Source organism: Rosa rugosa, chromosome 4 (genome assembly GCF_958449725.1).
Source record: "Rosa rugosa chromosome 4, drRosRugo1.1, whole genome shotgun sequence".
Classification (NCBI taxonomy): domain Eukaryota; kingdom Viridiplantae; phylum Streptophyta; class Magnoliopsida; order Rosales; family Rosaceae; genus Rosa; species Rosa rugosa.
In genome coordinates this window covers 22,451,389-22,505,700 of record NC_084823.1, presented here as the reverse complement: position 1 = coordinate 22,505,700, position 54,312 = coordinate 22,451,389, and the positions used below count along the sequence as shown (strand labels likewise).

Here is a 54,312-nt window from a genome sequence, read left to right as displayed (position 1 = left end):
ACTGCTTCACAAAATAGTAAGAGCAAGACAATTTCTTGAACCAAAAACACAGCCCCAATCTAAAGCAAACATCGAATAACTTTAGAAAAGTATTCATTTACATATAGAATGTAGTATATAAAAAGAATTAGAATATATGAAACCCAAACCTAAACTCATTCAGCCAGGAGTTCTATTTTTTTTTTCGGCATTACAACAACAGAATAGAAACAAAAGGGCAAAGACCCCAACAAGGAACATAAAGCAAAACGAAAAAAAAAAGGAAAAAAAAAACCACCAACAGATCGACCCAAACAAAACACATTAAGGCGTTGGGTGGGGGGAGCTGCAGCATCAGATAAACAGTATATGCGTTAGCCAGGAGTTCTATGAGTAGTTTCCTGAAAGACTTCTATATATAAACAAGTTCATACCAAAACGAAATCAATCCAAGGCTCATACCAAAACGAAAACAATCCAAACAAGTTCATAAAGTAATACCACGTGAGAAGTTAAAAGGAATCATTCAAACCAAGAATCTATATTTAGCATATGAATACAACAAATTAAGGTATGAAGCCGCGGAAAAAATAAAAAGGATCACTCCTCAATCTTCAAACTATGACAAATTCTTACATAAGAAGAATTAGGCTACAAGAAAACAACAAAGTCGATTAACCAAAAGGAGAACTTCAAAAACAAATACATTGACATTGAACTTAATTAATCCAATTCTAAATAATATCAAGATTGGATTCAACAAAACAAACCATGATTAATCAAACAAAACAAAACAACAATAAGATTTTAGATACATACCCACGAGGAGAGTTTCAGAGAGAGCTGATAAGGAGAAACTAACAAGTAGGGTTTTGTCGTCTTAGTTCTCTTTTATATGTTTTTTATTTTTATTTTTTATATTACGATCTTAATTACTACTATTTTTTTCTACCAAAAGAAAAAATCTACCCGCTCTTTTTCTTTTTTAATACCGCCAATTTTTTTCCCTTATTTTTTTTCCCACCAAAACCTACAGCGATGAAACAATTAGATCCTCGCTAAATGCATCAAGGGCGAAGAGATCAATCATCACTGAAATAAAACTTTTAGAGAGGAATTCTTACATTCGTCCCTATTAAATTTGGCGGGTCTCTTATATAATTTTACGCCAAACTAATAATGAGGAAAGTATTATTTTCCTCGATAATGGCTTCTTTTGACGACAAAACAATTCCTCGTAGAACATGGACCATAGTTTTGTCACCATTGAATTTGGTGGGTCTTACACAATTCCCCCCCCCCCCCCCCCAAACTAATAGTGAGGAAAGTGTTATTTCCTCGCTAATGAATCTTTTGATGAGAAAATGATTCCCTCGTAGAACACCGATTTTTAGCGAAGAAATCTTAATTTTGTCGCCGTTGAATTTGGATTCCATAGTTAGAACACAAACTTTTAACTAGGAATCCATAGTTTTGTCGCCGTTGAATTTGGCTAGCCTGACACAATTTTTTCCCAAACTAATAACGGGGAAAGTATATTTTCCTCGCTAAATGCTTCTTTTGACAAGAAAATAGTTCATCACAAAACATGGACTTTTAGAGAGGAAACCATAGTTTTTTCGCCATTGAATTTGGCGTGTTTTAAATAATTTTCCGCAAAACAAGTAACGACGAAATCGTTATTTCCTCGCTAATTGCTTCTTTTCACGAGGAAATAGTTCATCGTAAGACACGGAGTTTTAGCGAGGAAACCATAATTTTTTTGCCATTGAATTTGGCGGGTTTTAAATAATTTTCCGCCAAATAAGTAACCACGAAATCGTTATTTCCTCGCTAATTGCTTCTTTTCACGAGGAAATAGTTCATTGTAAAACATGGGCTTTTAGCGAGGAAACCATAATTTTGTCGCCATTGAAATTGGCGGGTTTTATATAATTTTCCGCCAAACTAATAACGACGAAATCGTTATTTCCTCGCTAATTGCTTCTTTTCACGAGGAAATAGTTCATCATAAAATACGGGCTTTTAGCGAGGAATCCATAATTTTGTCGCCATTGAATTTGGCGGGTTTTACATAATTTTGGTGACAAAACAATTCCTCGTAGAACATGGATTTTCCGCCAAACTAATAACGACGAAAACGTTATTTCCTCGTTGAATGTCGTTTTCGCGATGAAAAAATTCCTCACCCTAGTCTCATATTTCCTCGCTAATAACTTGATGATTTTAGGAGACCAAACTATGGTCACCTTTAGTGATGAACAAAAATATTCGTCGTAGAAAGTGGTGTATAGTGAGGAAAATATGTTTCTCGCAGAAAACTTAATGACATTTAGTGAGGAATCGAAATCTTCCTCGTAAAAAGTGACATTTACTGAGGAAACTAAATTCCTCGCAAAAAACTTGGTCCCTAAAAAGACTTTTTGTCGTAGTGCTTGTAGGTATGTTTGCAACATATTTGTGTGATCTCGTCACTTTAGTAGGGATCGAGATGAGACATAGTGGGGACAGACCGCGACAAGTCCTGTCCTTCCTGCTGAACAACTATGTTCTTATCTCCCCCTAACGATGGGAAGACTGTCTCATCAAAGTGACATCAGCAAATCTAGCGGTAAGGAGATCGCCTAGCAAGGGCATGAAGTGGCGGACGATTGTTGGAGTCTCAAATCCAACGTAGTTGCCCATTCGTCTGTAAGGACCCATCATAGAGTGCTGTGGCGGCGCAATTGGCACATAAATGGCACACTCAAATATGCGTAAGTACAATATTTGTACCCAGTCACTAGCTGTAACGCAGAGGTAGATTGAGTGGCAGTGGGTCGTAGACGAATTAGCATGGCTGCATGCGATATTGCATCACCCCAAGAGGATATAAGGAGGTTGGTGCGCATTACCAATGTCCGGACTACCATCGTAGTCGTTTCTGCGATATTGCATCACCCCAAGAGGATATAAGGAGGTGTGCTCATGGGAATATGATGTCCAACATCAGTCCCAATGCAATAACCATTGAAAGTCTTCGATGTAAACTCACTAGCATAGTCAAATCCAATTGACTGAATAGGATGATCCGGGGAGTGAGACCGTTGTCATATGATATGTGCTAAGAGTGTAGCATAGGCAGCATTTACAGGTGGACAATGGCACAACTGATGTGCTCATATTTTCCTATATTTCTATGCCTCTTAATCTTGATATTTATGTTTAGTTCTCTTGATTTATGATTCATTTTACATCTTTTAGTGTTTTTGTAGGTTTGTTCCATAGAAAGAAGAAAAGAAGATAAAATGAGCTAACTAGGATTGAAAAGACAATGTGCAATCTGAGACTGGGAATCTGCCTGTGCAGAACATCCAACTTCACCGAATTACTGGGAGTTATCCAGATCGAATCAGATAATGAGCCTTATATCATTGGAAAGCTACGGATGTCTACTTTCTGTAGAATTTTACAGATCTTGATTTCGATACTTCTGGAGAAAGTTATGATTATTTGAGTGAAGATAGGTCGGACAGTAAATCTGCTCGGGATTTCACTAACATTCATGGAGAACTCAAGTTTTGCGATGCAAGATTGTCAATCCTAATGTTTCAAGGAAGTTAATTCAGTTGAGGATTCAATGAGGAACTTATTCCTACTTTTACAAGAGATATTTCAAGCTTTTCCCATTCCAAATGAAGAAAGGAATCTAAATCCAAGTTTTACAAGGAAACATGAGGTCAAAGATGAGCAGAAATCTTCCCTATATAAGGGAGCACGAATTTACATGAGAAGAGAGTCTCGGGAGCACAATGTAGACGCCTGAGGAGCAGAGACGACTCATCCATCTTCCCCTTCTTTTCCCCTTCCATTCTTTTTATGTTTTTCCTATGTTTTACTTAGTTATATTTTGTTAAACCTTTTCTAGGGTTAGGATAATGCTCTATCATGATTGTTTATGTACTTTGATGTTTTATTGATGGATTTATAGTTTCTTTATGATGAATGCTTAATCACTATTTGAATTGATGCTTTATGTTTAAGTTCTTTGATTGATCACCTTAGGGCTTTACATATAGTAATTGGAAGACAAATTTGAAGCAGAGATGCAATATAATTTGATTAGCTTCTTGTGATTAAGTGTGGTAAATTACATTATTACTTGAGAAAGACTAATGGTTTGCTTGATTCCCTCGTTTTCTAAAGCGTAATGAGTCTTGCATGTTAAATTTATACCTGAGAAGGATAAACTGCATAGTTAGGATATAAGATCTTTACCCGAGAGGGAGAGCATCATACACTTAAGGAAAACTATGGTCTAGAGTACCTGAGAAGGACTTAGATACGGGAATTATCATCTAGAGAAACAAAAGAATCTATTAATTGCATTGAAACATAAATAGGATTGTTAATGGTTGATTCTGAAACCCTAAGTTTTATCATTATTTGTCTGTTTGTTTCTTTCTTTAATTTTCACATTATTTGTTTAGTCGAAAACCTTAAAACCATATCTTCTTTAGTTTGATTGTTTATGTGTTTTTGTGTTTGGATTAATTAGGTTAGGATTTAAATTGATTATCAATCCTCAGTTGGAACGACCTCGTACTTGCACACTATACTAACGACGATTCGTGTGCTTGCGAGTTTTAATTAAAATTTTACAACAACAACACGTGACCAGCGTGTTTGCGTGTCAACCAACATTATGAGATATTTAAACGTCCGCAAGTTGGTTGAATCAGTCTACAGAATCCCTACGGATTCTATGTAAGAACAGAATGAGTATTGTCATATCCTTTGCATAAGACGGTCTCAGTCCTAATTTCTCTAAGGAACAGGCTTTGTAAACGAGCGAGAGGCTTTAGAAGCAACCAATGAGGATTTTTGTTGCGCCTGAGCGTCTGAAACGCTATTTGAAGCAAGTTGGTGATTGCAGCATCACCTGGGGCGCCATCACCATGATGGACGCCATCCATGGCGTCATGGATAGGGACTGTACCAGCCCTAGGCTGGTGGTGGACGGAGGCGGTGGTGCCCTAGGCAGCAGTGTCGGTCACACTTAGTCCAGGAATCAACTTTTGATTCATGCTTCGTTTCGCTCGAGAGAAAGGATGTCAATGTGAAGTCTTTAGTAGACGGATCATCATATCATGACCAGGATGACCTATCCTGTCGTGACAAAGCCAATATGTGTCTAAATCCAAGAGATCTCCTCTCATGACTTTATTGGATTTAATAGCTCGAATAGTGACATAGAGTCCACTAGAGAGACACATAAACTTCTCTAAGATGCGCTTTTGTTCGCAACCATTAGAGATATTGCAAAGGAACTCATTTATGTTCTCTACATGCATTTCGCATGGAATCCGTTGGCTATTCATAGGTGCGATTTTCCCTATGAGCGTAGAGAGCTTTTGTGACAGTAATCAAGGTGCCATTTAGCAAGGGAAACTTGGGCTATTCCATGTCCTTGAATTAATACTGATGGCCCAGCCATCGTAGTCACAAAGTAATATGCTCAGAATCAAAATTGAGTCATAATGAAAAGAACTCGAAATTTTATTCATAAGCCAACAGAGTACATCATTGTCTCTTAACCATTAGGAGAATCTAATCCAAAATGCTAGCTAATGCAAAACAATGGTAGTCGTCTAACTTCTTTCGGTAATTCCAAAATAAATGTGACCAGGTGAGTAGAGAGATGTCAGTGGAGCAAGGCTCGCTTAAGTACCACTAATCTCAAAACCTTCCTAGACATCACACTTACTTTGGGTGAGCTTTCTTTGAAGAAAGACTAAACCATTGGCATTTACTACAAAAATATATGGCAATTGCCTATTACATCTCATGGAAAAATAAAGACTTAAACAGAATTGGTGATCTATTGATCCCAGCCAGATTTGTAGTCTTCAACCCTTCACTCAAGATCATCTTCTTGATCTTCTTGTTCCACATAGTGAGCTTCTCTTGCTTCACAATATGCTTTGTAGGCGGTGACATTTTCTTCACGAGCTCTACAAATGTGTGCCCAATGATTGGATACTCCACATCGAGAACATACATCTCTTTGCTCAGACTCCATTGATTGAGGCGCTTTGAAAGCGTCATTTAGATGGATCTTAGTGTTGGTGGCGCCACCAACATGGCCAGAGGCGTTGCCTCCCTCTCTCTTTCCACGTTGACCTCTTCGGTTCCGTGTTCGCCTATTTTAGTGGTTACCTTCCCAAGTAGAGCGATTATATGGACCAGAACGTCCAGAAGTATCCCTAAGATTAGGGTTTCGCTCTTGGTGCCCTCTCTTAGGGGCACGGCTATAATTGGATTCCGGAATATACTCTGTTTCCACGGATCTTGAATTATAGTTTTTCACAAGGATGTTGTCATGCTTTTCAGCGACATTCATAGCTCCAATGAGCTCATGAAACCTTGTGATTCGTTCTGCAGTAACATCGATTCGATAGTTCTTAGCAACCATCAATGCAGAGACGGGGAAGGTAGAGAGAGTCTTCTCAATCAACATCGCATCTGTGATCTCTTTACCACAGAATTCCATTAAAGATTTAATGCGAAGTGCTTCCGAGTTGTAGTCAAGAACTGACTTGAAATCACAGAAGCAGAGGCTATGCCATCTCACTTCTAGGTCAGGAAGCCGGGAGTCAAGGACGTTGCCAAATCTTTCTTTGAGTGAGACCCATAGCATTCTGGGGTCTTCTTCAATCATACACTCGTACTGGAGCGAATCATCCATATGACGAGTCATTAGGATGATGGCTTTCGCCTTATTTGCCTCTAAGGCTGCTCTATTTTCTTCCAAAGCTTGAGCTTGCTTAATAGTTAGCACGTCTTGACTAGGCTCGAGAATCGTATCTAGGATTCCATCGGCCTTGAGATGCTGGCGGACATCACGAACCCACCTGTGATATTCAGAGCCAGTTGTTCCCAATGGAGCAAAGTCCAATTTGTTCAGGTTACTCATCCTGAAAGAGAACAAGAAAAAGGGTTAGTTTCGGAGCTGAAAAAGCTACCACGAAAACATATAAAATTTCTGAGCGTAATCGCTTCCAAGAAATTAGGAATTTCTGAGCGTAATCGCTTCCATGAAATTCAATTCCAAGAGGTATTGGATTCGATCGAAACAATGATGTTTGTGGTCGATCATTTTATCTCAACAAACTCTAAGTTTGGAGGACTCTACAAGCTCCAAGCTTGGAGTGAGCACGAACCCCCACAGTTCGGCTTAATTTGGTCTCCCATATGATAAAGAAAGGGGGGTAGAAGAAGGGAGTTTGCAAGTCCCCGAAAAAGAAGAGAAATTGAATTAAAAAAACGGGAACATTTAGCAAAAAATACATCAAAATAGGTCGCCGGGAAATTTGACCGGAAAAAGTCGCCTGAAAAATGGATGGAAAAGTGTCCGGAAAAGTTGCCGGAAAGTTGACCTGAAACAGTCAAGTGCTGACGTGGCAGAGGGGCTGGACGATGACGTGGCAGTGGGCCCCGGATGATGACGTGGCAGTGGGGCCCCGGATGCTGACGTGCTGTTGATGATGTGGCTGTGGGGCCGGCTGCTGACGTGGCTTGAGGACCGCGGCTTGGGCCTTTGGGCTGCAGCTTCTCCTTCCTCCTTTTTTTTTTTTTTTCTTTTTCTTTTCCTTCTGCCGGACTTTCAGTTTGCCGGTTCAGCAAGTTTTTGGCAGGTTTTCACTGTTTTTGTTCCGGTTCCGGAAATCTGGGATTAAGGCTCTGCTGCTGGCAAATTTTTGTAGCAAACGGAGGTCTGGAAGGTGGTGAACCGGTGGAGTATTTGCTACGGTGGTTTGGAGCTTCCGGTGGCCGGTTCTGGACTCCTGCTGTGTTGGGCTTCAAGGTGTGAGGTGGAGGCAGAAAAGGATTCAAGGTTTTGTATTCGAATTTAGGGTTTTTGCTTCTTGAATCAGGATTTGACTATTTGTTTCAGGGTTAGGGCTTCGTGCTGATAACGTGTTTTAGGGAATCAGAAATTGGGAGAGAATTGAATCGTATTTTCATTGATAATAGGGGCCTCTTTATATAGAGGATTACAAGCATAGAGATAGAGTTATACATGGAAACATAATCGTACATTGATTGGATATCTCCTAAGATTCTCCGAGAATATCTCTAATATAAACCCTATTTCAACTAGAGCAAGTAACCTCGAATTTGGGCCAGACACATATTCTGGATTTACTTGAACAAAAATGATATTTTCATTCACTAATATGCCAAAAGCAATGTGGGTAATAGCAGCGCACAAGTACAACTGCCCCCAATTTATTACATAATATATTCCTCAACAAGGTCTTGTAGCCAAGGAGGGCCAATTTCGCGGCAAAACATACTCCCTGAGTCCCTGCCATAGTTAAAGCTGAGCGATAACGCATGAGCTATCTGATTATACTTCTTTCTACCATGTTTCCACTTAACCATTTCCAATTCTGCAATCATATGTTTGACATCCTCAATATATAACAACCCCAATCTCACTCAAATCAAAGCCATCAATATCTAGAGCCTTTAAAACGTTTAAAGCATCATCCTCGATCTCAATTTTAGTAAAGCCCAACTGTGCACGTGCAGGAAGAACACTCATCACCCTCACCCAACTCGGCTTAACCTCCGAATCTTTCTTCAACATCTCATGCATCAAACACACTCAATATCCTGCTCAGCCAGGCCATCTTTAGTATACTCTGATATCGTAGCAGTCCAAGACACAATATTCTTGCACCTCATTTGTCCAAACAATTCCTCATCAAAACAAATCTCACCCTCTCTCATGTACCCCGCAATCAACGACATTTCTTTGAACAGCTCACGTGCATTGATCAATTCAAAACATTTCACATACATGTCAATCGATCAAAGAAGTCCCAACATACATATCAGACTCCAACCCAGTTCTCAAACTCGATCAGCCCATGAAACCATTTCCCCATATAAATATTTGACAACTCTGCACAACACATTTCCACAAAAGGGATAGGGAAAATGATCACCCTTAAGGCCATAAAAATGCATCTGACCATAAACTTTGCATAGTTTTGGTAAACCAAGCATAAAGCCCGAATAATGGAATTATACAAAAGTGCAGATGGGTAATTTCCGTAATTTAGTGTATGAAAGAGATTTACAGGTGAGTAAAGATGAGCAGAGCTGGCGTACATTGCAACCATGTTGGCGCCAAGATAGGCATTGGGTTCGAGGCCAGGCAGGACCATATGGGTATTGAGCTAGCTTCAACAAGTTTGGCTAGTCAAAGACTGGAAACTTGGTGCATAGTTTAAGATGCAACATGACATAGAGCAGTCACTCCCGCCAAAGGGAGCTAGCGATGAAACAAAAGAAAGAGAGATATTTGGCACGTGAGGGGCACCTGTTAATTGATATGGCAAGGCAGTGAGTGACGCTGTTTTGACTTTTGACAACAAACCCCCAAGTATGGCAATGGCTTGCCTTCAACCTTCTTCATGGCTCTCTTCCCGACCCACTCTCTTTCCCTCCTCCTCCTCCTCCTCAAAGCCCCACCCTTCGAAGCTCTTCTTTTCTCTCAACCCACCCAATCCCAATCCCAATCCCAATCCCAATCTCAATGCCGAATCCGAAACCACGACGTCCCCAGTCGACCCGCCAAGTCCTGGGAATGCCGAATTGCCTGCTGCTGTTAAGACTGCAATGGAGAGAGCTAGAGAGTATAAGCAGAAGAAGAAAGGGACTAACAAAACTTCAGGTAATGCTCGGTGAAACTTCCATGTGCTATTGCAGGGTGTTTCTGAAGAATGAAATATGTAAATGTGAAAATGTAAGGGCTAAAATTAGGACTTGAATTGTTTCATAGGTGTTGAAGAAGCAAATGAGAAAAACAAGGGAAAATTGTCAGTGTCGAGCATGGATTTTGTGGGACTTGGGTTTGCCGATAAGAAGGAGGGTAGAGCACTGCCAGCTGGGTTGGTTCCAATCGCAGACGATTTTGCTCAGGGCAACTTGCCTGAGGTTGAGATTATTGTTGGGGACTCCAGTAATTTCGGTGCGCCCACACCCAAGCCTCAAGGACATGACCCCCCGGATGATCTTTACAAGCCAAAGGTTTCTTCATGGGGAGTCTTTCCCAGACCCAATGACATTTCAAAAACGGTAATGATATATATGGTTCAATGTTTACATTACATATTAGTGACGTGTATTTATGGAGTGAAGATGTTGAAACTGTGATACAGCTGATTTTGATGCTGTGTTTAGGGAAATGGCTTTAAAATCTACTTGATTTTACAGAGGTTTCTTTCTTTGATCAGTTTGGTGGTGGGCGAGTTATACGCCCCGGGGAAGTGCTTGAAACACAGGAAGAAATAGCTGCTAAAGAGGAACGAACAAGACAATTAGTTGCTGCTTACAAGAGTAAAATGGGCTTGAACATTGATCCCAAGCTCAGATTGGACTGTGAGAAGGTTTGCTTCGCTTAATTTTTCTTTCTTTTTTCTATTTGAATTTAAAAGCTTTTCTTCCCTGGCCTCCCTTGATTTTTATTGTCTTCTTATTGATTTGGAATCTTCATCTGTTTCGTTGAAGCTCAGACTTAAAATAATGTTATTGCATTATATGTTTCCAGGTCTATTCTAGAGGGTTCTGAGTTATCTTCCATATTTCTCAGGAATGATCAGATGCATTTTATGGTTGCTATGTACAAGTTTGTTGTGGTTGACAACTTGACATACAATCTGTTATTTAGTCATACTTGAATGTTTGGTTGAAATATTTTAGGTTCTTACAAGAGTTACCACATGTCTTCACTTATCTCGAGTGTTTAAAATTGTTGATCACAAAATACGTAAAGATTTATACCTGAGTCTTTGAAAAATGCTCCCTAAAGATATTAGACAATTTCGGAACCCAAATTTCTTGTATACTTTTAAGTTTTATAAACAATATCTTGATGTTGTGTTTGTGTTGACATTTTTGCTCATTATCATCTCCTTCTAAAGAATTCAATAGAACAATATCGTTTCCTAAAATTGATTACTTCTATGCAGACATTAAAGGATGGTGACTCATTGATGAATGTCGGAAAGCTGAAGGAAGCATTACCCTACTATGAGAAAGTTATGGATAAGTTACCATTCAAGGTAATGCTTCTTGCACATGTTTAAAAGAATATTACAAATGATATTTTGACAATGGTATAAGACTATCATACTCTCCAGTTATGCAAATAGAATAATGTACATGCCAAATAGATTTCTTTGCATAACTATTAGGAAAGCCTGTGGCACATAAAATATCAGTACATGAATGGTAGACCAGCTCCATGCAACAGGCCAACCTAGTCTACCACTGCATGAAGTCAGTACATTAACATATCGGTACCACTGTTATGGAGTCAGTCTAGCACAGTATCGAGCTGGTGTACTTCATTTACCGATGCATTGTACTGTAGGCAAACCCAACTGTTGGTGTAAACATGTGAAGACTTGATAAGATTTTAAGTGGCATGATATCTTTTATGTTATCAGTGTATACAATGGCAGAAATAACTTATAGGAGTTGTTATGTATGGGTGCTTACTAAATCTGAATTAAATGGTCTACCACGTCTTTATATTATAGAGCAGGCACAATTTTGGGTTGAAAAATTCTGAATCCAAATTCTGCCACTCACTGATAAGCAATTACTGTACAGCATACACATTTGGAATTTTTTTCCGAAAGATTCTTCAACAGGATCATATTGAGCTTTTTCCGACGCAAGTGATGAACGTTAGAAATTTTCTGCAAATTGAGCCTTTTGCAGATCAGTCACTTTCATTTGCAATTCATCACTGGCCTACTAAGTAGCTACTTTGGTTCTAATTTTCCATGGTATTCATGGTACAGATATCTATCTTGAACATCAATTTTAATGTCATAAATGCTATAGTTTGGTTCAAAACAATTCAGCTGTGTTTTGAGTCCTGATAAGTAAGTCTACTATATTTCATCATTACTGATAAGCTTGGTCCTGTGATAATTGAGCATCATGCTAGTTTCAACGTAGTTTGGGAAACTTGAAATGGTGAAATTGCAAATATTTAATATTCATGTTTATGAACAATGACTGTTTTACTTTGCATAATCCTAGTACTGGGCTGATAAATGAGTTTGTCAAAGATTACAATAATGTTTTTATTTTTATTTTTATTTTTTTTTATGATTTTGAAGGTAAAGAATATAACTGATTAAAAAGAAAATCTACAAAGTGGAAAAGACATCCATGGAGAAGAACTCCTAGATAGACCAGCAACAACACCAAAGAAAGAAGAAAGAAATACTTAGCAGTAGCAGCACAACAATATTGCAATCTAAGTAAATAGGGACAAATGAGCTATTTTAGTATTCCTAAACACTGAAGACGTTGAAACCCATACAAATGTTGACAAGGGGACTCCGTCCTTAGTCCTATAATTACCAGTCTCTAAATTTAGCTAGTACCGTGGTTAATAATCAAGATATGTATTAAGATGAGCCATGGCTTTGCATTACATCTCAGTCTTTCTCTTCAGGCATGCCATTATTCGAACCTCCAGCCGTCCTTTATGTCTTTTGTTGATTATTCTTATATTTCTACATGCAAAATTGTTTTCACAGAGTGAGCTTCATGGGGTGGCTGCTTTACAGTGGTCTATTTGTCAAGATTCCCTGAGTAGGTACATATGTTATCTTTGAGTATTTAATCGCCTGTTGTATAATGACTCTAATCATCACAAAAATTTGTTGCTTGTATTTTACACAATGTTTGACCTATTGATATTTTGATTCCTGAAAGCACAGTTAGATGTGTTTCTTTCGATTTATACAGTTTATATATAATTAAGGCACTTGTTACCAAAATGCCAAGTCTGCATCCAAATATGGAATGATGTTTGTGTCTTTGTCTCTTGCTACTATTTTGCATGCTTAAATTAATGCTCTATGAATAGGATCATGTATTAGGTCCACAGAGGTTGATACCTTAATGTTAATTGTTTTCCTATATGGGTTATGTTTATTGAACATCTCGTTTAGGTTGCATCAATATGTACCAACCAAAATTGTCATGTCAGTATTAAATCTTGAAACCTCGGTAAACATTTCTGATGCACTAAGTTGTGTTTAAGCAGGAAATTTCATTTGCCCCGATTAGGAATTATAACATCTTTGATCTAGTAAGCAAGAATGTAACTGCAGCCAAGGTTGTCAAACTGATTGCATGCATCCAAATTCCATTGCTTAATCAATCACGTGGTTTTACTAGATGTAACATAGACCATGTTTTATGATTATACCTTTGCAGGTTTTAACGTGGATCTTGAATAGGGATGAGAATTTCTTACAGTCTTGCTTTCTGTTCTGCTTTACCTAAGGATTTAAGGATTCTAAATAGTAGTGATGGTTGACAGGACAAAAGAAGCTCGAAATATGTATGAGAGGCTTCAATCCCACCCAACTGCTAGAGTAAGCAAGAAAGCGAGGCAATTTATGTTCAGCTTTCAGGTAACTAAGTGACGAAGTGCAGTACATTCTTCAATTCCTATTTAGCTTGGAAACCATTAAGAAAATGAACCATGACTTCAATTATCACTGGATGCATATCACGCACATGCATTTGGCTTGTTGGACAAGTTAGTATTTCTGATCCTAAGATCCAAATACAAATTGGAATAGTAGCATGTTTCTTATGAGGCTTCTTGCAAATGGTGTTTCACATTTCAAAATGTAATATTTTCAGCATGCATGTTTTCATACTGTTGCTTTCATTTTCATCTTAAAGTATATTGAACTTTTGCATCTGGCAGGCCATGGAAATGATGAAGTTTACAAGGAGCTCACCTTGGAGGAACACTGACTACCAGAATTTTTTTGAAGCTTTCATTGACAACAAATCTGACTACGTGCTGGAAGATGGTGAAGTCGAAGTAGGTACACTGAGTCAGATTCTCCCTTATATTTTTTTCCTTGTTTCTCCGATTTTTATAGTGTTACTCATTGCCATACAAAAGAGAATATAAAGGTGTACATAGAAATTAACCAGTAATGGGACCAAGATACCAATTATACCATTCTAATTGTATATATCCGAGACATTACTTCAATATTAGACTAATGGAGCAATGTGTATATTCAATACAGTGCAACTTCTTCTATTGTATTTAACGTAGATGTGTATAATTACATGATGAATTGCCCTTTGTTTTCATTGTCGAACAGGAGTTTTTTTTTTTTTTTTTTTTGTTGAATGGGAGTTTAGTTGAACACTAGTCACTTTTTGAAAATATTTTTGTTATTTTTGTACTTGAAAGAATCTTGAGCATCCGCTTCCCTCCTTTTCCATCTTAACCTACATCTCAATCATGATATGATCTTCTAGTAAGTTCCTTATATTTTGGACCAACAACATAATAATTTGCTTATTTCTCACTTTTTCAAATTATTGGTGTAGGCCATTATATCAAGAGAAATTCTAATTAAGGACTTTTAAATTCAACCATTAGATAATTATTTTGAGTGTTAGTCGATAATTCTAAAACTTATATATTAACGGTTGAATAGTGATGAGTTCTCATTATTTGATATTAAATTGTTGCTTCTAGGGTCGTCACCACTTCAATTCATCAATTGTATGTTCATTATGTATATTACACAAGAAAAATAACTCAGTCAAATTTTCATATTTCAAAATAAAACAATATAGAGTCAAATGATCACTAGTAAGTTATGTGTAAAATTCCATAGTATGTGTAATATTCAAATCACTAGTAAGAGTAACAGTTTGGTTTGAGTCCCAATGTGTAATTAGGATTTGCACCAAAATTCACTAGTAATAAGTTCCTTATATTTTGGACCAAAAACATAATAATTTGCTTATTTCTCACTTTTCCAAATTATTGGTGTACGTAGGCCATCATATCAAAAGAAATTCTTGTTAAGGACTTTTAAATTCAACCATTAGATAAACATTTTGACTATTTAGTTGATAACTTTAGGACTAAATTGACTACTCCAATTTTAGGTTGAAAATTATGTTGGTCCCTGATGATTTATTTATTTAATCAGTCGTAAAGGAATTAGCTGTTGATTCCACAATATATAAGATATTTAGGATATATCTTGATAATATGAAGAAATATCTATAAAATCTGATAGAAAAAACAGAAAATAGAAAAAAAAAAAAATTTGTTATTCACAAAAAAACATACATTATGGAATATGGAGGTTATGTGAGGTTGTAAAATTTTGACAACGGTTTCTAGCCAGGATATGGCCTAATAAAGAGGCACATTAACCTATTTGGCAAAAATATCTCGAAGTGAAACCTCTGAAGGCAAATTTGGGTGAAGTGAAATCATTTTAAGGCGAATCTAGGTGAGGAGAAATTCTCTCAAGACAAATCTGGTGAGAAGTAATTTTCTAAATGCAAATCTGTGTGATGAGAGATCTCCTCAAGGAAAATATGGGTGAGAAAAAATCTCCTCAAAGCGAATCTGGGTGAGGAGTATTCCCTTCGAGGGAAATCTGAGTGAGGAGTGGAATCTAGGTGAGGAGAAATCCCCTAAAAACGAGTCTGAGTGATGAGAATTCATGATGGAGAAACTTAATGGAGTAATATTTTAAAAAGTAACTCACTTTATCTTTCTCAATTATATGAGATTGGCCTCAATGATATGAAGGTTTAAGAGAAGGAGAACATACTATTGGTGGAGGATTGAACCAATTTACTTGTGAAGGTAATTTTGATCATGCCACCTAAGACGAAGACCACGGAGCTAGAACAGCTGGTCATGGTGCTCAAGAGAAGATTGTTTATGGACGGAGGATAAGAGGTTCAACTGTTGATCAAAGTACCTCATATGATACTTCTTCAATTGCCTTAAGTTTTGACTCTATCAGTTTAGGCAGAGCACAGTGGGACCTCAAATGAATCTCCAATATATTTTCCAGATATGTAAAAACTGATATTTTTAATCCATCTTATAAACACTAATCTGAAGATTCTGAATATTCTGGACCATAGAATTCCCCAAAGTTTGAATCCTCACCAGATTGCATGGATTGATGAGTGGCGCTTGTCACTCGAAAGGGAAGACCATTGGGCCTATTCCCTTCTTCATCTCCATCGGAGAGTGCAGGAGCCTCTCCTTTTTTAATGACTTCTACCTGAGCATTGACTAGATTTCGAAAGCCTGAAGTTTACAACAGACGTAGCTTATGGTGATTCAGATTTTGTGATTCAGATCTCTACGTATAGGTTGTTATCAAAGCTTCACTTGACACCGTTTCAACACGAGCCGAAAGAAGTAGACAATTGAATTCTACGATGGTCAAGATGATTACGTTTTCAATTGCGCATCCTTTTTCCTTATGCTGGTTATGCTGGTGCTTTATAAAAGCACATGTTCTTCACTAAATTCCGTCCCTTCACAAGGATGTAACTCTAGGTATTCTAAATGTGTTGTAAATGATATGGCTATTCATGCAATAGGTATTGCTTGATGCATGCCATTACTATTGATTGGCGATTGATATGCTTCTAATTAGCGATTGACACATTCGTAATTGTATGAGTGATTGATGTTTTACCTTTTGTACACAAGATGTAGCCCTATATAAGACTCCTTATAGTGAGATGAATATGACACACTCTCCATTCTCTGCGTCTAAACTCTCTCTCTCTCAAATTATTTTATGTTTGTTTTACAACACATTATTAGCACGAATAGTTCTACCATTGAGACAAGATTGAGGATCATCAACCAAAGCCCTAGCCAGAAAAAAACCTCCCTGCCGCAGCCTCCCTGCAGTCCCTACTTCCCCTGTAGCATCGTCGCACGCCTGCTGCCCCTACAGCACAGCAGCACGCCAGTTCCTGTGCAGATCAGCCTGTTTGCACGCCCCGAAACCTCTTGATCGGGACCTCAGATCAAAATCTTTCCTTCATCAAAATTGTTCGTCTCTGCCTCTTCTATCTGACCTCCAAATTTCAGCCCTAATGGAGTTGTTTTGAGACCAGTACACCATTCGAAGTGGGAGCTGTTCAGAAGAGGCGAATAGCTCTTGGATTGGCTGAGAAGACAACCTTCTCAGTTCTGCACACATAAGCTGAAGATTCATCCGTTCTTCATCAAGTAATGTTTTCCAAAATCTAATTTCATATTCATGCTTATTGAGCCTAATGATTGAATATGAACAATCACCATGATGCATGAACCCTAATATTTGGTATATACATATTTATATATATTCGTTTATGTGTCTTGGTTTATTTGGCTTGGATTGTTTGGTTGGAAAAGAAAAAAAAAGGTTAGGATTCTTGGATTTGAAGCATTTGGTCCAGTAGTACCATATAGTGCATACCAATTAAAAAAAAACAAGCAAAAAGAAAAGGGATTCTGCTACTCCTCGGATTCGAACCCAGCCACAGCATGCATTAGCCTAGCACATTGTCCACTATGCCACTATGGCTAGCTAGAATTTATCAACACCATTTAATATTAATACTGCCAGAAGCAAATTCAACTCCATATAATTGGTGATTGATCAATTGATTCAACCCGTGATTTGATTTTGATTGATTTTATCCAAAGCAATTACCATAGTAATTTATGCTCATTACCACAATCACTTCATTATCACATTGTGACAATTCTGAATTATTGCGTGAATTATGATAGAAGAATTATGGGCTAAATTATTACGCGATTATTACATTAACATTATGCCAGAAGCATTTGCCCAAATTTATTACCTATACGAAATGCCAGAAGCATTAATGGGATTTGAACCCATTTCCTTAGGTATATAACCGCTGCATTAATTTATTTATGTTACGATTTAAAAACATATATTGAATTTGGTTATTTTATAATCATGAATATTAATAGAGGCTGAGTCAGAAGCTCAAATCAAGCCCAAAGTCATAGCAACAAATTCGAGCCAGAAGCTCAGGCCCAAGTTGCAAGGCCAGAATAGAAGCTCACTAAATGTTACCATGACAAAAGTTATGAATCTTCTCAAACTAAGCTCATCCAGTTGGATGCGATGTCTAGGAAAGGTTCAGATGAGGCCGTGTACTTAAGCGAGCCTCGCTCCACCTAAACCTCATCTTTCCTTACCTGGTCGTATTCAATTGGAGTTACCGAAAGGGTTGAGTAATAACTTTTCATTCCTTGGCAGACCAGTTTGAGCCCAGCAGGCCCACTCTCCCTCAGCAGGACCTAGCAGCCCAGCAGGTCTCACACACCATTTGAATTATGCATGAAAGGTCGGGTCACAAGCCCGCAGACTAAACCCGATAGGCTTCACTATCAAGCCCACTCCTTCTTTGGTCCAGCAGAATCAAAATAAAAGGAAAAATAATTTCATATTGTAAATACATTCACCATATCTAATATGTGTAATTAATTGCCAGAAGCATTTATTCACATAATTGTGTGATAATTAATCTGTTATATTACAAGCATGCAATTAATATCTCAATTGATTTGTGATTTTTATTTATCCAAATTTGTGAGATTATTTCAATTTGCTCAATTCAATATTATTGCTAAATTTTCGCACTAGAATATATGTGTAGAAAATGCAGGTACCTAATGAACTAGAAGTTCTAAAAGTTCTAAATGAACCAGTAGTTCATACATATATCGAACTTGTAGTTTCGATAATGACGTTTAAGAAACTTGAAGTTTTCTTCATAAATTCACCACACACGATAAAACCAGTAGATTTTACATGTCTAATCCGATTTTTCATACCATGTTATAGAACCTGAAGTTCTCATTACTTGCTTATGGATGATATTACCCAAAGCACTAATATTATTTGTTCCTTTCCTGTAAGAAATGTCAAATCTCAACATGTTTGACTTTGTTACTTTGGAGGTTTCCAGAAGAAACTATCTAAAGTGAACTCAAGATGTGAAAATTCATCTGATTGCAAAGAAGATGAGATCAACAATCAATGCTAACAATGTCGTCATTGAGGCTTTTAATATGAGTGCCATAATTTTCAAAGGAAACATATGGAGAAAACACTCCAAGTTGAGTATCTGATGAAGAGGATACACAGACTCTTTGGGTCGCTCTAGAAGAGCACTTTCACCATCAAATGACCATTTTCTTGCTTGAAGCAAGACATGATTGGCAGAACGAAATTAGCCCATATGACCGTCTGCCACTTGGCCAAAGCCCAAGAGGCCATATAATCAGGCTCCACGTGGCCAAGGCCCACGTGGTAGGAACCATGATGCCATAACTCAGCAAGCCCGAGTTGAAAGGAACACTGGTCCGGCCCGCTGCCACCAGAATCAGCATGATCTTTGTTATCAATGTGGAGGAATTGACTGCTAGTCCCGCACCTGTTGTGCGATAGCCTAAGCAGTAGATGAGTATTACGCCGGTCGCGGAACTCGAAATACCAACTTTATTAAAGGGTCATTTTCTATTGATTCCACACTAGAGATCATGGATTTTCAGGCAGTTACTGAACATACCGAGGATTAGAACTCGAAGATATGGGTATAATTGGCCCCTTGTGCCATATCTATTTCATCTTAATGAATGAAACATCTTCGGATTTTGGTGATTTATGTTTTCAATTATTTTGGATTATAGAAATGTGGTTATGTTCGAATATATTTAATTCAATAAACTTATTCATACATGTGATCCATTGAATTAAATAAATGAATAGGCATATTTTGTGGGGAAGTTTGTTGTCTGGTTAAAAGTGCTATTACGCACACCATACTCCCAGATCGGAGATATTTTTCAAACCTATTGTCTATTCATACCTCTGTGACAACCGTATTAGGTCAATCCAACCTGATAGAGGGTTATGGCAAAACCCACTATATGTTGTCCAATGGTACTGAACCTACCATTAATGAGGCCTTATAATCTCCACGTTCCAGAAGAACGTTATTGAGTATTAAGGATATTCGAACTAACGGTTATCACGCTGAAACCACTGAGAAAAATGAGTGTAATATCTTTGCATAACCTCCAAAGTGTGTGGCCAGAAGCGTACATTGGAGAAATTGGAATCTGTTAGCTAGAAGCTAACTAATTCAAGCAACTACTTGCTATGGCATGACCGTTTGGGACACCCAGGTCAAAGTATGATGCACCGTATCCTCAATTCATCGCAGGTGCATCCCCTTCTGAATAAGGGTCTTGTATATAATGACACGCTATGCCATACTAGACCATCATATGCAAAGACTAGTACATACACCACCATTTTTCTGCACAGAATGCAAGGGAAATTTGTGGACATATATATCCAACCACCATGTGGACCAGTTAAATATTAATGGTTTTGGTTGATGTATCGACAAAGTGATCACATGTTACACTATTGTCCACAAGAAAACGCTGCTTTTGCTAAACTCTCACCCAGATCATGAAATTGAGGGTTCACCACTCGGATTATCTCATAAAGTCTATAAGACTTGATAATACCGGAGAGTTTACATCGAAGTCTTTCGATGATTATTGCATATCCCTTGGGATTGATGCGGAACATATAGTTCCCTATGTTCACACCCAAGATGGTCTCGCAAATAGAATCTTGGTAATGCGCACCAAACTTCTAGTTTTTGCGTGGGGCTATGCAATCTTGCATGCAGCTATATTGGTCCCGTTGAGGCCCACTGCTACCAACCTTACTCCGCGTTACAGCTGGTGACTGGGTACGAACCTGATGTTTCGCACTTACACGCATTTGAGGATGCAGTCCGCGTGCCAATTGTGCCGTCACAACGTACAAAATTGGGTCCTCAACAAAGGATGATGTATGTCGATTATGAATCCCATCCATTATGTGCTCTTTAGAGCCCTTGACAGGCGATATCTTTACCGCTAGATTTGCGGATTGTCACTTTGATGAGACAGTCTTCCCGCCGTTAGGGGGAGATAAGAACGTCACCGTTCCTGATGAACGGCGTGAATTAACATGGAATGTCCCCACAATGTCTCATCTTGATCCCCAAACCGCATGAAAATACTGACGTGCGGACAATTCTAGATCTATAGAGACACTTTCTCTGATCTAGCTAAAGTGACGAGATCACATATACCTGCTGCAAATGTGCCTGCAAGGATAGATATCCCTGTAGGACGCGTCGCCCCAGATGGACGAGGTACGACCATGGCGGCTAACCAGTCACATGTCCCTGCCCAGAAGCGAGGTAGACCACTAGGTTCGAAGGATTCTTATCCCCGGAAGAGGGTAAAACTGGCACCAACGAATCCACTAGACATCGCAATCTCAACTGATCCATCTCACGAGACAATTCCGGATTATGGGTCCGTCCTAGAAGAGACGACGTTGGGGGACGCTCCAACGTCTGAACCCACTCCCGAGAATAGAGAAATCTCGGTAAACTATGCATGCTTAAGTGAGATCTGGAATCGGAATGAGATTATCATCGATGATATATTTGTATTCGCAGTAGCTACCGAAATTATAAAGAGCGATGACATCGAACCTCGCTCCGTTGATGAATGTCAACGTAGAGACGACTGGCCAAAATGGAAAGAAGCAATCTAGGTCGAATTAGATTCCTTGACAAAGAGAAAGGTGTTTGGGCCTGTCGTTCCCACACCTCCCCATGTTAAACCTGTAGGATTTAAATGGGTATTTGTAAGGAAGCATAATGAGAAAAACGAGATTGTGATACACAAGGCTCGTCTAGTGGCGCAAGAATTTTCTCAACTCCCTGTGATTGTTTACGAGGAGGCGTATTCTCCCGTAATGGACGTCATAACGTTCCGCTACCTTATCAGTTTGGTAGTTTCCTAAAAACTGAATATGCAGCTTATGAATGTGTTCATAACTTATCTCTATGGGGATCACGATACAGAGATATACATGAAAGTTCCTGAATGACTTAATATACCCGATGCAAATAGTTCTAGACCACGGAACACGCTCTTCATTAGTTTTGAGGCGTTCACTTTATGGATTGAAACAATCCAGACGGAGGTGGTATAACCGTCTAAGTGAATATTTAATCGGGATGGGATATGTGAATAATAAACTATGCCCATGCGTGTTTATTAAGGAAGCAAGTTCCTAGTTTGGAATTGTGGCGGTCTATGTCAATGACATAAATTTGACTGATACTCCTGAAGAGATCAAGGAAACCGCAAAACACCTGAAGTCAGAATTTGAGATGAAAGGCCTTGGGAAACAAATTATTGTCTCGACCTGAAGTCTGAGGACAGTGCAGATGAAATTTTGGTCCATCAACCAAATTACATCTAGAAGATGTTAAGATGCTTTAATGAGGATAAAAGCAAGCACACCCATGGTCGTCTGAAGTCTAGAAAGAACCGTATCGTCTTGCAGATGATAACGAAGAGATATTGGTGCCAGAAGTCTCATATCTAAGTGCAATAGGCGCATTATTGTACTTGGCTCAATGCCCTAGATAGGACATCTCATTTGAAGTGAACTTGTTAGCTAGATATAGCTCTGCGCCAACACGCCGCCACTGGAATGGCATAAAAGACATTTTTTCGCTACCTTAGAGGTACGGCGGATATGGGCTTATCCTATCCCTACGCATCAAGGAATGGATCACCCCCTTGATCCTCAGAATGATGCTTGCCTTGTTGGATATGCTGATATAGACTATTTATCAGACCCGCACAAGGCACGTTCCCAAACTGGTTATGTCTTTACCATTGGGAATACTGCAATTTCTTGGAGGTCTACGAAATAAACACTTGTTGCTACCTCTTCGAATCATGCTGAGATACTAGCTCTTCAAGAAGCAGTATGTGAATGTACATGGCTAAGAGCCGTTACAAAGTATGTTCGAAGCACGTGTGGACTGCATTCCACCACTGATGAACCAACCATTATCTACGAGGATAATGCTGCTTACATAGAGCAGATAAAGATGAGTTTCATCAAAGGAGACAACACCAAACATATTGCACCGAAGTTCTTCTTCAATCAGCAACAAGAAGCATCAGAAGATTGAAGTTAAGCAGACTCGATCTGAAGACAATCGTTCAGACCTCTTCACCAAGTCAGTACCAAAGTCTACATTCCAGAAGCATGTCCAAGGTATTGGTCTACATAAACTATCTGAATTACCTGAAATGTAATTTTCAGGGGGAGTCGAAATCAGGGGGAGTATCCTGAAGCATACCCACTTGACCATCGTGTACTCTTTTCGTCCTTCGTCCAGGGTTATTTTTGTCCCACTGGGTTTTGTTACCTGGCAAGGTTTTGACGAGGCACATCTTTGGCATGGTCACCCCACTTACTGCATCCGGAAGATGCTTTGATTTGACATATATGCATTTGCTCATCTTTTCCCTTCGACCACGGGTTTCTCCCACTGGGTTTACCGGGCAAGGTTTTGGTGTAGCAACTCTAATGCATACCTCTCGTAGACATACTATCTACTTACGATGCTGATAAGAAGACTTCACCTATCTCTGTTGTGATACGACTACTCCACATTCACGCGCGTTGTGCTCTTTTTCTCCTTCGACCAAGGTTGTTTTTCTCCCACAGGGTTTTTATTACTTGGCAAGGTTTTTGACGAGGCAACTTAGAAGCGCATAGCAGAACCAACACTATTGACATAGAATATCCAAGGGGGAGTGTTGTAAATGATATGGCTATTCATGCAATAGGTATTGCTTGATGCATGCCATTACTATTGATTGGCGATTGATATGCTTCTAATTAGCGATTGACACATTCGTAATTGTATGAGTGATTGATGTTTTACCTTTTGTACACAAGATGTAGCCCTATATAAGACTCCTTATAGTGAGATGAATATGACACACTCTCCATTCTCTGCGTCTAAACTCTCTCTCTCTCAAATTATTTTATGTTTGTTTTACAACAAAATGTTATTTATTTATTTTATAGTAAGATTTCGCATTTTGTTCGTGATAAGCGGAAGAAATGCCGGCAAACTTCAATTATACCTATGAAATTTTGGAGACATTGTAAACCAACAACTTGTTTGAGAGTTTCATATTGAACTAGTACATGTATCGTGTATGAATTCCTATCCCTCATCAATTATGTTCCCAAGCAATAATATGAACATAATTGAAATTGTAAAGTAAATTGAAGCAGTACGTACAAATTAATACTTCAATGATAAAATTACACCAAAGTTTTGGAAAAAAAAAAGGAAAAAGGAAAAAGGAAAAAGAAAGGAAAAATAAAGAAGCAAATCCATTAACATCACTCTTTGCATTCTCCGGCCTGTAATTTTCTATGTCCTCTGGTTCTTGGAGAAGAATCGAATGACCAGATAAAACAAGATCCTATACAGGACAGTCCAACCCAACATTATGTAAATCTTCTCCCACTTCTTGGCCGAAGACAGGGTCTCGCCTCCTCCATAGTTTATATGAAGACTGTCCAAAATTTGAAAACCAGTAATGTTGGTACCATTTGGATTTTGTCCGAAAGGAAGATGGGTCTGATATTGATTCATTATCAAACCTTCATATGGGTATGTCATGGTGGAGACGTAGTTCATCCACTTCCAATATTTAGGAATGTCATTACTGTTCAAGAAGTATCCACAGAACAAGAAGAAGAGAGCAGTGAAAGCAATGACCGCGGCGTAACCCAAGATGTAGTTGGGCACAACTGAGCTCACAAACACCACAAACGAGTTTGTAGAGAGCAGAGAGACATAGAGGACGACCAAGAAGTAGAGGAAGGGTCCGCGGAGCTTTAGGGCAAACCAGACAATACCTGCGTAAACTGCAGCTTGGAGCGCAAGAAAAGGTAGGTAAGTGATTAGGCCAGCTATGGTGTAAGAGGAGGCTCGGTAGGCATTGTGAGCGGTCTCACGAACAAAGATGAAGCGCTCTTGGATGAAGGCGGGGACAGCATCGTTGGATGAGAAGAAGAAGAGGCAGACGGTGAAGATGAAGAAACTGAGGCGGTTGGTGATGCCTTGAGCGTTCTCGGGCGGGTTCTTGAACATGGTGGCCATTAAGAAGCCCATGAATGTAAGGACTACGAGCCTTGAGAGGAAGAGCTCGGGTGTTCTGCGAATGTTTATGAAGTTGCGGCGCATAAGGATCCATGTCTCAGGGAAGAAGGAGTTGGCAAATTTGGGTACCAGGTTGTGGTGGGAAGAGGCATTTGGATCATAATCAGGGGTCAGATAGTCGTTTTCATTTACTGTGTAGTCACTGCTGTGTGGTGTTGGTGTGTTCTGAATGATCTCACTTGAATAATTGTAACCAGGGGATGCACTGCAAAGATACACCATAAGATTCATCAATATACATATTACTTCCTTACTGACGTACTGAAATTTGGAAAGCTTTTTTTTTTTATATATAGAATACATTTCGTCGGCAATTACGTCCAATCAAGAACATAAACATGATTTCACACACGACGTTGGAACTTCAGCAAGTACTAGTTTAGAGATGACTTACCTCATGGGGCTTTGCATCTTGAGATCTTTAGGTTTCCTTAAAGGAGTAAACCTGTGAAGTGTGTCCATGACTCCACTATTCCCAGCAGTCCATGACCTCGAAGTGTTATAAGGGTTCTTGGTGCTATAAGGGCTCCTCAAACTATGATCAAAATCATTGATCACATGTGTACTAGTCTGCAAAGGAAGCCGCTTTCCATTCTTCTCGAGGCCTAAATCATTCCCACGGCCACCGCGTCGTGGAGGAGTTGGGGTGGGGAGAATGGTTGAAATCGACACGTCTCCCTCAATCAACCTAGGGGGTTTCACACCTGTACGTGCAAACTCAGCGAGTGCCTCGACTCCATGTTCGGATTGATCATATTCCTGAATAACATCAATGAGGTACTCAATTGGACTCTCTTCTTTGTGGACTTTCCGTCCCATTCGACCGAGATGAAGAGACACGTCTTTCGGTGACCCTTGATACATGAGCTGGCCACGAGCTAGGATAAGCATATGGTCTAGAAGCAATTGGATTCTTGACGAGGGCTGGTGAATGGTGAGGATCACAGTGCTTCCAGAGCGTGCAATGTGGTGGACCTTTTCGATAACACTGTGAGCACTAGTGGAGTCTAGGCCTGATGTTGGCTCGTCGAGGAAGAGGAGGGCAGGTCCGTGAATGATGTCAACACCAATAGAGACTCGGCGACGCTCTCCTCCGGACACTCCTCGACTGCCCTCATCACCTATGTAAGTGTTCCGAGCTGACTGCAAAATATAACAATGAAAAGTAATCTTCCAAAGTTAATTTGCTAGTTTAAATTAGGGACCTTCCGTAATAATTATTGTATGATCCCATTGTATTCTCACAACATATAAGTGATAATGGTTCTCAAAAATAAGAAAAGAGATCACATATGATAAGCTCAATCAATAATCTTTCTACTTTTCCTACACCAACCCTGATTGATGTATTCATTTGTACCCTTAATTAATCTACCAATTCATATGACAAAAAAAAAAAAAAAAAATGTACGTACGTAAATGTTTTTGTTTTTGTTATCAACAGTTTATATGATCCAATTATCAATTTTACTTACTAATGACACAATATGTATACTATACATATATACATGTACATAAAACTTTTTCTTTCCAAATTACATATCAAAAAGTTTAAATAATTAGGCCGTCAATTTAAAACTTGTAATCAAACATATTCTTGTTTAGTTAAGCATATAATCTTAATGAATTCTTATAGCTAGTAGTTAGATAACTTACAATAAAGCATTTGCCGGAATAGATCACTTACCGATAAGCCGAGCTGTTGAATCAACTTTTCAACACGCTGTTTCTTCTCAGTAGTTGTGACCGGCCCCAACCTAAAATCAGCAGCGAACATCAAAGTCTCATAGACTGTAAGGGTTGGGAAAAGCCTATCATCCTGCATAATATAAGCTGAAGTCCTCTTAATTATGCTAGGACTCATTTCCTTCCCGTCCAAGGACACTCTCCCTTTAAGACTTCCACTCGCTATTCTACCGGCAACTCCATCCAAGAACGTTGACTTTCCGGCCCCACTGGGACCCATCACAGCCGTGATGCAACCCTTGGGTGCAAAACCTGTGATCTTGTGGAGCAAGTCCACATCTTGCTTCAGCCATTTCCCGTCAAGCTTGGTCTTCTTTGTCACCGTGTATGTGAGGCTTGAAAACTCGAGCCCGCCAGTGAAGTTTGCGGGCTTCTGGCGCCCTATATCGATCACTGTCTCGCGCCGAGGATGGTCATTGGGACGATGAGCCATATGTTGATCAGGAGACTATTCCCTCTCACTTATTTTTCTTGTTCGGGGTTTCCCAATTTTTTGGGGTGAAGAAATGAAATGGGAATTAAAAAGGATCTGCATAGCTGTTTGTCGAATATTGAGGAGGCAGTTCCAAAGTTACAAAAAGAGTGTCGTCTTTGAAAAATCCATTTTTAGTCGTTTCATACTTGCAATGAAAAGATCGATGAAAATGCTTTCTTGTTTTCCATCGTTTGGTTTTGACACTAGTGCCTGTAATTTAGTGCTGGAATTGCCTGGCTAATTCAACCTCATTCCTATGGATAATCTACACTTGTTTGCTAAGCACGCAAAAGCTAATATATTGTTGCATGTGTTGATATTGATATGAGCAGCCGTACTGACTCTTTTGTGTTCATATGCATGCTTAGCTAGCTTGATCAATTCTTGTTGTGTTAATTAAGATATAGACATGTTTTGTTAAGGGTAACTATGAGGTGATCGATTAACACATATATTAGTATATTTGTTGTTGTTCGTGAGAAAATATAGAAGACGTCCTTCTCATCATGAATGTATTTACGTAAGATTCCTTCGAATGTACCTAAAGTACATTTACATGCCGGCCTTGTGCTCTTGACCTTTCTTTAAACAAGTATATTTAGGAGTAGGTGATGCATTTGTCAGTTTTAGTTTACTACGGATAATCATGCTGAAAGGGCTTCAGTTTGGAACTAGGGTCGTGGTATTCCAAGTCCGTTTAGGTTTTTAAATGATACCTACGATTTTCGTATGTAGGGTTTACTTTAAGACTATACAAGATACCGGAATGGGAGAAATTTTTCCATCCTAAACCCTAAAGTGTCAAACCACGTGTCAGAAGGTAGTATAGAAAAATTTCGCAGTATAGAGAATCTACTTGGCTTCTTTATTGGCTACCCATGGCTCTAGCTCGAGATGACTTATTCAACTTGGTGCCTTCTTTATTTTTTTCTTTCCTGAACAATATTGAAGTGGGTGCGACTATTGTAAAAAAAAAAATAGTAATAAAATTCGGGTGAAGAAAATGAGCATTAATGTTACCCAATAAGAAATTAAATAGTCTTTGTATTTAATTAATTAGTTATTGTTCAAGTAAATTCAGAATATGTGTTTGACCCAAATTGTAAGTTACTTGTGTAAGTTGTAATAGGGTTTATGTTAGAGATATTCTCGGAGATATTTGTAGATATCCAATCATTGTACGATTATGTTTCCATGTACAATTCTGATTCTATGCTTGTTATCCTCTATATAAAGAGACCCCTATTATCAATGAAAACACAACAATTTCTCTCCCAATTTCGTTTTCCTTAAACACGTTATCAGCACGAAGCCCTAACCCTGAAACAAATAGCCAAACCCTGATTCAAGAAGCTAAAACCCTAAATCTGAATACAAAACCTTGAAACCTTTTTTGCCTCCGCCACACACCTTGAATCCCTGTACCCTAGGAATCCAGAACCGGCGGCAGAACCACCAAAACCGGCTGGAAACCTACCGAACTCGCCACCGGAAGCTCCAAACTGCCCGCAGTAGAGCCTCGATCTCACGATTCCAGAACCTGTCAAATCGTTCCAAGAACCGGTCTAAAACTTGCCGAACAAGTTGCATGAGCGACTGGTCCGCAGGTAGAAAACTGGGCAGAAACATTTTTAGGGTAATTCCGACCACCACCGATTAATTCCGGCCACCACCGACCAGTTCCTACCGCCTCCGGCCAACGACAACCACTGCCGACCATCCCAATTTTCCGACGACCCTCCGACAACTTTCCGGTGATTTTTCCAGCAATTTTAGAGGTATGTTTTAAAAGTTCCGTTTTTGAAGTTTTTATTCTTTTTCCCTTCCTTTTCTCGGGGACTTGCAACCTCCCTTCTTCTACCCCCCTTTTTTCTTCATATGGGAAACCAAAAGCCGAACTGTGGGGGCTCGTGCTCACTCCAAGCTTGGAGCTTGTAGAGTCCTCCAAATTTAGAGTTTGTTGAGAAGTTATGATCGACCACAAACACATCATTGTTTCGATCTAATCCAATACCTCTTGGAATCTTATTTCTTGGGAGCGACTACACTCAGAAATTTTATTGTTTTCGTGGTAGCCTTTTTCGCTCCAAAACTAACCATTTTTCTTGTTCTCTTTCAGGATGAGTAACCTGAACAAACTAGAGTTCGCTCCATTGGGAACAACTGGCTCTGGATATCACAAGTGGGTTCGTGATGTCCGCTAGCATCTCAAGGCCCAAGGAATCCTGGATACTATTCTTGCGCCTAGCCAGGACGTGCTAACTGTTGAGCAAGCTCAAGCTTTGGAAGCAAATAGAGCAGCCTTAAAGGCAAATCAGGCGAAAGCCATCATCCTAATGACTCGTCATATGGATGATTCTCTCCAGTACGAGTATATGAATGAAGAAGACCCTAGAAAGCTGTGGGTCTAACTCGAAGAAAGATTTGGCAATGTCCGTGACTCCCTACTTCCTGGCCTAGAAGTGAGATGACATAGCCTCCACTTTTATGATTTCAAGTTAGTTCTTGACTACAACTCGGAAGCACTTCGCATTAAATCCTTGATGGAATTTTGTGGAAAATATATCATAGATGCGATGTTGATTGAGAGGACTCTTTCTACCTTCCTCATCTCTGTTTTGATGGTTGCTAAGAACTATCGAATCGATGTTATTGCAGGATGGATCACAAGGTTTCATGAGCTCATTGGAGCTATGAATTTTGCTAAAAAGCATGACAACATCCTTGTGAAGAACTATAATTTGAGGCCTGTGGGAACAGAACATATTCCGGAGTCCAATTATAGTTAGGGCTGGGCACGAGCCGGGACAGGCCCAAATTGTGGTAATCCCGATACAGGGCCCGAAATTGAAGTTCGGAACGAGCCTGTACGGTTTAGCACATTTTGAGAATTGATCCCGACAAGCCCGAACCCGATCAGTAACGGGCTGGGACTGGGCCCAATCCGGGATAGAACCGGAAAAAAAATAAAAATAAAGATCTCTCTATTTGCTCAGATGCACTTTGTTGATCTTCGTTTTCTTCAATGAAATATAATTCAAAGGAAATAAAGAGATCAACATGTAGATTAGATCACTAATATACAAACTCTCAATCTTCGAAGCCCCAGAATCTCTCCCTCTCTCTCTCTCTCTCTTTGAAACACTGTCATTTCAGCCAGGGCGGAGTGCAGCAAGGTTGCGCCGACGCCGCTGCTGAAGGATGAGCTGGACATAGTGATCCTGACAATCCAAAACCTCGACGGGATTGACTTATAATGGACCGGGGAGGCCGGACATGCGATATGGTAGATCTGGTCGACTTCGAGAAGGTGAGGAAGACAAAAGAAAGAAGAGAGAGTTCGGATCTACACCTATCAAAGAGATTAGGAAGTTAAATCATAAAACCAGAGATGATGGCAGCAATTTCTTCCAAATCGAGAGCTAAATAACATGCATGGGAGATGAGAGATAGAGATCATGGTGCAAAATTATGGAGATAGAGATCATGGTGCAAGATTCATGGCCGTGAGAGACGGGTGAGACAAGCAGTGGTCAGATTGTGAGGGATTATGTACAGAAAGTCAGAAAGGAAGAGATAGAGAGATGGTGTAGAAGGAAAGGGAAGGGAAGATACGAATATAAAATGGTAGTGTACGTGTTACACTTCCAGAACATTATGGTCTGAGTCAAAAGTTATCCAATTAAGTCAGCCCATGTTTCAAAAACATAGAATAATTATACTTCTGTACGGTTTCGGATAAGCACGGGATGAAGAATTGGATACCGATCCCGTACCGTAGCAAACGGTTCTGTTCGGGACAGTACCGAACAGTGAAAAAATGAAAAACAAAACCGTACCGTACCGGCTTAATTCGGGATGGAACCGGTTCAGATTCGGTATTTCGATTTTAAACACCCACCCCTAATTATAGTCGTGCCCCTAAGGGAGGGCGCCAAGAGCGTTTTGGTCCATATTCTCGCATGAGACATTTTTGGACGTTTTGGTCCATATTCTCGCTCTAATGAGGAAGGTAACCGCCAAAATAGGCGAACACGAAACCAAAAAGGTCATCGTGGAAAGAGAGAGAGAGGCAACGCCACTGGCCATGTTGGTGGCGCCACCAACACTAAGAGCCATCCAAATGACGCTTTCAAAGCATCTCAATCAATGGAGTCTGAGCACAGAGATGTATGTTCCTGATGTGGATCATCCGGTCATTGGGCACACATTTGCAGAGCTCATGGAGATATTGTCACCGTCTACAAAGTATATTGTGAAGCAAAAGAAGCTTACTATGTGGAACAAGAAGATCAAGAAGGTGATCTAGAGTAAAGGGTTGAAGACTTCAAATCTGGCTGGGATTAATAGGTCATCAATTCTGTTTAAGTCTTTATTTTTCCAAGAGATGTAATAGGCAATTGCCTTATATTTTGTACTAAATGCCATTGGTTTAGTTTCTCTTCAAACTAGGCTTATCCAAAGTGAGTATGATGTCTAGAAAGGTTTTGAGATAAGTGATACTTTAGCGAGCTTTGCTCCACCGACATCTCTCTACGTACCTGGTCATATTTATTTTGGAGTTACCGAAAGAAGTTAAACGACTACCATTGTTTTGCATTAGCTAGTACTTGGATTAGATTCTCTTAATGGTTAAGAAACAATGATGTACTCTGTTGGCTTATGAATAAAATTTCGAGTTCTTTTCATTATGACTTCATTTTGATTCTGAGCATATTACTTTGTGACTACGATGGCTGGGCCATCTGGATTATTTCAAGAACATGGAATAACCCAAATTCCGCTTGCCAAATGACACCTTGATTACTGTCACAGAAACTCTCTACGCTCCTAGGGAAAATTGAACCCTATTGAGCTATTCGAGTCAACGGATTCCATGCAAAACGCATGAAGAGAACGGAAAAGAGTTCCTTTGCACTACCTCTAATCATTGCGAATAAAGACGCATCTTAGAGAAACGTATGTGTCTCTCCAGTGGATTTTCTGTCACCACTATTCGAGCTTTTAAATCCAATAAAGTTATGAGAGAAGATCTCTTGGATTTAAACACATATTGGCTTTGCCATGACATAATAAGTCATCCTAGTCATGATATGATGATCCGTCTACTAAAGACTTCACACGGACATCTATTCTTTCGAGCGAAAAGAAGTAAGAATCAAAGAATGATTCCCTGACTAAGTGTGACCGCCGCCGCCGCCGTCCACCGCAGGCCTAGGGTCGCCACCGTCCTCCTTGATGACGCCATTGTAGGCGCCACTCATGGCCATGATGCCATGGATGCCAATTCCCATGGCCATGACGCCATCGATGCCAGTTCCCATGGTTATGGCGGCATGATGGGTGATGTAGTCACAAACATTGTTTCAAATAGCGTTTCAGACACTCAGGCCTAACTAAAATCCTTATTGGTTGCTTCCAAGGTCCCTCACTCAATTTCCAAAGCCTGTTCCTTCTGGAAATTAGGACCGAGACCGTCCTATGCAAAAGATATGAAAATACTCATTCTATTCTTACATAGAATCCGAGGGGATTATGTGGACTGATTCAACCAACTTGCGGACGTTTAAATATTTCATGATGTTGGTTGACAAGAAAACATGTTGGTCATATGTTGTGCCATTGTCCACTTGCCATGCTGCTTATACTACAGTCCTAGCACATATCATATGACAACTGGCTCACTCCCCGGATCATCCCGGCCATTCAGTCAATCGGACTTGACAATGCTAGAGAGTTTGCATCGAAGACTTTCGATGATTATTGCATATCACTGGGACTGATGTTGGACATCATACTCCCATGTACACATCGAAATGGTCTCGCAGAAACAAGTACGATGGTAGCCCGGACATTGGTAATGGGCACCAATCTCCCTATATCCGCTTGGGGTGATGCAATATTGCATGCAACTATGCTAATTCGTCTACGACCCACCGCCACTCAAACAATATTTGTGTTATAGCTAGTGACTGGGTACAAGTATCTCGTACTTACGCATATTTGAGTGTGCCATTTATGTGCCAATTGCGCCGCCACAGTGCACTATGATGGGTCCTTATAGACGAATGGGCAACTAAGTTGGATTTGAGACTCCAACAAATCGTCCGCCACTTAATGCCTTTGCAAGGCGATCTTCTTACCATTAGATTTGCGGATTGTCACTTTGATGAGACAGTCTTCCCGTCGTTAGGGGGAGATAAGAACACGGATGTTCAGCAGGATGCATGGGAGGCCCGTGGGTTCGAAGGATACTTTGGCATAACTCAATCCTTTGATCATCGATACTCAAAATCCGTCTCATGAGAACCTTCCATATTATGGTTATCGTTGGGGGACGCCTCAATGTCAGAACCTATTCCTGAGACGTGAGATAAAAACTCCATCATGATTGATGATGTAGTCGCGAATTTCATTGCGCATGAATTTGTTGAGTCCGATGATATCGAACCACGCTTCATTCATGAATGAATACCAACGTAGATAAATTTGGCCTAAATGGAAAGATCAAAGATGTGATCCAGGTTAAGTTGGATTCTCTAATGAAGAAGAAGGTTTTTCGAGCCACTGATGCCAACACCTCCTACATAAAACATGTTGACTAATGGGTCTTCGTGTTAGAAAGTGTGATGAGAAAAGGAGATAGTAATCTCGCCTTATGGCCCAAGGCTTCTCACAAAACGCCCTAGAATTGATTACGATGACACATATTCTCTCGTAATGGATGTTATTGCACTCCACTACCCTGTCAGTTTGGTAGTTTCCGAATAACTGAACATGCAGCTTACGAATGTGGTCACTACATATCTCTGTAGAGATCTAGATACGGAATATACATGAAGGTTCATGGTGAATTTCATTTACCCAAGTCAAGTGGCTCTAGACCATGGAGCGCGTTTGCAATGAGGTTGAAACGCTCACTAAAGTGACTACTTAATTGGGAAGGGATATGTGAATGCCCTCGCGTCTCTAAGACAAGTTTCGGATTCTATCGCGATTCATGTTGGATATGATCTTCATTGGAAGCCCTTAATGAGTTAAGGGAAACCACTGAATTTAAGATGAAGGATCTTGGGAGAACACGATTATGTCTCGGTTTAGAACTTGAGTATCGTGTTGATAGATGCTTAGGCGTTTTGACAAGGTCAAGCCTTCAAGCACACCCATGATCATTCGTAGTCTTGATCCTGAAAAGGATCCTCTTCATCCGAAGGATGATGACGAAGATGTGCTAAAGGCAAAAGTGCCCTACTTAAGTACAATAGGCGCATTATTGTACTTACCCCAATGCACAAGACCGGACATCTCATTTGTAGTGAACTTGTTAGCTAGATATAGCTTTACGGCAACGCGACACCATTGGACTGGTGTAAAAGATATCTTTTGATACTTGAGATGTACGATTGATATGAGCTTGTTCTATCCTTACAGAGAGATGATGGATTTGGACGCATCATACACTAGAAACGCCGCCAACACTGGCCTGTGTTCTCTATCCCCATCCCAAAACAACATTAGTGTTTTGGAAGGTTTTGCTGATGTTGGGTATCTCTCTGACTCACACAAAGGTTATTCCCAAACTGGTTAATTGTTCATCATTGGTAAGACAACGATATCTTAGAGGTCTACAAATTAGACCCTAGTCGCTACTTCTTCTAACCATGCAGAGATTATTGCTCTGCATGAAGCAGTTTGTGAATGTATATGGCTTAGATCCATAGTTACGCATTATGGTTTGAAGTATACCACAGATGAGCCTACCAGCATTTATGAGGATAATGCTGCTTGCATAGAGCAAATGAAGCAAGGCTACATCAAAGGCGACAACACCAAGCACATATCGCCCAAGTTCTTCTACAATTAACAACAACAAAAGCTCCTCAAGATCAAAGTGAATCAGGTTTGATTTGAGGACAATGTGGCAAACTTGTTTACTAAGTCATTGCCCAAATCCACGTTCGATAAACATGTTGCAAGCATTGGTTTGCGGAAGTTATCCAAACTCCCATGATCGTAGTCATCAGGGGGAGACGTAGACATCCGGGGGAGATGTCTACATGTTTAGTCTCGAAACGTGAAAGGTGTGTTGTGCTCTTTTTCCCCTTCGACCGAGGTTATTTTTGTCCTACAGGGTTTTTGTTACTCGACAAGGTTTCTAATGAGGCAACGAGAGGAGCACCACGTTTGGGCGACACAAGGGGGAGTGTTCAAGTAAATTCAGAATATGTGTCTAGCCCAAACTCTAGGTTACATGTGCAAGTTGTAATAGGGTTTATGTTAGAGATATTGTTAACGTTAGTGACCGAGTGGCCTCTAGTTAGTATAAAGAATGAGAGAGAGAGAGAGAGCGACACAAGATGTATAGTGGTTCGTTTCCCGCTTTCCCACGTCCACTTGAATGCTATACTAGTGTGTTGAGCCTTGCGGCCTAACAAGATTACAAAGTATGTTGTAATGGAAAGTGGATGTTTAAGTGGGAGGAGGCATTTCTTTTATAAGTGAAGGAAGCCATCTCCTTTACATGGTTTTCGATGTGGGACAAGCAACCACCATTTCTAGTCTAAGAAGCCTAGTTATGAGGGCATGTTGGCAAGGCCGGAAAGGTGGCTTCTCGGCGACGGATTTTCCACTTCCGGATACCGTAGCGTAGCTTGAACATAGGGCTACAAGATGCAAGTGGCGGTTGGGCCTCACTATGGCTTGTGGGTGTCCCAAAGAGGGTGTTAATTATGTTTGGTGAGATAACAAACTAGCCTTGTAGTAGACCTATCTACAAGTCCCCGAAGTCCCCAAGTAAGAGGAGCTTCTTGGTTGGGGAGTTATAACCACGAAGTCATCAAGCATAAGTAACTGGGCGGCACGGAACCCCTACAAGTCCCCGAACTCCGTAAGCAAGAAGGGACTCGTTAACCTACACAACAAAGACAAAAAATATGCATATGTAGAATGCTTGTTGCATTGGGCAACAATTGTGAGTTGCATTGATATGCGCTGGCATATACGAATGTATGAGGTGCGTGATACATGGTCGTGTGAGCAAATGGATTGCATATGATAAATGTGTGACGCGCGCAAGGAGACGAACGAGGTCGAGTTTGACGGGGTTACGCTCGTGAGATGTAAGTTGCGTGAGTGCCGCGAAGGTATGCATTTGTAATTTATGAACGATGACCGCGCGTACGGTTATGTCTGTTTGGTTTTCGCTCGTATTAATGGAACGCGAAAAGAATTTGATTTGTCACGGTCGGTAAACGACAAATGGTAGAAAAATTCAATGTTCCATTAACGTGTGGTGTGTCGAGTAGACATGAGCGTAAAGCTCGAGTATTCGCCGGGAAGGCATCAGCGGAAAGCTCATGAGTGGGAAACTCGGGGTTGCTGGGAAGGCATGAGCGGGGAGCTCGTGGGTTACCGGGAAGGCATGAGCGAAAGCTCAAGGGTTGCCTGGAAGGCATGAGCGGGAAGCTCAAGGGTTGCCGGGAAGGCATGAGCGGAAGCTCGGGGTGCCGGGAAGGCATGAGCGGGAAGCTCGTGGGTTGCCGGGAAGGCATGAGCGGGACGCTCGTGGGTTGCCGGGGAGGCATGAGCGGAAGCTCGTGGGTTGCCGGGGAGGCATGAGCGGGAAGCTCGTGGGTTGCCGGGAAGGCATGAGCAAAAGCTCGGGGTGCCGGGAAGGCATGAGCGGGAAGCTCGTGGGTTGCCGGGGAGGCATGAGCGGGAAGCTCAAGGGTGCCGCGAAGGCATGAGCGGTAAGCTCGTGAGCGGAAGCTCAAGGGTGCCGCGAAGGCATGAGCGGTAAGCTCGTGAGCGGAAGCTCAAGGGTGCCGCGAAGGCATGAGCTTATTCGTAGATATTCGTAGATATCCAATTATTGTACAATTCTGATTCTATGCTTGTAATCCTCTATATAAAGAAACTCTTATTATCAATGAAAGCACATCAATTTCTCTCCCAATTTCGTTTTCCTTAAACAGTTATGTATTTATAATTCCTTACATATTTGGATTTTAGAAAATTAGTGTACGTATTAGTCATTTTGCATTTGGGTAATATAGTATTTCACTAATTCAAATGTTTGTAGGGTGAACTACGGAAATGGTAGGGTGACAATAGCTGCACCCTATTGAAGTTCTATATGCTACATGATTTTTGTCTTTTCAATAATGATAAATAATTACAATTTCTATGTTTCAATGCGATAATCAATTGTATTAGTATGAATCTATAACTAGAGGCTGAGTATTGGGGCATGTTAGGGAATGTTTTCGAAATAATTTTCTAAAAACCATTTTTAAAAGTAAAAACAAGAAAATGAGATTGTATTTTCTAAATTACAAAATAGCTTTGGTGGTTTATGTAACTTTATTGCAATTTTTTTTTTTTTTGATAACTATATGTCAATTTTTTGATAATTCAGCAGAATTACATAACGACCTGTCCACGTGGGGATGACAAAAAAAGTCATTACATAAGCAATTCAACCTTTCAAAATCCAATGAAGCACCCCCAAAATTTAGTCATCACTACTCATGGGAAATCAAATAGGCACAGATAGCGTGACCAGCCTTTGCGACATCTAGTCTAAGCAAGCAGAGAGGTCACAGATTCCCCATCCATCTTGGCAAAATAAAAAACGATATTAAAAACAACAAAACAAAACATAACAAAAGTGGAAGCCCAAGCCCTTCTAAAGGCCTAGGCTCACCCAATACTACTCAGGGCACCCCAAGCATAGCCTCGCAGTAATCACTTGCGCCGATGCAGCCTCCACCGGTGTTGTAGCCGCCAGTCCCCAGTTGGAGCCGCCACCAGCGCGTGCCGATGACGCCACCCACTTCAAATTCACCAGATAGCGAATCCCTGAGCAACGCAAGAACGTTGACAGAAGAGTGACCAACCTGGACTCCGATCCGCTCAAAACCACGGGCCATCACCTTACCTCTCATCATGACGCCTCCAGACAAGCGACCACCAGCGTCCAAACGTAGACCCAACACCCTACCGCGGATCCGGAAGTCCACGACACCAAAAGCAGCTGCCACACCCTCTGACGCCGCCGCCACATCGCAATAGAACAGAATCAACACCACCCAAACCAGTACCTCTGGCCACGACCTTGTACCCGAATCAAGATATCTTGACCCCCGACCGGGATAGCCTCGCCACCTCTGGCTGCCCACAAATGTGATCCCAGCCCAACCCGAAGATCAACCTCCTTCATCAGCCTCAGAGGCCCTGGCTCGATCCAAAAAGCCTGGCCAGCCTTCACGAGAAGGCCGCCAACCATTATTGGTAAAAACAACCATAGGAACAAGGAGAAGCCATGTTCCTATCAGTGCAATCTTTCGGCGTGGAACAAGTCTTCCACCACCACCATCATCCACAAGGTAGACAGAGAGCCCGAACAAACCAGCCCTGCTGCCCAAAGTTGCCAGAACACTACCAAGAAAACCTAGCATCGCTCTCCAACTCTCTCACTCTCTGAGAGAGAGAGAGAGAGAGAGAGAGAGAGAGAGTGAGTTTTTTAACCCTTCCCCCCTTCTGTATTAGATGAGTTCTATGAGATATGTAACTTTATTGCATTGGAAAAAGCTATTCTATGGACATTTTTTTAAGGAAATTCTCTTGATGAAATGATTAATATTTGTTTGACGATTTGGTGCGAAAAGATATTCTCTATACTTTCGTAAATGGGAGAAGGAAAAAGTGAGAACATCATAGTGTTGTTTTCAATTTCTCTGGGTAAAAATTGAAAAAAGTTTCTATTTTTATTTTCTACGCAAAACTGAATGCATTCTCACCCTATTTTTCATTTTCTAGAATGAAAATATAGGCATGAAAACATTACCGAACGCTACCGAACATACAGTTGACAAAGATTTTTAGAGTGCTAGTATCTCAAAGAAAAATTTCACGCATTATTAGCAAATAAATTCATTATTGAAGCTCGTCTAAAAACAAGTCTGCTATCTAAAAACAAATAACTTGCATTCAAAAGAAAAATTAAAAACGCCCGCAAAGCACTCAATTGTGATATGAGTTGAAAAATATATCTAAAAGAACACATATTGTTATGTCCTTTATCTCGATTTACCAGTTTACTAGTCATTTGGACGGTAAACGACAACTATGGTTAATTTTACCTCGTTTCGGTACTTTAAGGGGCACTAAAAAGTTGACTTTTGTTTCGTTCGTAATTTGAGAAAATTTTCTTCACGGAAGTTGTAGAGGACGTCAAATTGAGTTCGTGGACATATGGTACGCTCAAATCGGAGTTTGTATACGAAAGTTACTGTTTATGGTAATTTTTTTCTATAAAATGAGGAGTTACTGTGGTAAGTTTCCATTTTCGGAAACTTACCCGCCAATTTATCTCTCTCTTCTCTTCTCTCTCTCTCTCTCTCTCTCTCTCTCTCTCTCTCTCTCTCTCTCTCTCTCTCTCTCTCTCTCTCTCTCTCTCTCTCTCTCTCTCTCTCGACCCATCCATCTTCTTCCGACGATATCTCCTCCGTCCAGCGACGGATATTGACGCCACAGGTACCATTGGAAAGCTCTCTCCGTCCACCTCAATTCTAGGGTGGTTTGGTGGCTTGGTTTGAATCGTGTAAGGTGCAGCAAGGTGAAGAAGAACACAGCGTCGCTGTTTTTCGGGTTTTGGTAGGAACTCGATTTTCCAGCCACATCCGGCTGAATTTCTTATTGGGTCTTGGAGCTCTTGGAACGTACATCAATCACTCAAAGTCTCTTGGTCCAATTTGAAGTGTGGAGCACGAATCGAAGGATTGAAGATCTAGGGTTTCAAATTTCCCCTCTTTGCTTTCGAGGTAAATTCCGGACTTTTGGCTTCAAATTGGACTTTGTGGTAGTTGTGAATGTTGTTTGGGATGGTGAGAGGAAGATTTTGGCATAGGTGTTGATACCTGGTTCTGGGGTTGGCCCGCCACTGTTGGTGGCGCCTGAGGGGCGTGTGGGGGCCTAACCTGGCCTCCTAAATTTGCTGGTTTCATTCCTTGTAACTTGTGGAGCATGTTGGTGTGTATTTTGTAAAGATTGGAGGAGGTTTAGTATTGATTGTGATTTTCCGAAGTGTGGAGTTTGGGTTGTCGATTTATGGGGAATCTGACCGTTGGATCTCCCTCATTTCTGCTATGGAATACTTTAATCGACAAATCGATCGTAGTTGTGAAGTATGGGTTGAATTCGAGAAGAAATGGAGACGTTGGTTTACTAGGTGTTTTCGGGTTTCGTTTTAGAATTGTATTTAATTGTCGAATTGTTGTTTACAGAATATAATTTTGTAAAGGACGAGGTACCGACCGATCGCTCGACGAGGATCCTTACGCTTGGGTGCCACGTTAGCCGTATACTGTGAGTGGACCTTTGATTTTAAATTATGCATGCGAATATTTTCTGAATTATTGATTTATTTAATTATTGTTTTATTTATCGAGCACATTATTTGGTTTTGGATTATAATTTGGGCATTGATTGGTTTTCCGTTATGAAGTTCGGATATGAGTTTTTTATGCTCGGATTTGGATTTATGATTTATGTTGATTTTCGATGAATTATTTTCCGAGGTGATTTTCGGAATTAAACATTATATTTTTATTGGTCGATTTTGAGATTTTTGAAAGGTATTCGAAAATGAGATTTTATAGCAAAGTACATTCATCTATTAATTTTCGCTTATTTGTTGATGGATTTGAGAATATTCTTTTGGCATGTGGGACACGTCGTTGATTTATTTGGTTGTCATGAGATTTACCGAGTACGGTTGGGAACTGTACTCGTGCTTTTATTTGCGAGATTTTGGGGAAGTCTTATTTGTTTTCAGTTTTCGTATGATTTTACTCCACTATACCTGGGTCATTTTGTTTTATTGCTAGATAGCCCATTAGTACTCCTCCCCGCTTACTATGTGTTTGTGGGTGAGTTGAGCAAAGAGCTTGGGAGGCTCCCTTACTCGTATGGTGTTAACTTCTTCCCCATACACTACGGTTACCTGACTAGTCGGGCTAGTCCGATGGGGGATGGTATTTTTTCATGACGAGTTTTCGAGCTTAAAGAAATGTGTTTTATAATTGTTGCATCCATCGGGTTTTTAAAGGAATAAACGTGGGAAAGTATAAAATCCATTTTTCTTTACAATTACTTTTTTTTGTCCACTCACGCTAATGTTTTTATGTGCCCAGTCTGCAGAGTACCTGGTTCGGCCTTGTAGGATTCGGGGCATAGCATATGCTGCTGTTGTTTTCCATATTGTAGGTTATTTATTGAACCTACTTGTATTTTGAATTCTTTTCCTCTTTTAGATTGCTCTGATAACCTGTGGGACAATTGTTATAAAATTTGGGTGTTTTATTTGTGTATTTGAGAATGTGTTGTATTTCGGATTTCAGTTAAATATTGTGGAGTTTTTGGAATTTGGGGAGCAGGGTGGCTCCAGGAGAATAAAGTTGGTTTGTTAGAAGTGCAATGTGTTTTCTATAGGTTTTGGGTTATCCATTTTTAGGGGTGACTCTGCTGAATTTTAGGTAAGGTTATTCCTAAGGTGGGCCCCACAGGGCCACCTCTGATTTCAGGGTGAAATTCGGGGCAGGTCCTGTCAACTTGGTATCAAAGCATTAGGTTGTTGAGCAACTCCAACAGCTTCTCTATAATTTTTGTAGTATAAGGAAGCAAAAGTCAAAGCTTTAATCTTTTTTTCTTCTTTAACTCTAACAGATTCCCTACTTTATAGCAATCTCTAAAATCTCGATAATTCTTCCTTAAATTTTAGAGATTGCTATAAATTTAGGGAATTTGGTTTTCTCTTTCCTCAGTATCCCTAAAATAGGGATAGTTATAGGGAATCTGTTCGAGCAAAAGATGCTCATTTTTCCTTAAAATACAGAAGAAGAAAAAACAAAATATGGGGAAGTTGTTGGAGCTGCTCTTAGGTTCTATAGACTTCTTTTCTTTCCTGCTACTTTATATGCTTAATGACCCCTAGTACCTTTCGAGTGATGGCCCGACCGTGGCGGATCCCCATCATATACTCTTCGGTACTAGTGTGTTCATTATGTATGTAAAGTAGATAGGTTAATGTCCTAATCCTTGAGCTTTGTTAAGCTTCTCTTCTTCAGATGGTATGCCTCCTAGACGCGGAACACGTGGGGCAACTCCTCCAGCACCAGGAGATGGGGATGTGATGAGACTAATATTGACTATGTTTTTCGTGCATTTCTCTCTACATTTTGCTTAGTTATTTCCTTAACATTATCATTTCTAACTTGTTTTATGTTCTTAGGTAGTTTTGAGTCTAGAAATGAAAGGCAAGGAGTTATATGCGCAGAAATGGAAAGAAATGGAGAAATGAAGTTTTCCTAGTTTGACCAGGAAAAGGAATCCCAGTTGAAGTAGGAATCCTAAGTCAAGTAGGAGTGAGCTCGGAAAAATAGTGTTCGGAAATGAGAAATGATAGAGTCCCAGTTGGATTAGGAAACCTGATCACATTAGGAGTCCTTGATGGTACTAGGATGCCTGGGAAGACTAGGAGATGCTGTGGCTTGAAGATTGCTCAAGTTTGTTCAAGAATATTCTAGAATGCACAGGAATTTCGACATATATGAAGATGGGCTTTGAATTGTCCAATTGAAGAAGCCTGACCCAAAGATTGAAGCATGTGACTAACACATGAGTCTCTAGAATCATCCATGACGTCTTGGAGGAATTCTTGGCCCATTAATATTGCTTTATGCCGTGAGAATTACAAGAAAATACTAGAAGATTTCGGCAAGAGTTCAAAAAGGGAGAGTTTTGGAGAAAATCTAATTCGTGTGAATTATGGAAAAGAAAATAAAGAGAATAAATATTGATTCAGGTTTCCTGATTGCATAAGACTTGAATGAAGACTATTTTGAGGGAAGATACATAGTAATTTCGGCAAAAGAGATATTCATAAAGATTCAAGATTGTTCGCTACTTCTGATGGAATATTTTGATTGGTTGAATGATGCAATTGAAGTAGAAAGTAATCAAGACTCTATATTATGCCGTACACTATATATAGGGACCTTTGTGAAGATGTTTTACACACCATAAAATTCAGAATCAAATACCACAATTCGTCCCCTTCTCCTCTAAAAGTTTCAGCAACTTCATCAATCTCCAAAGTTCAAGACCGTGAAGCATCCTCCATCTCCATTCAAGCATCCATCCATTCCACCACCTTTGAAGCTTCTTGTGTCCTTGAAGAATTCAAAAGTGTAACCATGAACACAACTTTATGTTTTCGGTTTTGTATTGTAAAACAATTTCGGGTTTTTATTAAATTGCGATTTTGTTTTCTGTTTTGGTTATATGTTTTACTATTTTTATGGTGGATGAAGTGTTGATTTTAGATATGCAGTTTTTGAATACTATGAAGCATGTTTTAGGTTTTCAAAGTGATAAATTGCGATTTCAATGTGTTTAAGCATGATTGTTAATTTCGAGCTTCAATTACATCTTTTATGTGTGAATTGATCTTTGGATGCTTGCTTTGATTGATGAGCATGTAATTGAATCCATATTAAGGTGCTAGCGTTCTAGGTCTTGATAATTAAAGTGGAAAACCTATAATTTGTTAGGTAAATTAACAATGAGTCTTGCATGCTTGATTAGCGTTCTAACTTGTGTTCTTGGCTTGAATTGATCAAACTTCCAATGTGCTTAATGCGTTGATTGTGTTTTTGTTAGTGATTAGCTACCACTAGTAATTGCATGCTTAATACGGTTAACTATGGTGCGTTCATCTAGTTAATTTAATTAAGGGAAGTAAAAAGGACTTTGTATGCGTTCATCTTTGTTCTGGATAAGGTAGCAGATTTGGCTTACAGGCTTGCCTTACCTCCTAGTATGTCCGGTGTGCATAATGTGTTCCATGTGTCCATGCTAAGGAAGTATGTCCAGGATGAGTCACATGCGATCGATTATGGTACGATTGAAGTGAATGTGGATACGACCTTTGTTGTTGAACCTGTTCGTATCTTGGATAGGTCAACAAAGCAACTTCGAAGGAAGGAAGTTGACTTGGTCAAGGTATTGTGGAGTCACCATGACATGGGTGATCCTTCTTGGGAGTTGGAGTTGGATATGAGAGCGAAGTACCCACAGTTGTTTGTTGATGAGTGTGCTTGAATTTCGGGACGAAATTCCATTAAGGAGGGTAGACTGTGAGGACCTGGATTTTCGTTATTTAATTTTAGTAATTAATAATGAACCAGTTGTATGAATTATTGTTATTGTGCTTTATTCATATGTCGTATGTGTAGTGGAATTGTTTCGGACAATTATTATTCGAAAAGTGTGGATTTAGGGGGGGGTTCAAGGTTGACTTTTGATACATTGAGATTCTCTGAAAACTTCCTTCACGAAAGTCGTAGAGCGGGTTGATACAAGTTCATGGATATGGTGAACGCAAAAATCGAAGTTCAAATGAGAAAGTTATGAGCGTTTGAAAATTTGGAAAGTTACTATATATATATAGGGGTTTCTGTTTTTGGAAGGTTACAATTTGCATTTGGCAAGTTTCCATTTCTGGAAACTCATAAACCTCTCTTCTCTCTCATGGTTTTTTACTGACCCGACCCGTACCCGACCGACCCGACACGGCTTTTCCGGCGACCTCTTCTAGTGAAACAAAGCCAGACCGACTCGCCTTCACCGTGCGCTCCTCCCTGTGGCATCCTCTATCGATGATTCTCACTGTGTTCGGCGCTGAAAGACAGCGAAACCTGGTGTAGTCGGACCTGATCGGAAATCCAAGTTCCGGCGACGCGACTTCAAGTTTTCTGGATTGAGTTCGTAGAAGCCTCCCTGATCGATCTGTGGTGTTTGTTTTGATCGATTTACATGGGAACTGAATCAACTCAAGGTGAACAGTTCACGGCTGCTTGTGGCGAAGATAGGCAGCGATCTAGGCTGTGTTGGCTTGAACCCCAGGTATTAAAGTTGATCTATTTAGTGTTCTTGAAATTTTGGACGGTTGGATTAATCTAGTTTTGAGTTTTGGCCAGAGGTGGTTGTGCCACCAACTGTGGTGGCGTTTTGGCGGCCTTCCGGCCATGTAAGGGATAGTTTCTAGTTTTATATATCATCTACTCGTCGATACGAGCGTTTCGATATATAATAGGTAATTTTTGGAGATCGTATGAATATGTTGTGATTTTTACTGTTTCGGGCCGTTCGATGATTCGATCCGTGAGGATTTGAGCGTTCGATCGACTTGTGATTTTGACATATCGATCGTAGAAGTATTCCGGAGACATTGGGTGGTCTCGGATGTGGTTTTTCCTCGATTGGCGCCACTTTGGGGATTTTAGTTCAAAACAGGGGTTTCAGACTTAAATCGTTTGTTAATCTTTACTAAGTTGAGACCGTATGTGTTTAGGTACTTGACGAAGTATTCTTGGACGGTTATTTTGTGTTTGGCTGGTTTGTTCTATATTGAAGACGCAACAGGAATTTCAAGGTGAGTAATCTCACAAGGTTCATTTACGAACGGAATTACCTTTATCGTTTTGAGAGTTATTGATTTAACTGCAAACTATAGTTGGTATTAGTAGGCATTCCTGAGTGGATGACTACGTGCGTGTGTGTATATATATATATATATATATCTTTACGTGGAATATATATGTATTGGTGGATTTAGTTGATTTTGAAAACAATATGCATGAATGATGCTTTTTATTGTTTTGGGTGTGGCTTTTCGGAAAACAAATGATTATGGAAATGTTGATTTCTATTGTTTTGAAAAGCATTGAGATTTGTGTAACATTTTGAGTCCTGAGTGACTCCTTTAAATGTTTTATTCCGAGGTACTGAGAAGTCCGAGGAATTAAGGTCAGATTGTGACCTTAGGCAGTATATCGAGTAATCACGTCTTTGGCCGGACGAGTGGTTACGATTTCAGTTAGAGCTCTAGTCTGTCTGCCAGTGTAATTCATGAGGTAACGGTGCGAGGTTATATCTAACTCATGAATTTGTGTTTTAAGGAAACAAGGTGTGAGTTGCTTTCCTTATATACGATTTTTAGGAAATCAGGGTGTGAGTTGCTTTCCTTATTTCGTGGATTGAAAGAAAACAAGGTGTGAGTTGCTTTCTTTAGTTGGTGTTTAAGGAATCAAGGAGTGAGTTGTTTTCCTTAGTTTTTGTGTGAGTTGTTTAGTAATAGTTTTGAGTTACTCATACGAGCTTTCACAAGCTTACCGGGTTTGTTGTGTGACAACCCGGTGCACTATTCAACGGTGTAGGGGTTACTCCTGCAGGTCAGGATAATCGTGGCTGAAGCTGAGGTAGCGCCTTTGCAGCTTCACGGTAAGAAGCCATTTTTGTGACTTTGCCGTTGATAAGGACTTCCGTTGTGCAGTAAGCTCTGAGGAGCATTTACGTTTTATTTTGTGTTGACAATTTAATTCGCAAGATTATGTAATATATGATTCTGTGGAGCGGGTCAATATTGACATAGTGGGTTCAGGGCATCAATATGTACTTGGGTTAAAAGGAAAAAGTTTCCAGGTATTTTGTATTGATGCCTGAACGATCACGCATGTATAATTATGGGATTATATATTGATTTTTATTTGTGTTAAAAATCAGGGGCGTGACATAATTTTCGTTCCATTCATTAATTCTATTTGATTCGGTGTTTTGATGTGTCTCATGTATATAATTAGTTGTTAATTTAGAAATTAAAATCCTAAAATCCTCTTACTTGTAAAATCGTAAATAATGTAAATAATATATAGTTTTGTTTTGTCTAACGTTTTATTTTTCAGGAATTAATAAGGCCCTAATCCCCGGTTGAGAACGATCCCTACTTATTCTTACTACATTGATAAGGTTTTAAATTGAGCACTAACTTTTTTGCAAGTCAATTTTTGGCGTCGTTGCCGGAGATTAAATCTTTTCATTTCTTGATAAATGGCGTTGGAAATTGTAAATTAATGTCAATAAAATGTTTTCGTGAAGTGTGTTTGATGGTGATTTGTTTGAGTTTAAGTTGAATTATGAGTTTGAAGTCATATGGAATATGTGAAGTCTCTTTTGTTAATATTGGCCTAAACCCCTTATTGGCACCTAGTTCAGGCCCCTTCAGGTTGAGGGTGGCATTTATTAACACTTGTTGAACTATCTTCACACTTGTGACTTTTCTTATCTAAGTTAGTATAGCCTATGTGGAATGGTGTCGAGAAATGGGACAACGTTCATGACAGGTTTTGAATCCAGAAGTGCTTTCAAATGGGCCTAAACCACTATGTGGGAGTAGCTCATGCCAAAATGGATTCTTCCTTTCATGTTCGTCCTCCCCCACCGGGCCATTTCAGTAAGGTTGCCCAAAGGATCTGAAAGAAAATTTGTGTCTAGATGACTATACTTAATTGGGCTGAAATTCCAACTTTGATGGAAAACTTGTGGTTGAATTTGAATTCTTATAAGTTGCTTGATTTCACATTTACACCCGTAAAATTGTAAAAACATGTTTTATACTTACACAATACTTGAAATTTTTGTTGTATACTTATACTTATACTTGTATGTTTGCAAATGTGTGACGTTATAAACTTGTAAAAATATTAACTTGTATTTCTTCTATGGTATAGTTTACTAACTTATCTAATTTTTAATGTTGTTCAGGATTTCCTTGAATGTCCGAGCCTTCTAAAATCCCTAGTGCATGAGAGATTGAAGAAAGACTTGAATGCGCCACTACTACAAAAACTGCATCACACAACGGTGTATAACCATTGTTCCAAGAGCAAAGTTATGTCGTCTATCTCGGTGTTGTGTGATCAAAACACTCAGACGACGGTGAATCACCGTTGTGTGTTGATCATAGGATCGACGTAGAAGATAGAACCGTTGTCCCAAATCTGCGCATGTCAATGCCAGAAATTGGATTCACGGCATGCGCCGCATCTAATTTGTTGTTTCAATGGCTACTCACATAACATAATTAAGTTTCCAGCTAATGTTGGTTGCCTAATCAGACAACAGAAATATTATGAACTGTTGTTGGATGATCTTTACCACTACAGATATTTGTATATAACTGTCGTCTGATAGTTGTAATCATATTTTGATACCAACCAATGACTGTTGTATGTCAGAGATTAAGGTTGAATTTTGCACTAATTGTACAACACAATGGTTCTATATCGTTGTGTGATTCAACAATAGGACAACTGCTTTATGTTTTTTTATGTTGTGTGAGTTCATATCTAACAATAAAATCTTTTAGCAACCTTTGGGTGATTTATAAGTGGTTTGTTGTGTGATTCAGAACAAACATGTACTCATACAACGTAATTTACGAACTGTTGTTTGTTCATTATCGATTATTTGCCTAAAATATTTGCACAAAAATAATGCTCCAATATATTTGTAAATTATCCATACATCCAAGTTTCTAGACTAGAAAACCAACACAGAAAGCATTCTAGCTGGACCATTTCAAACCATCTTGTGCACTATATTCTAATTTGCATCACCTCCAAGCTTGTTGTGAAACTTTGCAAGTGGCACACTGCAGCAGAAGAGCATGATATAGTACCTGAATAAATCAGTACTAGCAATTTTAAGTATAAAACCAAGACATGATTTGTGCTTTACAAAACAAATCTGGATCAGTTGTAGTCAAAGAATAAAAGGCTCTACCTCATTCTTGTACCTAGCTAATGCCTTTGCCAAAGCATTAGCTTCAACAATTTTCTGGGCAGCAAAGGCGAGCCACGATTTGATTTCAATGTCCAGCTTAGTCTCATTAACAAGATCAACAGCAGTGTGAAGAAGATAGCAGGAGGTAGAGACGACAAGGTGGTCTGCAAGGAACAGATAAATAATTAATGAAATGCACTTTCTTGTCATCGTTTACCAAAAACTGCAGAAAATTTGAATACCTTTGCCAATAATGCCTTCAAGAGCCTGCAATGTACTTAGGGAAGCGGAGAGATCATTAGCCCAAATGTTCCTTCCATCAACCAATCCAGCAAAGAGGTACTTTCCTTTAGCGAAAATGTCTTTTCAACACCCTTTGTTGATTTGGACAGCAACAAGTAGGACACTAGACCAACAAGGACTGGGACTGTATCCACTCCAAGCTGCAAAAGATTGAAAAATTACAAACAGTTCTGAAAAGATGTATAATTGAAATGCAAATTGATAAGTAGGATTGTCTTTCAGATATTCACCACACATGGCATATATTATGAAGCAAAACCCAAGGAAGGCTAAGCCTTACGTTGCCAACATATATGGATTGAGCATCCACCTCCTCCTTCTTTGCTTGACTTGCAAAACCACCATTGGGATCTTCATTCAGAATCAAAACACAAACAATGAAGATGTTAGGTAATGTTGACGGATATACTTACTAGAAACATCAAACCTCTAATCGGACGAATATTTTCTATGTTCTTAGTGCATTTCTCTCTACATTTTGCTTAGTTATTCTCTTAACAATATCATTTCTAACTTAGTTTTGTATTTTTAGGTACATTGGAGCTCCAAATGCAGGAAATGCGCTAAGAAGAGCTGGAAATGAAGGAAATGAAGGCAAGGAGGAAATGAAGCGCAGAAATGGGAAAGAAATGGAGAAATGGAAACTTTCCTAATCTAAATAGGAAATCCCAGTTGAAGTAGGAATCCTAATGCAACTAGGAGTGAGCTCGGAAAAAATGTGTTCGGAAATGAAGAAATAACAGAGTCCTAGTTGGACTAGGAAACTTGATGACACTAGGAGTCCTGATGACACTAGGAGATGCTGTGTCTTGAAGATGACTCAAGATGGTTCAAGATTATTCTAGAATAATGAAGGAATTTCGGCAATATGGAGAATACTTTCGAATTGGCCCATTTTGGGGGAAGTTTGGCCCGAAGTTTGAAGCATGTGACTTGCACATGATGCTCTAGATCCTTCTTGACGTTTTTGAGGAGTCCATGGCCCATTCTACATGCTTTTGCCGTGAGAATTACAAGGAACAAATAAAAGATTTCGGCAAGATATATTATGGGATATTATTGGATTTTCTTGGGATTTTATGAGAGAAAATAGAGGAATAAGAATTGATTTATGACTCTACATACAAGGGAGGCCGAAAATAAGTCTAAATACATGGAAGATTTCGGCCAAAGAAAGGTTACTTGCTCTCCAATTCATATGCTATTTTTCTATTGGTCGAAGTGATGCAATTCAAGAGAAATTCAAGGGAACCCTAGCCCTTGCCGTTCACTACATAAAGGGAGTTTGTGAAGACATTACACACACCACAAAATTCAGAATCAAAAGCCACAAACACTCCCCTTTTTCTTCCAACTTTCGGCAACTTCAAGGAATCCAAAGTTCAAGACCGTGAAGCATCCATTCATCCATTCATCCATTCATCCATAAAAATCAGAAAATGTCGGAAAAAAAAAATTGTGTTTGTTTTTCGTTTTTGGTTTTGTGTTTTGTTTGTTTGTTTGTTTTGTTTTTGAGTCTTAGGTCACCCTTTCAACTGTCTAGGATGAGCTTATATCTCTGAAATCATGGTTAAAAGATAATCAAGATATGAAGATGAAGTTTGTTATTTTTCTTTGGTTAAATGAGACTTATATGTAATATATAACTGTGTAGTGGATATGGATATGTTGACATGGTACAGATTATGAGCATGCTAAAATGAGTTTTGATTTAAAATAACTCATGTGAGAATTTGAGCCCATGTACCCTTTTTCTTCTGAGTGATTAACGTTATATACTTTGTGTATATTCTTATTTTTCTTGGCGATGCTTAGTTGATCTTGTTATCTTTCATTTGATTGATTACATGTCATAGCTCCTTAATGAACTAGAGAATGCTAGAATTCACTTTTATACTTGTCAAAACTTTTATCAATATATATCCCTGATTTTAGAAAGGATAAAGGCACCTTAGGATTTTACCACCATTGCCAAATAAGCCTGTATTTTCTTCCCCATACCCTACTATTACTTGACTAGCGGGTTTAGTCTGATTTTGTTTAACCAGCGGGGCTGGTCTTATTTTATGAGTATCGGAGTTTTAGTTTTCTTACTTGGTGTTTGTGACTAGCGGGGCAAGTCGGTTTTCGTGAGCTGAGCATCATCCAGATTATTTTCCTAAATGTTGCATGCATCGGGTTTTTAAAGGAAAAATATGTGGGAAAGTTTAAATTCTTATTGTCATATCAGTTATATGAAGTATTTATTTTTTGTCCACTCATGCTAACGTTTTTATATGCTTTTCCCCTTGGCCTTCGGTTTCAAATGCCTAGTCTGCAGAGTAGCTGGTTTGACATATTAGGATTCGAGGCATGGCATCTGCTGCTGTTGTATTTCATATTGTAGGTTATTTATTGAACCTACTTGTATCTTGAATTCTTCTCCTCTTTTTGATTGCTCGATCTGATAACCTATGGGACAATTATTATAGAATTTGGGAATTTTATTTATGTATTTGGAACCTGTTGTATTTCGGATTTCAGTTGTTTATTGTGGAGTTGTTGGAATTTGGGGAGCATGGTGGCTCCAGGAGAATAAAGTTGGTTTGTTAGAATTGTAATATGTTTTCTGCAGGTTTTGGGCAGTCCATTTTTAGGGGTAACTCTGCCGAATTTTCAGTAGAGATATTCCTAAGGTGGGCCCCACAGGGCCACCTCGGATTTCAAGGTGAAATTCAGGGCAGGTCCAGTCAGATGAAGCCTTGGAGCTGATTTGGGATTATGGCAAGAAGATTGGCAGTGGGGGTGGCTGCAAGTTTGTTTGGGATGGTGGTGGATATCCTGACGTGGTTTTCATCATAGGACATTTTGTGCAGATCAGATCTGTTGCAAGAGAAGGGGTCCGGTGGCAGCAGTGGCTCTTGGCGGTTCAACGACAGCTGTTTTGCAGATGGTGATTGATCATGATGGCTTCTTTCTGGGTTCTATTAGGATTTGGTTTTTTTGGTTTAGTTTCTTTGTTAGTTTTTTTCAATCCCTTCTCTGTCGAGTTAGGGTTTAGGGGTCCTAGTACTATAATGGTGTTTTAGGGAGAAGAGTGGGAAACGTTTGTCCACCACCGGTCATTCTCATATTATGTAAGAATAAATTTTTTTTTTTTATTCTCAAAAAAAAAAATACCACTATTCGTGGGTGTATTGTATTTGGATTTGTGCAGACTTTTTTTAAATGACAAACTTTTTGAAAAGTCCACAGACTCTTTAAAAAGTTGATAGACTGTTATGGATTTCTTAAAACCATTGATTTTAGCAACAAACTTTTATTGATTCATGAAAATCTATATACTTTATTATGAATGACTTGTACAGATTTCCTAGGATGTACAAAATATTAAAAAAAAAAAAAAAAAAAAAAAACAAGTGCAGCCCAAACACAAAACAAAATAATAACTTGTTGTCTCTTCAATGCTCCAGTATCTTCTAATAGAAATTGACTCAAATAAATGATTGTTAATCTGTCTAGCGAGTTTGTTCTCATTCCTAATTAATCTCCCAACAACATAAATATACAATATAGATCACTTGATGTTTATAGTTAATTATTCTCATCAATTTTGTTTTCGCCGATTAACATATATTGTAGCAATATTGGTCAATGTCTTGATCTATAATCAATCAATTGAAATTCAATTGTTCAACCTTTTTTTGAACCATAATATAAATTCAAATTAATGAGAATAATGAATTAATAAGATAAAATTTAGTATGATTCAAGGTCTTAGGGTTAGACCACAATATTTGAGTTTTAGGGTTTCATAAATCATTTTTATTGCTATTAGGGTTCGAAGTATCACAATTGGAAAAAAAAAAACAAAAAAAAACAAAACAAAACAAAACAAAAATCACATTCAACAACTACAATGAACATGTTGGGTATCAAAAAAGGTTGATATCATAAAAGATTAAAAATTAAGAAAGAGAGATGATGAAGGACAAACTTGTTCGTGCGTAGAGAGAAGAACTTTGATAGACCTTTTTTTTTTTTTTTTTGAAGAGGAAACTTTGATAGACTTTTTGAAATCTTTGGTCTGGAGGCTGGAAAATTATTGGAGTTTGGTATGTATAGTTAACACTACAAAGTCCATGATTATCCATGATTTTCTAATTCCATAAGTATGAATGATATTTTGAATACCTCTGTACTTTTATTCATTTTTGAAAGTCTTAATTGAATACCCTTAGATTTTGGTGGAATTCATGAAGTTTTTAAAAATCCTAATTGAATACCTCAAGACTTTCATGGACTGTTAAAAGTCTATATTGAATACACCCAGACTTTTAAATTCCATAGATTTCTTTAAAAGTTCCACTAATTCCATATACAATACACCCCCCTTCCTTTCAGACCATAAAAATAAGGGAAAATTTCACAAACAGTACACCAAGTAAAGACCACTAATAATTCTTATACATAAAGTTCCAAACCAATCATTTCGGTACACGAAATCTGAAACTCGACCCACTATCAGTACACGACATCAATGACGCCGTTAATTTGACACCAAAATGTCTATTATGCCCTCAGTTTTTTTTTTAATAATTTTTTTTTTCTGTTTTTTTTTTTCCCTTCGTTTTTATCTCTTTCTTCTTCCTTCTTCCGGATCCACAGCAAGAAAGAGAGAGAGAGAGGGATCTGAGGAAGGAGGAATCGAATAGATGAAGAAAAATCAGAAAGAAAGAAAGGAAAACTAAAGAACAGAGGTGGGTTTCGTGGAGCTGGAAGAAGGAAGAAGAAAGAGATAAAAACGAAGGAAAAAAAAAAAAAGAGAAAAAAAAAACTGAGGGCATAATAGACATTTTGGTTCAAATTAACGGCGTCATTGACGTCGTGTACTGATAGTGGGTCGAGTTTCAGATTTCGTGTACCGAAATGATTGGTTTGAAACTTTATGTATAAGAATTATTAGTCGTCTTTATTTGATGTACTGTTTGCGAAATTTTCCCTAAAAATAAGCTACCCCATTCTCTTGCTCTTCGGTCTGAATTCTACCCTTCAATCAAATGAGATTACAAACGTTCGATTTTCGATTTTCATTT

General features: G+C 39.3%; 3 protein-coding genes across 4 annotated transcripts; 2 read left to right on the top strand and 1 right to left on the bottom strand.

The window, feature by feature from the left end:
* Positions 1–9,377: 9,377 nt before the first annotated feature.
* Positions 9,378–14,181, top strand: LOC133707118 (uncharacterized). 2 transcript variants are annotated; one of them, XM_062132653.1, is made up of 7 exons: positions 9,378–9,706; positions 9,815–10,110; positions 10,269–10,421; positions 11,004–11,096; positions 12,594–12,652; positions 13,385–13,478; positions 13,781–14,181. In XM_062132653.1, exons 1-7 carry the CDS (start codon positions 9,418–9,420, stop codon positions 13,991–13,993), a joined length of 1,197 nt encoding a protein of 398 aa, XP_061988637.1. In that variant the 5' UTR covers positions 9,378–9,417; the 3' UTR covers positions 13,994–14,181. The 2 variants fall into 2 exon arrangements, with proteins under 2 accessions (XP_061988637.1, XP_061988638.1); XM_062132654.1 differs by having other exon boundaries at positions 12,594–12,648; positions 13,781–13,920.
* Positions 14,182–24,062: 9,881 nt separating this feature from the next.
* LOC133746079 (ABC transporter G family member STR2-like) lies at positions 24,063–27,247 on the bottom strand. The gene is made up of 3 exons (XM_062174247.1): positions 26,717–27,247; positions 25,424–26,172; positions 24,063–25,234 (listed from the first exon to the last, which is right to left on the bottom strand). The coding sequence occupies exons 1-3, from the start codon at positions 27,206–27,208 to the stop codon at positions 24,235–24,237; spliced, it is 2,241 nt and encodes a 746-aa protein (XP_062030231.1). The 5' UTR covers positions 27,209–27,247; the 3' UTR covers positions 24,063–24,234.
* Positions 27,248–42,702: 15,455 nt separating this feature from the next.
* LOC133744522 (uncharacterized) lies at positions 42,703–44,413 on the top strand. Its single transcript, XM_062172619.1, has 2 exons — positions 42,703–42,816; positions 44,093–44,413. The coding sequence occupies exons 1-2, from the start codon at positions 42,703–42,705 to the stop codon at positions 44,411–44,413; spliced, it is 435 nt and encodes a 144-aa protein (XP_062028603.1).
* Positions 44,414–54,312: the final 9,899 nt, after the last annotated feature.

Excerpts from the sequence above, each read along its gene's own strand:
- LOC133744522 (XM_062172619.1), top strand. The coding sequence starts at position 42,703 with ATGAGAAATGATAGAGTCCCAGTTGGATTAGGAAACCTGATCACATTA. Across the intron at positions 42,817-44,092 it reads GTGGCTTGAAGATTGCTCAA|GTAGCAGATTTGGCTTACAG; the intron begins GTTTGTTCAAGA and ends GTTCTGGATAAG.
- LOC133707118 (XM_062132653.1), top strand. The coding sequence starts at position 9,418 with ATGGCAATGGCTTGCCTTCAACCTTCTTCATGGCTCTCTTCCCGACCC. Across the intron at positions 11,097-12,593 it reads TGGATAAGTTACCATTCAAG|AGTGAGCTTCATGGGGTGGC; the intron begins GTAATGCTTCTT and ends TTGTTTTCACAG. Across the intron at positions 13,479-13,780 it reads AATTTATGTTCAGCTTTCAG|GCCATGGAAATGATGAAGTT; the intron begins GTAACTAAGTGA and ends TGCATCTGGCAG.
- LOC133746079 (XM_062174247.1), bottom strand. The coding sequence starts at position 27,208 with ATGGCTCATCGTCCCAATGACCATCCTCGGCGCGAGACAGTGATCGAT. Across the intron at positions 26,173-26,716 it reads TTCAACAGCTCGGCTTATCG|TCAGCTCGGAACACTTACAT; the intron begins GTAAGTGATCTA and ends TATATTTTGCAG. Across the intron at positions 25,235-25,423 it reads AAGATGCAAAGCCCCATGAG|TGCATCCCCTGGTTACAATT; the intron begins GTAAGTCATCTC and ends GTATCTTTGCAG.